Below are 72,089 nucleotides of genomic sequence, written 5' to 3'. Positions count from 1 at the left end.
ATTTACAATCCACAGTCACTTGTGTGCACTATACATTTCTTTTAGGGTGTTCTGTTTTAAAATTCACCACCACCACAATTCCTCCCAGCTGTCCCATTTTTGGGGGGACAGTCCCAATTTTGACAGCTCAACCTGCTGTCCTAAATTGTTACTGAAACGTCCCAACTTTCTTTTTGATCTCCTGCACTGAACAGCCAGAAACAAATACAAAGTTTATAAAACGTAATTGGCTTTTGGCAGGGAGCCCAGAATACATGGCAGGTGCACTTAGATACATTTGTTACAATTTAAGATAAGCAAAGAAACAATTGTAGCAATTTGAGATAAGCAAACCAATCCTACTTTGTTTATTTAATGTTTACATTTTTTTTTAATCATTCTTAAGGTACGGTGATCCAGCATTTTGGATGATAAGTACCATACTTGTATTAACCATTAGTCTGTGAGCAAACACTAAAGGGGAGAATATACTCATCTACTTGACCTGGGGTACTGTATTCACTGTATTATCCAGCACAGAGTGTGATTTACCTTGTTATACATACAAATCAATACAACTCCACCAAAGCAAATCAATACTGATGAGAAGACCTTTGTTACAGTATCTTTAGTTCTGCAAAGGGTTTTTCACAGGAAGACGTTGAATGTCCTATCAGCATTCACAGGATGGTGCTTTTCATCTGGGGAGGGTGAGAATGAATGCTTTCTCTGGAGAATTTTAATTATAAGAAAATGGTGCCCACATACTGCATTGTGTAGTTTACCGTTAGCATCAGCATAAACCTCAAACTTTAAGCCTTCACCTGCCAACATGGTGATTAAACTCCATAAACTTTTGCACAGATTAGGCCATATCCAGAACTCCAACTCAGCACCAAAGTTTGCAAGAAACTATGTAGAGTATGTATATAGGTATGGGATTCGTTATCTGGAAACCCGTTATCCAGAAAGCTCCGAATTACAGAATGGCAAACTCCCATAGACTCCATTTTATCCAAATAATCCAAATTCTTTTTAAATGATTTCCCTTTTCTCTGTAATAATAAAACAGTAGCTTGTATTTGATCCCAACTAAGATATAATTAATCCTTATTGGAAGCAAAACCAGCCTATTGGGTTTATTTAATGTTTACATGATTTTCTAGTAGACTTAAAAGAGAATTCAACCCTAAATTTTAAAAACCTGTACCCCCCTATCCTACATAGATCCCCCTCCCTCCTCCCCCCAGCCTAAGTGTTACCCCTAAGGCAAATGTCCCTTACTTTTTAATTACCCCTCGGTGCAGATTCAGGCATTGGAGTTCACAGGCACCATCTTCAGCCGCTTCGGTAATCTTTGTAATGAGACCGGCGATTCTGCAATTTTCGCGAGTTTCGGCACATGCACAGTTGTCACAAAACACAAAAGTGCTCCAACTGTACATGCGCCGCCATGCCGGTCTCATTCCGAATATTTCCGAAGAGAAGAAGACGGCGCCCATGAACTCCGATGCCTGAATCTGCACCGAGGGGTAAGTAAAATTTATGGGGCATTTGCACAGGGTAACTCTGGGGGGAGGAGGGTGGTCTATGTAGGGTAGGAGGGTAGGGTTTTTTTAACTTTAGGGTTGAATTCTCCTTTAAGTTGTGACGATACAATTTACAGATTTGGCCTGGGTGTACTAATATAATATACATATATATATATATATATATATATATGTATATTATATATTATATTAGTACAGTATATTATCTGGTTAGTTTTTTCCCCTGAGGAAGATCACTATGATGTGATCGAAACATTGGAATTTCTTTTGTTTTTCTATTAAAATCAGTTACTCTAACTGAGTCTGTTGAGTGCGTTTTTTTTTGCTATTTTTTACACATTTTACATATATATATATATATATATATATATATATATATATATATATATATATATATATATATATATATATATATAGACAAATACAAGATTCCTCTGCACTCAACCCATTATCAATATATTTAAGACAGAGACATTTTGTGCATACTGCTACTGAAAAATGCCTTACCCTTTAAACAAAACAGGGATTGTTTGTCCATATATTGCAATATATTTAAGCTGGCCAACTACGTCAAAGTCATCCCATATCTGGCCAGTCCTATGCTCAATTTTCATCTGATTCATTAAGAATTCTATTGCTTCATTATACATTTTATAAAAGGGACGAACACGTTTTACCTGCAACTTACTAGCTGCTTTCAAAGTAAAACTCCCAAACTTGGCTGCCCTTTTATTAGACACCAGTGGGATCACCTGACTATAGTTGGAGGGGGTGGGAGCTACAACATGGAGCTGGTCACTGCTCTTGTAGAACTATAACAAACAAGGGAAAGTTGTGCTCACCACTCAGGACTGGCCAGATATGGGATGACTTTGACGTAGTTGGCCAGCTTAAATATATTGCAATATATGGACAAACAATCCCTGTTTTGTTTAAAGGGTAAGGCATTTTTCAGTAGCAGTATGCACAAAATGTCTCTGTCTTAAATATATTGATAATGGGTTGAGTGCAGAGGAATCTTGTATTTGTCTATATGTATTTTGTGGTCACAGCCTCATTGCACCCCCGCCTAATGATTTTAAAAACTAGTGGTGAGCACAACTTTCCCTTGTTTGTTATAGTTCTACAGGAGCAGTGACCAGCTCCATGTTGTAGCTCCCACCCCCTCCAACTATAGTCAGGTGATCCCACTGGTGTCTAATAAAAGGGCAGCCAAGTTTGGGAGTTTTACTTTGAAAGCAGCTAGTAAGTTGCAGGTAAAACGTGTTCGTCCCTTTTATAAAATGTATAATGAAACCATAGAATTCTTAATGAATCAAATGAAAATTGAGCATAGGACTGGCCAGATATGGGATGACTTTGACGTAGTTGGCCAGCTTAAATATATTGCAATATATGGACAAACAATCCCTGTTTTGTTTAAAGGGTAAGGCATTTTTCAGTAGCAGTATGCACAAAATGTCTCTCTCTTAAATATATTGATAATGGGTTGAGTGCAGAGGACTCTTGTAGTTGACTATATGTATTTTGTGGTCACACCCTCATTGCACCCCCGCCTAATGATTTTAAAAACTAGTGGTGAGCACAACTTTCCCTTGTTTGTTTTATATATATATATATATATATATATATATATATATATATATGTAAAATGTGTATATAATACAGTATGTAGACAGTGGATGAAATGTTATTATAGCAGAGGCAGTTGGGCCTCATTTGTGACTGACCACTTGTTACTCATCAACATAGTATTTTATTTCCAGCAAACTACATTCTATAAAGGTGGCCATACACAAGGAGATCCCATTTGGCGATGTCACAAAACGAGCGGCTCTCTACCCGATATGCTCTTATTGAAGGGGGCGATATTGGGCTGATCCGATCGTGTGCCCTAGGGCCCAATGATCGGATCAGAATGGAGGACAAACAGGCGGTCGGATCGCGGTACCACATTAATGAAAAGATGTGGCCACAATTCGACTGGATTTTTTTGGCCAATTTTCGGCCAGATATCGATTGGGGATGCCCGTCAGTTGGCCCCACACACAGGCCAATAAGCTGCCCACTTGGTCTGTCGCAGTTTTTATTGGCCGTGTATGGGGGCCTTTAGTGTGCTCTGCCTGTTTTGGCACACTTTGGTTTATAGGTAAAAATGGACTTAGCACACTATGACAAAATATGGGGCATTACTAATATTTATAAACACTGGTGGGAATGAGTGTAAAGCTGTTCATACACAAAAAGATCTGCTGATCTGGGTCATTCTCCGAACCAGATTTGGCCTGGGTGGATCGAAATGGGCCCCTAGGCCACATCACATGAGTTAATTTGGATTAAGTAAAGGCAATTTAGGCAATCTGTTATGTGGTAATCTAGCTATATTAGTACTCCCAACTGCCCAAATAGCCTTTGTCTGGGAGAGGACTCTAGGGGCTGTACTGAAGTTAGGAAATCATTGTTACACAGTAATACTGAAGAAAATAATTTTCTTTTGAATCAATTTACTTGAGAGATGGCAAACACTGTTGCGCTGTTCTAGTTAGAAATACAATAAAAAGCAATATTAAATACTATATTTCAAACATAAGAAAGCCTCTCTCAGGGATTCTGCCAGAATTCCCCTTGAATTAGAAATGCATTAGCACAAGAACATAATGGTATGAAAATCCCAGAACGTCAGACAGAGGGAGGTTCACTTCCATGTTTGGCTTGGCTGAGCTAGGGAGTGTTGTGTAACAGAGACATATGTCTCAACAGTTTGATTTCCAGGAAGCCTCCTTCCCTCCCACTGTACTCAGAACTTTTGAACAAAAACTCACAGTTCAGGGAGTACAAGGCTCACCCAAAGAACTTACAATCGGATATGATCACGGCTGGATATAAGGCAGGCCAATAATGCTGTATCTGCTCAAAAGCAAAACAAATGTAGCAATCACCTTTACAGATTGTGCTTGAACGATCAAAATATTTATATTTCACTTTGTACAAACAGACAAATTTGCACAGACTAGTGTATAGTTCTGCCTGTTACTTTGCTATGCGCTAACAGGGGGGCTAAACAGATGATGGGATGGAGAGGGGAACTTGAGTACCTTTTTTTCAGACTGTCAGCTCTTATGAGCAAGACGCTTTTTACCTCCTGTATGAATCAGTTTTTGCATGTAATTTGTATTTCTGATGTGTATACCCTGTTACTGTACTGCACTCTTTATAAATATCCCCTTAATGTATAAATGGATATATGGATATGTATAGCAATTACAGCCCTAAACACCAGTTTTAAGTTTTTGTGAAAAAACAACACACAAGGGGGCAGATTTATTAAAGGGCGAATTATTGTCAGCGACGCTAATTCACTAAAATGCAAAGTTGCTCACTGGGCGCAGAACGCAGGCGACTTTTCACTATTGATAATTCTTAGGTGCAAGCATTTGATTGTGAAGATTCGCTAGCGTTCATTGATGCCTAATGAAAAGTTGCTAGTGATTTTACACTTAGGTCAATTTGAATAGAGCAGGTACATTAAAGTTGTATGAGATTATAGATGTTGGTGGAAATTAGTGGCCACTTTTTATTAAGCTGGCCATAGACGGGAGATGGGGAAGTCCGATTGTTCAAGGATTCGAGCGATCGGATCTTTGCATCTATGGCCAGCTTTACAAATGTCCAAGGAACCTTAATAAAGACAAAAGAGATCATATAATGTCCTACACATGAGCCCACCCTAAAACAAATGTTCCATGCCCCTCAAATGTCTGGGGAAAAAATGTTAACCCAAAAAACTTAGGACTTAGGACTTTTGCAGGCAATTCGCTTAAAAAAGGAAATGTCGCCAGCGTTTTCACAACTTTAATGCATTTCAGGCAGACAGTATTGGGGGAATGTAATAAAAGTTGCACAGAGCAAAACAATTAGCAGAAATAAGAATAAAAAGTCTCATTTCGCAATGTAATACTCTTCCTTAAACTGTTATTACATTGCGAATTTTAATTGCGCATTGTCCACATTTAAGAAGTGCTTGAAGGTGTCGTAATCTTTTGGAGCAAACATAACAACTTTTTTTATTACAACTTGTTTTATTACATTATTATTGTTTTATTACATTCACTGCGCACTGTTGCTAACTATAAAATCCGCAAACCTTCTTCCACTGTCGGAAATGGTCGCTAAACAGTTTCCGGGTTCGCAAAAGCTATATTAAATTCGCACAAAGGCAAATTTGTTCGCACAGAAGTATAACTTTTCACATCGCGAATTTTTTTTTCCCGTTACCGACTTTTATTACGTTCCCCCAATTTTGTAAGTGACGGAAGTTTCATTTTATCAGTTTGCCTGGTCTGAGGTGGCAAAGTCAACTCTGGTGAAAGACGTTCAGTAAAATCTGTCAGAATTTGTGGAGTAACGACTGTTCGCAAGAGTGAGAATGAACGCTATTGATGGTCCTGTTTTTTAGCGAATTGTTGCCTACACCTTATAAATTAAAGGGATACTGTAATTTTTTTCAAAATGAATCAGTTAATAGTGCTGATCCAGCTGAAATCCATTTCTCAAAAGAGCAAACAGATTTTTTTATATTCAATTTTGAAATCTGACATGGGGCTAGACATATTGTCAATTTCCCAGCTGCCCCAAGTCATGTGACTTGTGCTCTGGTAAACTTCAGTCACTCTTTACTGCTGTACTGCAAGTTGGAGTGATATCACCCCTCCCTTCCCCCCCCCAGCAGCCAAACAAAAGAACAATGGGAAGGTAACCAGATAGCAGCTCCCTAATACAATATAACAGCTGCCTGGCAGATCTAAGAACAACACTCAATAGTAAAAACCCATGTCCCACAGAAGGAAAGGAAAAACAGCAGCCTGAAGGAAAAACAGCAGCCTGCCAGAAAGCATTTCTCTCCTAAAGTGCAGGCACAAGTCACATGACTGGGGGCAGCTGGGAAATTGACAATATGTCTAGCCCCATGTCAGATTTCAAAATTGAATATAAAAAAATCTGTTTGCTCTTTTGAGAAATGGATTTCAGTTCAGAATAGTGCTGGAGTAGCACTATTAAGTGATGTGTTTAGAAAAAAACATGTTTTCCGATGACAGGATCCCTTTAAATTGTCGATGTCCCTGCGGATGGAATTTCTGGTGAAATGTGGCTAGCACTGTTTCCTCTAAATTTCCTCTTGGCCCAAAGGTATACAAACAAGCCCAATCTGGTAAAGGGGAGAAGTAAGGTGGTTTAGAGTTTACATTGGGATGGGGACTATATAGGTTGAAAGAATTGTAATAGTCAATCTAATATGTGAGAATAAACACTGACGCTTTGTCCTGGCGGTGTCACCACTGCTTTTGGTACATAGTAAGTCTTCTAGCAGATAAACAGCTGAATGCTATATGCTTTGCCATAAAGCTGCACTGGTAACTCGGCACACATTGAAAGGTAAAAGGAAGCTGGAACTGCAGTGTCATATATATATATATATATATATATAGTGTATATCTCTGTTAGTTTCTCAATATAAAAATATTGTAGGGGTCTTGACTGTTAACTACAGTCTTGTTTTTTTAACCATATAAATGGTACACTTAGGGGCACATTTACTATTGGTCGAATATCGAGGGTTAATTAACCCTCGATATTCGACCATCGAAGTAAAATCCTTTGACTTCGATATTCGAAGTCGAAGGATTCACCGAAATTACTTTGATCGAACGATCGAAGGAAAAATCCTTCCAATCGAACAATTCGAAGGATTTTAATCCATCAATCGAACGATTTTCCTTCGATCAGAAATTGGCTAGAAAGCTTATGGGGAAAGTCCCCATAGGCAAACATTGGTGCTCGGTAGGTTTTAGGTGGCGAAGTAGGTGGTCGAAGTTTTTTTAAAGAGACAGTACTTCGACTGTCGAATGGTCGAATGATTTTCAATTCAAATCTTTCGATTCGAAGTCGAAGTCGTAGTCGAAGGTCGAAGTAGCCAAAAAAAACCTTCGAAATTCGAAGTATTTTTCATTCTAATCCTTCACTCGAGCTTAGTAAATGTGCCCCTTGTTGTTGCTCAAGTATACCAATTATAAAACCCTATCTGAAATATAAGTAGAGCAGAATTCATGGAAATATTAAATATAATCTTGGGACTTTCCCCCGAGCACAAACTAAGGAAGAGCTGGGAGTAAGGAAAATGGGAGTGTAGGGAGGAGGAGACAGAAAGTGAAAGAGTAAAGGAAAGGACTTAGGATAGGGAGAGGCAGATCAGTTTGTTATTAGCAACCTAAAACAACTAAACAGAACCAATCCACTTAGTAACCTATGCCAATAACAATAGAATTAAGTTTCTTGCTTTGACGGAAAACAAAAGAAGGTGGTTTAGTGAATGAAAGAAGCTTTGAATGTTCAATCTAAACTTAAATTGACTTTATATCAGGAAAAGTTACAATCACTACTATCCACTCATACACTTCCCGACCAAAAGTATATACATTCTGCCGAACGTATCTGGTCAATAAGGGGCAGATTTATCAAGGGTCAAATTGAAAATTTTAATTTTTAAATTCGATTTTATTTATTTATTTTATTTTAGTGTAATTCGACTAGGATATAGTCCAAATTCGATTCAAGTTTAAAAAAAATATTTTTTCAGTTCAGTTGTTTTCAGATTGTTCCCCAGAAATAAAGACTTATTTTTCATTTACTCTCCATTATTTATTTTTTACTGATTTTCCTAAATCTCAGTTTGAAAGTTGAATGTTTGAGTCTGGCAGCTCAGTAATTCAGGTGCAGACTCTAAACTGTTACAATTTCACAACATTTAGTTGATCCATTTCTCAGCAGCATCTCTGGAGTATTAGCAACTATTGTATCAATTCTAACAGCTGCCTGTAATGAAACTCAGGGATTCTGCTCAGCAGGGACAAAGATAACAAATGTATCAACTAAATGTATCAATTTAGAACAGTTTAAAGGGTCGGCTTCAGTTGTATCTGGTAATTTACACCAGTGGTAAAGACTAATGATTCAGCGTTGTTCCCACTCAGTAAAGAGAATCCCAGTCTGCTTCCTGAAATTGGTTGTTGCGTAACCTTAAGACGGTTGCCAGAACGTTTTGGCAGGGTACCAGGAATCTAGAGCCGTCAAATGGGCCATTAAAGGGTGGTGCACCATTGAGTATGTTGAGTATGTTATAGAACAGCAGTGGTAAGAAACATTTCAATTGGTCGTCATTATTTTTTTTTTATAGTTTTTAAATTATTTGTATGCAGTGAAATTCTACCTTCATTTACTGCTGTGGATAGGAATTGTCAGACGGACCCTAACTGCTCTGCAGGGAAACAATCATACTTATGAACAGCAGGGGGAGCCTTACTTCCCAGCCATGCAGAACTCAAGCAGCTTTGTTTGTTTCCCTGTTTTGATAATTTATGACGATCCCTAAGCAGCCCAGACCACACTGAGCATGTGCACAGTCTTGGTCTTGCAAAGATGTTTAACAAAGTTACAAGATGGTGACCCCCTGTAGCCAACTTTGAAAGCATACATCATTGGTTCAATTAGGCTTGTGATGCAGTAAGTTCATGTTTATGTTTAGTATACAAAATACAGCATTTGTAGCCTTATTCTATTTTAGACTTTACTTGCCCTGTAATGACTGATGACTTGCAGTTTCTATAAAAAAAAATATTAAAAGGAACCCAATGCCTTTTAGGTCACAAAATTATCTCCGTATATACAATGCTCTATGCATTTTTGAAATAGCAATTAAAAACAAATTCTCCAAATGTTTTTTCTGCATTCGGTAAAAAAAAAGTTTCATGTGTTGTATATAAAAAGTTTTATTTTTAAATAAATGCCAGAAGAATGTTTAGGTATTTAAATCAGTGTAGTGTCCTTGGATTACAGCATGGATAGCACATCTAGTACTAGCTAGAGAAGCTCTCCTGTGATTAGATGGGAGGTCAGCCAGTTACTGCATTGCAGAGAAAATGGACTGGGCAGCTAAAATACCAGGAAGGATCATGGTCATATCAATCTTGAATCACTTCCACTGTGTGAGCCCTACCACACTCATCCCTCACATCAGTTCTGACCTAACTGCCAGCATAGAGTTTTTTTTTAGAGTTTTTTGGCATAGGCCAAAATGTCCTTCCTTCATTTATGCTTCATGCACATCAGCGTATTTTACAACAACCTTCCAGACTAGGCTTTAGACCCATAAAAAGGAACATAAAACAGTATTCAGTTCCACATCTTAGGCGTCTATGGACAGGGCCGCCATTAGAAATCACGGGGCCCCCGTACAACAAAATTCTGGGGCCCCCTGGGCCCCGCTCACACTGACAACCAAGCTCCACCACATATCCCGCCCACTCCACACCACAGTTAAAAGACCACACAGACATCAGTGCTAAAAAAGTAACCCCCCCACACAAGTTATAAAAAGCTATAGATGGGCAGGGCCCCCTTATAAAAAAAAAGAAAAAAAAAATGTTTTTTTTTTAAAAAAAACATTGGTGGCAGGGGCCCCCTCATAAGTTAAAAAAAAACTTGCCCCCCCCCAAAAAAAAAAAAAACATTGGTGGCAGGGGCCCCCTTATAAGTTAAAAACATATTGGGGCCCCAAAAAAAATAAAAATTGGGGCCCAAAAATTTTTTTTTAAAAAAAAGATTGGTGGCAGGGGCCTATAGAATATTAAAATAATACATTGGTGGCCAGGGGATAAAAAAAAACCACACAAACTGGTGTTCAGTAGAATTGAACTCATGGCTTCAGGACCTCAACTTCGCCTCCTTTCGTGACTTCGGGTCTTTTTACCGCTTCAGGACTTCGGCTTCGGCTGTTTTCGTGACTTCGGGTTTTTGCGCCGCTTCAGGACTTCGGCTGTTTTCGTGACTTTGGGTCTTTTCGGCACATCGGCTTCGGCTTTTCGGCACTTCCACATTCGGCAACGCAGAGGCAAGACGTACGGCTCGGGCGCTCGTAAGGGGGGCCCGGATCTTCAAAAAATGCAGTGCTGCCGGGCCCCCCTTCATGCCCGGGCCCGGTACGCTTGTCCCCCCTGTCCTGATGGCGGCCCTGTCTATGGACAATAGCTACATATGCCATACAAGGTGGCATTATACAAAATTCAAAACAAGAGATAAACTTACTAACCTGACCTGACTTGTAATTGCCAGTTGTGTCAGCTGCCAAAGGTCACTTCTAAAAAAAAAGCAGTCAACAATCCAGCTAGTATCAGAACTAGGGGAAGGTTGAGGGAGATTATGGAGTAGGTCTGGGGTCACAAGTGGAAGAGGGGCTGTTGCAACTAATAAGGGTCCAGTCCAGCAGGCAAGTGAGGCCAGTGGCAGGCAGGGGTACTTGCCAATACCTTTTGACCTGCCACTGAAGTGAGCAATCACAGCTGCCAAAACTGCTATTTTGAGTATTTAATAGCCTGTTCTTCAATGTGAAGACACAAAAACAAACAAACCTGCCCCTGAATGAATGATGGGGAACCACTATATTTTTTTCACTTTAAGCGGCACATTTACTTAGCTCGAGTGAAGGATTAGAAAGAAAAATACTTCGAATTTCGAAGTATTTTTTTGGCTACTTCGACCATCGAATTGGCTACTTCGACCTTCGACCATGTCTTTGACTTGAATTGAACGATTCGAACTAAAAATCATTCAACTATTCGACCATTTGATAGTCGAAGTACTGTCTCTTTAAAAAAAACTTCGACCCCCTACTTCGCCGCCTAAAACCTACCGAGCAGCAATGTTAGCCTATGGGGGAGGTCCCCATAGGCTTTCCTAGCAATTTGTGATCGAAGGGAAATCGTTCGATCGATGAATTAAAATCCTTCGAACCGTTCGATTCGAAGGATTTAATCGTTCGATCGAAGGATTTCAGTAAATCCTTCGATATTCAAAGTCGAAGGATTTAACTTCGATGGTCGAATGTCGAGGGTTAATTAACCCTCGATATTCGACCTATAGTAAATGTGCCCCTTAATCTTGGCAAATATTTTCCCCTTCTCTTCATTTTTTCTCGTAACTAAGAGATCTCATGTTTTTAATGTATCTCTGAATATCATTACTGACCCCAATTTGCAATAAAACAAACGGTTCTCTTTGTCCCCACAACTATCTCCCAACAGGGGTCAGTTTGGGTGCGGAGAAGTGGCTCATAAAAACATAGGCGGATGCTGTGCTTCACAAAAAACAACATGAGGCAAATTCACTAGAGGGTGAATTTTCGGCAGTTACCAGTTCACCACACTTTCGCTACTTCGACAGGTGCAAATTTGTTACCACTATGCTAATTCACAAAAATACGAAGTTGCGTCTCTGCAGCTGAACACTGGCGACTTTTCACCTTCAGCAGTGCGAGCATTTCATATGTTTCGCTAGCATTAATTTCTGCTTAGCGAAACTTCGTTAGTCCTCTTAAGGTCAGTTTGAATAGGGCGGGTACATAAAAGTCGTATGGACGTCTTTATTAGAGATGATGCAAATGCTTGAAGTGGCCACTTTTTATTACAAATGTCAGAGGAATCATAGTAAAGACAGAAGAGATCCTCTAATGTCCTATACTTGAGCCCACCCTAAAACAAATGTGCCATGCCCCTCAAACGTCTGGGAAAAAAAATGTTGACACAAAAATTAGTCCAAAATAGGTTGGATTTTTGAAGGCAATCCCGCTTTAAAAAAGTAAAAGTCGCCAGCGTTTTTTTTACAACTTTAATGAATTTCCGGCATACAGGATATGATGTCACTGACATAAGATTGAGGAAGATGTGGCTTCGTTTTATCACTTCGCCTGGTCTGAGGTGGCAAATTCAACTCTGGCGAAAGAGTTAACGTTCAGTAAAATTCGTACCTTAGTGATGACCGTTCGCCAGAGCGAAAAGTCGCCTGGCGATAGGGTGCGAACGTACGCTAGCAACAGTCTCATTCGCTAACGAATTCTCTATGCCTGTTAGTGAATTGGCGATGTCCCTGCGGATGGGATTTCTGGCGAATTGACGCCCTTTAGTGAATCTGCCCCCATTAGTTCTTAACTGTTGTGTTTGTATATTGTGCTACATAAATAGCATGAACATGAAATCCTATAAATAGATGTCAGAAATCAAATATAAACTAGTGTTGAAACAGTCATATCCCTAAAAAATAGGCGCATGTGTCAGAGAAATGTCATCTCTTCTCACAAACAATCAGTAATAGGTACGGGAAAACAAGTCACCCTGACTAACGAGACAAACCATGTGACTCTGACATTACACGTTAATTACAGGTAGGTTACATCATCTGAGCTTTCCCAGGTAGCTCTGAAATGATTCAGGAAAAAAAGGCTTATCCTTGTTATATAAAGATATGTATGCAAACAACTGATTGTGGTTCCAGTCATTGCAGTACTAGTTCTGACTTGGATCCGCTGATATAGGCTTAGCCCTGCCCACCAGCATTTTTGTACAGATTCATTTCCTTGTCTGGGACAACATACATATTTACATCATTTTGAGGATTTTGTTAATGTTTTATGAAAGTACTGAAGGGCTGTCATGATTTTTATGTTGTGGTTTTTATTTCTAAATTACCTTGATTACTGTGCAAATAATTCACTCTACAGTATAAAATTTAATTCCTGAACCAGCAAGTGTATTTTTTTTAGTTATAATATTGGTGTGTAGGCACCATATCGGGTCATTTTGCCTGGTCATGTGCTTTCAGAAAGAGCCAGCACTTTAGGATGGAACTGCTTTCTGGCAGGCTGTTGTTTCTCCTACTCAATGTAACTGAATGTGCCGCAGTGGGACCTGGATTTTATTATTGAGTGATGTTCTTAGATCTACCAGGCAGCTGTTATCTTGTGTTAGGGAGCTGCTATCTGGTTACCTTCCCATTGTTCTGTTGTTAGGCTGCTGGGGGGAAAGTAAGGGGGATGATATCACTCCAACTTGCACTACAGCAGTAAAGAGTAACTGAAGTTTATCAGAGCACAAATCACATGACTGGGGGCAGCTGGGAAACTGAATGTCTAGCCCCGTTTCAGATTTCAAAATTAAGTATAAAAAAAATCTGTTTGCTCTTTTGAGAAACAGATTTCACTTCTGGTTTCACAGGTAAGTTTGACTTATAGGGTCTGGTTCGGGTAGTGGCGCTGGGTAGGGGGATGTGTTTGGTGGTGGATGTCGGTCACGTTAGGGGGTCATCGGTTTGGGTCGGACATGGGTCCTTCCAATTGGACCCGTGCAGGACTCTATTGTAAGCAACATGTTGCTCATCAACCCCTTGGATGTTGCTCCCAGTCGTCTCACCCAGCAGGTGCTTATTTTTGAATTCTTGGCTTGGAGGTAAGTTTTGGTTGCATAAAAAAATGTGTAATGCCAGAGACTTTTTAAATGCTTGTGTAGTTCATTTTACATTTATATTTGGGTCACTGGTAAAGAAGTTTGGGGACTCCTGCCATAAATACTCACTTTTTATTGAACTGGTGGGGATGTTTGGGCCTCTATGTACTTGAAGTGGCCTATCTTAAACCCCAGTTCAGATCTCCCGCGCATAAAAATTGACGCGCGTCAAAATTATTTGGACGCCCATTGACTTTAATGCATTTGGACAAAATTGTTGCTTGGGTTAAAATTGAAGCATGTCAAAATTATTGTGACGTCCATTGATTTCAATGCGGTTTCGCCGTTTCACGAACAGCACAGATTCGCCTATCACTACCCATTAGCTTTGAGCCTCCCTTTGACTGTAGTAGGAAGTAATCGTCAATGGCTGTATTTTTAGTAACCAAAAACTGCACAAAACTATTTATAAAGGATTTAAAGGGATGTTTTTTGAAAGTGTTACGATGAAAAGATACCTTTATATAGACAGGCCTTTTCTATATGAAATTGCCCTTTAGCACATGTCTGTTTGTAATTAGGAAGGAATGAATCTTTAAACTATTTAACATGTTGTTGTCAGTCTCTTTCACCAGGGGGAAAATAAAAAAAATTACTTCTGCATAGTTGGCCTTGACTTGAGATTGGGAGCTGGGCCTGGGCGGCTCTGTTCCTCTGCTGCTCACGTATCATTGAATACTTACGTAACTGCTTAGCTTAGCAGGAAACTGAAATGGGAAGTTGTTTGCCTTTCCTAAATATAGACACAATTGCTAAAAAATGTACACAACAGTGTGGGCGTTTAAACAGTAAAACTAGACCATACTAGACTAGGGCTGGATGTTGAAATGTTGTGCTTCTACTTACCCTGTACTAAACGTTTTTACCATGAAATACTGAGGAAATCATTTTAGTGGGCTGGCACTCAAGTTTATATTCCAGTCCTGTGTTTTCTCTAACACAGTTATACATAGTTATAAAATCATTGGCTAGGAAGGTCCCGGAACAGCACGACAAAATGAAACAAGTAAAAGTTTTGAATGGTAAACAAGGGCTAATAGTATTTTATGGCATACACTACACAGAGGGGGTTATTTATCAAGGTCCGAACCTCGAATTCGTAGTTTTTGGAGCAAAAAAAAAAAAACTATGATTTTTTTCGAGATTTATTAAAGTCTGATGGTCTAAAAACTCAAAATCCGAATCCCCGGCATCTAAAAGTTCTCGAGGTCCTGTACAAGACAATGGGGAAGGTCCCAGTATCTGCGCTGATGTCCGTACCGATATCCGATGATCTTAGTGGTTGCGGAAAACTCCGAACAGTTCAGAGTTTTCGAGGGAAAGCTCAGAAGTTTGCCTGACCCTATTTTTTCTGGCTTTTTTCGTCATAAATAAGATCCATTCGGGAATACACAGTTGCTCGGATTTCTAACTTAGAAATACTGAGATAAATTTCGGACCTTAATAAATAACCCCCAGAAACTTCTTACAACAGAACATATTCATATAAAAGTCTGGCAAGTTTCACAGTTACACATATAGTATCTCTCATCCGGGTATACAATCTCTCATCTGGAAATCTAATATCAAGAAATCCACAGATGTCAAACATACTGAATAACAGAACCAGGGCCGCCATTGGGGGTTACGAATTCGCCCCATCAAAAATTCACCAAACACCAGTTTTGGTGTCAGTGTCAATTTTTCTGGTGTCAAAATCGATGCCGGCTACAATTCCGACGCCGGAGACAATTTGACGCCACCTATTTTATCCAATTGCATTTAAGTCAATGGTCGTGCGGTAATTGTCACCACCACCACCAGTATTGTCGCCCGCGTCTAAAGAATGTGTAAATTTGAGACAAATTCGTGCCTGGCGAATAAATTCGCTCATCACTAGAATCGATTACTGTGGTTTAGCACAACCACTGAACTCTCCCCAACTAGGGTTGCCACTTATCCAGTTTTGAAACAGACTTCATGGTATTCTTTCAAGCTCTGGTCCAGCATTGCCTGCTTGGGATCTGAAATCCAGACAAAAATCCACCCCAATGGTCACCCCTATATGGCACTCTGCCCCTGATGTCTTTTTATTGTAAAGCAGCTCCAGATCATTGGTCCACTACAGAAAGTTGGACAGCCCTGGGGTAAGCCATGATGCAAAACATGTTATCTGAATTTCACTTATTTGTTTTAGGAACACCTCAAGAATCTAGAGCAGGGATCCCCAACCTTTTGAACCCGTGAGCAACATTCAGAAGTAAAAGGAGTTGGAGAGCAACACTAGCATGAAATATGTTCTTGGGGTGCCAAATAAGTGCTGTGATTGGCTATTTGGTAGCCCCTATGTGGATTGTGAACCTACATTAAGTCTCTGTTGTGCAGTGCACCTGGTTTTTATGCAGCCAAAACCTGCCTCCAATCCATAAATTAAAAAATAAGCACCTGCTTTGAGGCCACTGGGAGCAACATCCAAGGGGTTGGAGAGCAACATGTTGCTCACGAGCTACTGGTTGGGGATCACTGATCTAGAGGATAACAACTACTACTTTACATTTAGTAGACACTGATTTTTTTCAATGGTAAAATCTCAACACTGTTTCTGCTGAGTTTATACTGTTCATACCTAGAGCCTGAGGCCCTGTTGAATATTTTCCTTCTTGGCTGAAGTATAACATGGCTGCACACGTGGCATGCTTGATAGCAGTTAGTTAATACAGATGCTTGTGATTTGGCCCTTTGAACTTGCAGTAGATAAGAAAGCTGCTTCAGTACATCAAGGGGCAGATTTATCAAGGGTCGAATTTCGAAGTGATAAAATACTTCAAAATTCGACCATCGAATAGCTTTACTTCGACTTCGAATATCGAAGTTGAAGTTTTTTTCACCGAATTTGACCGTTTTGCGGTCGAAGTAAAATCGTTCGAAGGATTTCATCGTTCGACCGAACGATTTTACTTTGACTTCAAAAAAACGTAGAAAATGGCTCTAGAAGGTCCCCATGGGCTAACATAGCACTTCGGCAGGTTTAATTTGGCGAAGTCGAAGTTTTTTAAAAGAGACAGTACTTCGATTATCGAATGGTCGAATATTAGAACGATTTTACTTTGAATCGAATTCGAAGTGGAAGTCGTAGTATCCTATTCGATGGTCGAAGTATCCAAAAAAATGACTCCGAATTTCAAATCTTTTTACTTCGAAAATTCCCTGGAATTCACTTCGACCCTTGATAAATCTGCCCCAAGTGTTTTGGTTCTGTTGTTATAACCCCTATATAGTGAATGCATCAACCGTGATTCTCTTTTTTTCTTTTTTCCATGACACAGTATTTCGCAATCATAAATTCTCCAAAATCTTCTTGGTTTCTTTCCACTGACACAGCAGCACATGTTGTAGCACATTAAACCATGTGTTGCTATAAACAACAGGACTGTTTTGAATATTGAACGAGCCAGCAATTTAGCAAAAGTAGAATATAGGAGGAACATATGTGTGTGTTGCCTTCACTAATTCAATAATATCCTGTGAGACTCAGTACCCGGTTGGAGGAATAGCATTTTTGTTGTGGGTTTAAAACAACAATGTGATGCCAATGATTTCGTCCTGATCTTGAGGTCCATGGTGCCTGTTCCTGAGAATGATGGTGCTGCTGGATTCTCATGTTTTGACTTGAACGTATTTCCTGACATTTTTTTCCCTTAAAGAACAAGGAAAACCCGTACACTGGGGGTGCTAAAATATTAGGTACCCCCTAGTAAAATATGTGCAGTATGGGCATTTTCCTTCCATTATTCCTAGCAACCTAGGTATCTCTAACATATATTCATATTCAAACATTTTCAGTAAAACAGGACTAAAACAAAAAAGGTTTACTTTATTGCACATGCACACTTGTAAGTAGAGTTGCCATGGAAAGAGAAAGTACTTGTAAGTCTCAATTGCTGTATAAACCTTTTTCTTTTCATTCTAAAATACAGTTAACACAACAGGGTGTCCAGGTTTATCCCCTTCAGAGGTCCCTGCTCCATCCCCAAGCCTATCTCTCTCCACAGAGAACTGCTTTCCCTGTCTCACACACTGCCAAAAGGGCCGCCTTCCTCCTACTTTCTACTCCTTTTATTCCTTCCCTCATTTAACTTTAGTACCACTTGAACATTTTAAACAAACTTACCACCTCTTTACATGCTTGCCCAAGCCCAAGCACAGCTTTCTGCAAGGTAAGTAAATGCCCACATAGCATAGCACTTCCCACAGTTTGCCCCAAAAAGGAGAACTGGCCTAAGCAAAACTTAGTTATGGCGCCCCTTAGTGAAATAGGCTTTCCTTGTATTTTAACTCTGCTTGCCCTGATCTGTGCCTGGACTTGATCTCTGCCTTGGGCATTGTCCATATTGCCTGCTCCAGTATCAGCAGTGCCTGTCTTGCCAACCCTGCCTGTTATCAGTGCCAACCTTGTTTGCCTTGCCTGTATTGAAAAAAGGGAAATGGGAAAAAAAAAATTTTCAGTTAATAGTGCTGCTCCAGCAGAATTCTGCATTGAAATCCGTTCCTCAAAAGAGCAAACAGATTTTTTTATATTTAATTTTGAAATCTGACATGTGGCGAGACATATTGTCAATTTCCCAGCTGCCCATAGTTATGTGACTTGTGCTTTGATAAACGTCAGTCATTCTTTACTGCAAGTTGGAGTGATATCACCCCCTCCCTTTTCCCCCAGCAGCCTAAAAACAGAACAATGGGAAGGTAACCAGATAGCAGCTCCCTAACACAAGATAACAGCTGCCTGGTAGATCTAAGAACAGCATTCAATAGTAAAATCCAGGTCCCACTGAGACACATTCAGTTACATTGAGTAGGAGAAACAACAGCCTGCCAGAAAGCAGTTCTATCCTAAAGTGCTGGCTCTTTCTGAAAGTACATGACCAGGCAAAATGACCTGAGATGGCGCCTACACACCAATATTACAACTAAAAAAATACACTTGCTGGTTCAGGAATAAAATTTTATATTATAAAGTGAATTATTTGCAGTGTAAACAGTGTAATTTAGAAATAAAAACTACATCATAAAAATCACGACAGAATCCCTTTAAATACATTTACACAGGCTGAAATTGTGTGCTGGCAATTATTTTCTCTCTGTGTTCAAATGATGGCTGTATATTATTTCTAGGAGTTGGTCAGCTGCTAAATATAGGTGAATATAACTGGAGCACTGGCATTTGGGTACTTCTAGGGAAAGTTCATATTACCTCTACTGTCTGCTGGATGAGTGTGACCTTAAAAACTGGATTTTGTCAGCTTAAAGAGCAAGAATTTTTAAACCAATGTTTAAAGGCAAACAAAAACAGATTGTTGTAGACAAATAAAAGTAGATCCATTTATTACATAAGTACTCCTCATTCATAGTTGGCTGGGTTGTTCCCATGAAAGCACTCTAGCTATGAATGTTAATATTTGTGTATAGTTAGAATATTCGCCTGCCAGCTTGCATATACAGTATGTCAATGTAACAGACAGTAGGTGCTGTGTAAGATCCAGTATATTATCTGCTAGTTCTTTGAAAGTCTGAATGAACACTGGTTTGTGTACCGACATACACACACTTTCCTGAGAATGACATTTCTGTAGAAGGGGGAGAGCAGAGGAATGCAGTAAGCATGTGAGCAGTGACACATTATCATCACGAGTCGGTTTGCTTGAAAGCCAGCCAACAATTTCTCAATAGAGAGATAGAAAGGGGGGTGAGGGAGAAAAGAAACACTGGTAAGAAGGGAGAGTGAAAATGTGTGAGCAAGAGTGAAACAGAAAGAGCCACACCAAGGAGCACACCTAGGCAAAAAAGTCAGAGAAAATAATATATACAAATAGAATGATACACAAGGGAAACTTATTTTGGAAAAATAGAAACAAACTGCAATGGGGAAGGAAACAAACAGAGATGAAAAACTTGCTGAGCAGTGGTCTAGCGCACAAAAAAAGTGTCCCCGGAAACTGTCACGGTGTTTGTTGCAAAACATCTATGAAAATTGACCCTTATCCTGGTATATAACTATAGACCCTATGTGTGCCTTCATGTTGCCCAAGTATAGGGGACCTTAAGAAGAGCCCAGTAAAGCACCTCAGCATATGGAAATTAAATTATTATGTAAAGTTGAGACACTTATAATACACAAAAGCCATGAATATCTTGTAAATTATATCCTTATAAACGGTGAGTTCTGATGTCATCAGTTATAAACGGTGAGTTCTGATGTCATTTCTGTCACATGACTCACTGAAACTTGTGTATTATAATAAATAAAGTACCCCCTTTTGTAAAATATGAGGATATTAGAAGTTACCTCGGAGTTCCATGACCTGTATAAAGACACTCGGCCTTCGGCCTCGTGTTTTTATATGGTCATGAAACTCCTCGGTAACTTATAATATCCTTATATTTTACAAAAGGGGGTACTTTATTCACTATATAAACGGCGCGTTCTGACGTCAGAACACTCCATTTATAACAGGGGTCCCGGCCGCTGAATTTGACGCCACGTGTCCGAATTTGACGCTGCCAGTTCAAATTGAACGCCGGGCGCCCCAATGGGATGCCGGCACACCCAAAATTGACACAGACGCGCCCAAATTGGACGCCGCCCCTCCCTCCTGACATTTCACAGAAAATGTAGATTATAATGCATAATGTACCCTCTACTGAAATGTATAAAGATTAGAAGTCACCACGGAGTTATGTGACCTGTATAAAACCTTTATATGGTCACATAATTCCTCGGTGACATAATATCTTTATAAATTACAGTAGGGTGTACATTATACACTATATAAACTGTCATGTAGAGAGCCCTTCCCCTATTGTCTTAACAATATTCAGTTGTAACTGGGAATCAATTCCGGTGAAATGGTTGTCTGTAAATGTAAACTGTTAGCCTTTGTATTTGTATTCCTTTACTCATTACTAGTGATGGGCCAATTTCATCCTGTTTGCCTCGCCGAAAAATTAGCTAATTTCCTGTGTAATTTGTGAAACTGAAAAAATTCGCAAAACGGGAACTTCGACGCCTGGCCAATTATGATGCCGGCGTTAAAGTCAATGGGCATCCGAATAATGTTGACACTCAGCGGTTTTAACGCGAGCAGCTTTTCTGACGTGTGTCCAACATTTTTTGACGATGGCGGTTTCATGAATTTATTCTCCGGCGGCTAAACGTGGAAATATCACTACTCATTACATGCTTCACTATTTGCGCGAGTAAACTCCAATGTTAGTAAATCAGCCTATTGGTGTGAACACAATGTGACTGTCCCCCCAGCTGCAAATAAGCAGAACATTTCTGCTCCTAATAAACTATACCAGTTGCATCCAGATTAGTTCAGATTATTGCTGGTAACCCCAGGAGTGAGTGTGCACTTTGCAGTTGTCTGTTACTTGTACTGTAAAAAGATTAAACACAATTTAAAAAACATTGCCAAATAAAAAGGAAATTATTTACCATTTAGAGCACCCAAGGGCCTGTGTCTAGGGTGGCACCTTTACAGAGGGGGTGAACTTGGGTGCCTATATAGTAAATAAAATTTGTGTGCAAAAAATCCCCTTCCCCAGCCCGCAGCTCGATTTAGCCAGGGGTGAGCTGAGGGGTGGGGAATTACATTTCTCATCTGCAGTCGTCTGTGCACAGTACAGAAATCCGCCTGTAAATGTTCTGATTGTGAGCTGAGAACTGAGGCCAGCGCCAGCAGGAGTGTTCATACTTTACAAATGCGAGGTCTACTTTTAGTGATGTTGGCCAGTTATGATCTAGATCCATAAAAGCATTATTAGCATCCATGGAAAATTTTACTTAAATATTATGATATCATTTATATTGCTTTATTTAACTAACAATTATTTCTATGCAACTGTAACATAATTAATATCTGAATGAAAATCATGAAACAGGAGGGTGATTTAGACAAGCTGTTCGTTGACAGTGTCTTGAGATCTACTGATCACCAGCCAAAGTTCTACTGGTAAATCCCGATCTACCTAGTGGGCACACTTGCCTTAAAGGGATACTGTCATGGCAAAAATGTTTTTTTTTTCCAAAACACATCAGTTAATATTACTGCTGGAGCAAAAGAGCAAACAGATTTTTTTTATATTTAATTTTGAAATCTGACATGGGGCTAGACATATTTTCAGTTTCCCAGCTGCCCCCAGTCATGTGACTTGTGCCCTGATAAACTTCAGTCACTCTTTACTGCTGTACTGCAAGTTTTGTGATATCACCCCCTTCCTCCTCCCCAACAGCCTAACAACAGAACAATGGGAATAGCAGCTCCCTAACACAAGATAACAGCTGCCTGGTAGATCTAAGAACAGCACTCAATAGTAAAATCCAGGTCCCACTGAGACACATTCAGTTCTGAAAGCACATGACCAGGCAAAATGACCTGAGATGGTGCCTACACACCAATATTACAACTTAAAAAAATGCACTTGCTTCAGGAATGAAATTGTATATGGTAGAGTGAATAAAAATCATGACAGACAGTGTCAGACTGACCCGGCGGGAAACCGGGAAAAAACCCGGTGGGCCCGACCCTCATGGGCCTACACCGGGCCAGACCCCCTCACCTGATGCTCGGGTTTTTTAAAAAACAAAAAGTAGTTTTCAGTGTAAGTCGTGTAAGCGTGAGCGCCATGTTCGAATGTGCGCTGAGGGAAGCTGTGTGCCTTCATGCACGTCACATCACAGGAGGGGGACGGGGGGCCCGAAGGGGGTCCTGGTCAGCAGTCCCGGTGGGACCTGGGCCCCCCAGTCTGACCCTGATGACAGAATCCCTTTAATATAACGCTGTATAACCCGACATGAGTTCAATGAATTATCCATAGCAATGCTAAACAGACTCCCGTCCTACAGATGTGCCCCACTGGCATAGGGAAGAGAAATCATGAAAAAAATATTCCATAATGTTTACTAGATCTGTCACTAAACATTTCAGAGGGGTTCAGCTTTGATAGGCTTGTAAACAAAATCTGTCACGTTCCACCACCCTGTCGCTGCGGTTATAGACATGAAAAATCACTATCTTTTTTTTAAAAAAAATCACTTCCTGGGAAGTGACGATGGCTTTTCTCTGTGTCAGTAACCGGCAGTGGCTTATTTCACAAAATGAGTCTTGTCACAGGCATTTCAAAACTTCATGAACTGATTTACTCATTTATGTAAGAGCCCAAATATTTATTCTGTATTTATCACTGGACAGGACTTTCTGCCTGAACAGAACTAAGTGCTTAGTAATTTCTAATTATAGCAGGGAACACTAGTGGAGCACACACAAGGAAGTTTTTTGTGTCCAACTTATTTATGACAAACAGAAGAAATACAATTAATGTTGGACAGAGTATGAAGCTATTCATGATCCACAACTGCAGCCTTTATCATAGCTAGGGTGGTTGTTAATGATACATTCTCTGCTTGAAGTAAGGATCTTAGTGGGGTCCATCAGCGATCAGTATTGGGACCACTTGTTCATTAGGGGAGGATATTGTAAATAACGTATCAGTGTTTGCAGATGACACTAAATTATCCAGCCCAATTAATTCCATCCAGGATGTGGCATCCTCGCAACATGATCTTGACAAACTGACAATCTGGGCAGCCAAGTGGCAAATGAGATTCAATGTTGATAAATGTAAAGTCATGCACCTGGGATGTAAAAATATTGAAACCACTTATACCCTTAATGGGACTGCACTAGGCAAATCCATTACGGAAAAGGACCTTGGAGTCCTTGTAGATGATAAACTTGTCTGTAGCAAGCAATGCCAGTCGGCAGCATCAAGGGCAAATAAGGTCTTGAGCTGTATTAAAAGGAGCATAGAGTCACGGGAGGAGGGGGTCATTCTTCCACTGTATAGAGCACTTGTAAGGCCCCATCTAGAATATGCCGTACAGTTTTTGTGGTGTTTATACAAATGGCATGCGGGTGTCACTGTGCACAGGACTTGTACTGTCCATACACAGGTTGTACAGCTTGAAAGTGAAAGTTACTGTTACGTAAGGCCTGCATGAATCTGCTAATAAAGCACTGTTATACTCTACTCTTCCTCGGCTACCCAAAACATAACAGTTTTGGTCTTTATCACTCAAACAGGACATTAGTGAATTAGAGAGGGTACAGAGAAGGGCAACTAAGCTGGTAAAAGGTATTGAAAATCTTAGCTACAGTATGTGTAAAGACTGACCAAATTAGGGATGTTCACGTTGGAGAAAAGGCGCTTAAGGGGTGATATGATGACTATGTATAAATATATAAGGGGATCATATAATAATCTCTCTAATGCTTTATTTACCAGTAGGTCTTTCCAGCTGACACAAGGTCACCCATTCCGATTAGAAGAAAAGAGGTTCCGCCTAAATATTCGGAAGGGGTTTTTTACAGTGAGAGAAGATGTGGAATTGTCTCCCTGAATCAGTGGTACAGGCTGATACATTAGATAGCTTTAAGAAGGGGTTGGATGGTGTTTAGCAAGTGAGGGAATACAGGGTTATGGGAGATAGCTCATAGTACAAGTTGATCCAGGGACTAGTCCGATTGCCATTTTGGAGTCAGGAAGGCAAATATATATATATATATATATATATATATATATACAGTATATATATATATATATATATATATATATGGTTGCGTGCGCATTTACCGCTGTGCGCAGGCATGAGAATATGGTGTATGAATAAGAATACCCAGTGATACCATGTCAGTTACAGTAATCCCACAGTGGGATGCCGATGAGTAAACGCTCAACATGAAGCCCTGCAGCACTGTTCCCTTTTGCCGAGAAGTGTCTTGTGATATTTTCTGTGCACAGGAAGCGAGAAGTTGTAAAACACACGAATCTCAGGCAGCTGAAAATGAGAAGTGACTCAAGGTCTTTTACTGACAAAGACTGAGATAACCCAATGCACCCAATGAGTGTGTGTTTCTGCAAGGTGCCACAAAAGGTTTTGTTTTTGTTTTTTGTTTTTTGAAAAGTACATATTCTGCAGTACTTCACTAAAGTAAGCGGTTTTTCTAAAAAAAAAAATTCTGAAAAATCACATTAAAGCTTCCAATTTGCAGCATCATATGTGCCACAAGTCATTTAGTATCAATATAAATCACCATAAATATGAATCGTAGTTTGCTGCTTAGTATACACAGGATTAGCAAAATCTGGCATCTACAGATCCCAAAAAGAAAATTTTGTATATGAAATGGAATAGAAATCACTTCAGCTACTGCAGAACAAACACATCTACTGCATTTTATGTGGGGCAAAGCCATGGAAAAAAGTACAGGGAGTCCTCGTGTTCAGTGCTGGGCCAACCCGGGCAGGCGCCCCAGGCAGTCTGGCCCGGTAAAGCGCCCAATACCCGAGTGCGCATGTGCGAGAAAATACGAGTGCGAATGTGCGAAAAAATACGAGTGCGCATGCGCACTTCCGGTTTTTCGCGCATACGCCGGCCGGAACAGGGACCGGACTAGGGGGATAGCAGAGGCAGAGAAGGTGCGTGCCTGGCGCCCCTCCAGCTTTGCGCCCTAGGCACGTGCCTTCTCTGCCTACCCCTAGTTCCGGCCCTGCTCGTGTTACATACACCCAACTTACGTACAATTTACACTTACATACGGGGCTATTACAGTAACATACTATGGTTTGCTTGACTTTTATTAGCATTTAGATTTAAAGGGATCCTGTCATCGGGAAAACATGTTTTTTTCAAAACACATCAGTTAATAGTGCTACTCCAGCAGAATTCTGCACTGAAATCCATTTCTCAAAAGAGCAAACAGATTTTTTTATATTCAATTTTGAAATCTGATATAGGGCTAGACATTTTGTCAATTTCCCAGCTGCCCCCAGTCATGTGACTTGTGCCTGCACTTAAGGAGAGAAATGCTTTCTGGCAGGCTGCTGTTTTTCCTTCTCAATGTAACTGAATGTGTCTCAGTGAGACATGGGATTTTACTATTGAGTGTTGTTCTCAGATCTATCAGGCAGCTGTTATCTTGTGTTAGGGAGCTGTTATCTGGTTACCTTCCCATTGTTCTTTTGTTTGGCTGCTGTGGGGGGAAAGGGAGGGGGTGATATTCAGGGGCGTTTTCGGTAAGTAACGCCGCCTGAAACGGCGTTCGCAATGCCGTCCCCCTGCCGCCCGTCACGCTTACCTTTATAGCCAACGGGGCTAAAAACCGAAAATTTGGATCTTCAAGTTACTAGGAGCGGCTTTTTGCCGCCGCTGTTAACGTCTGCGGAGCGGTCGTCTGAGGCAAGGGGCTCACCTTGCCTCATGGCTGAAACACCCAACTTGCAGTACAGCAGTAAAGAGTGATTGAAGTCTATCAGAGCACAAGTCACATGACTTGGGGCAGCTGGGAAATTGATCAATATGTCTAGCCCCATGTCAGATTTCAAGATTAAATTTAAAAAAATCTGTTTGCTCTTTTAAGAAATGGATTTCAATGCAGAATTCTGCTGGAGCAGCACTATTAACTGATTTATACTGATTTAACTGATTTTTTCCCATGACAGTATCCCTTAAATAAACCACCTGCCCCAATCCCCTCTGGTGTGTGTTGTCTACTGCAGAGCACAGAAAGGTAAAAATAAATCCTATGTTAAGACAAACATCTGTCTAAGTTGCATTTAATAAGTAAACGTATATGTTTCAACTCACATACAAATTCAACTTAACCAACCCTACAGACCCTATCTCACGTAAGCCGGGGACTGCCTGTATGTCCAATCCGGAAAAACATATATTTACTCAAAGAACAAATTTGGCCGAATCCACAAAAGGTAACTACCAAACTGTAAAGCTGTGCTGTTTTTATAAACTTTCTAGAATTCACCTCAAACCTGGCATTTTACATGATTGTATTTCCCATATATCCTAATGTACCAACATAACATTTTCTAAATATGAATGGCAGGAGTCTTTAGAAACCTGTATGAATAGCAATATTAATGTAGAGTACATGCAAACAAACAGGCTAACTTGATAAGTCCACCAGTAGGCCAAAAGTAAATGAAGGAAAGTTTTAGATAAAACCCACAGAATGAAAAATAAATCTATTAAGACGAACCACTGACTCCGCAGTAAATTTACAGAGTTTGGACTTTAAAGAGTTGGGGTTGCTTCCACCCATGCAGGACCCCTTAAAGGAACAGTAACACCAGAAAATTAAAGTGTTAAAGGAATGACAATAAAAGGTTATGTTATCTTCACTGGTAAAACTGTGTATTCTGTGCTTGAATGGCTGCCCCCATGGCTACACAGCAGCTTGTTTATATAAACTATAGTAGTACTTATCTGTTATCTACTGTGTATCCTGTGCTTGAATGGCTGCCCCCATGGCTACACAGCAGCTTGTTTATATAAACTATAGTAGTACGTATCCGTTATCTACTGTGTATCCTGTGCTTGAATAGCTGCCCTCATGGCTACACAGCAGCTTGTTTATATAAACTATAGTAGTACTTATCTGGTATCTACTGTGTATCCTGTGCTTGAATAGCTGCCCTCATGGCTACACAGCAGCTTGTTTATATAAACTATAGTAGTACTTATCTGTTATCCACTGTGTATCCTGTGCTTGAATGGCTGCCCCCATGGCTACACAGCAGCTTGTTTATATAAACTATAGTAGTACTTATCTGTTATCTACTGTGTATCCTGTGCTTGAATAGCTGCCCCCATGGCTACACAGCAGCTTTTTTATATAAACTGTAGTAGTACTTATCTGTTATCTACTGTGTATCCTGTGCTTGAATGGCTGCCCCCATGGCTACACAGCAGCTTTTTTATATAAACTATAGTAGTACTTATCTGTTATCTACTGTGTATCCTGTGCTTGAATGGCTGCCCCCATGGCTACACAGCAGCTTTTTTATATAAACTATAGTAGTACTTATCTGTTATCTACTGTGTATCCTGTGCTTGAATGGCTGCCCCCTTGGCTACACAGCAGCTTTTTTATATAAACTATAGTAGTACTTATCTGTTATCTACTGTGTATCCTGTGCTTGAATGGCTGCCCCCATGGCTACACAGCAGCTTTTTTATATAAACTATAGTAGTACTTATCTGTTATCTACTGTGTATCCTGTGCTTGAATGACTGCCCCCATGGCTACACAGCAGCTTGTTTATATAAACTATAGTAGTACTTATCTGTTATCTACTATGTATCCTGTGCTTGAATGGCTGCCGAAAACGCATAGAAGTCGTCCGTGTGGTTCTACCCTTATACGGTGCAAAAAATTAGAGAAAGTTTCCCTTGGTAATTGGAATTAATCTATTTATTAAGTACATACAATATACCTGGGAGCTTAGTTACAGGGTGACATATATATACAATAACCACTTTAATATGTGTATATTAACATGTAAACATGAGTAACATGTAACACATGAGTATACACACAGGTGAAAGATGGTCTGTTTTGTGTCCCCCTACCAAGTGGTCCTCAGGTAAATCTCCAACTAGATGTGACATTCAGAAAGAAAAGAAAGATGACTTCACAAAATCTAAATGTCGTGTATAAAACTGAGTGACCTTTATAAGGACAATAGGTGCTGATGGTAAAGGGTATTTGCTTTGCTAGAACTTATTGCTACAAGACCTGGCTAACCTGGACATCCCCTTTGGATAGCGAAACTTCTATTTCCGCTGAAGCATTTATCTAGCAAATAATGAGTTAATACGCTGAGTCACTGTGCTCTAAGATAAAGGCTCCTCCTACCCTTAAAATACTTTTCCCTGTGCTAGATTCAGTCTGGATTTCCCCTCTGCTCACTTCCCAGAACTATTAAGGACAGTGACAGCCTAAAATCCTGTAGAAATAGGCTCTCTGTGCTCTTCCACGTATCCTCTTTCAATCACATATTTAAGAGCTGGATTCAAACACTAAGGGGCAAATTCACTAAAGTGCGAAGCGCCTAACGCTAGCGCAAATTCGCCAGCGTGACGTGATTTCATTATTTCGCCGGTTTACTAACGGGTTCTGGCATAAATTCGTTAGCGAAGTGGACCTACTCTAGCGCTACTTTGCAATCTTATGCCAGGCGAAGTTGCGATATGGTGAAGGGACGTAACTACGCTAATTCACCAACTTGCGCATAACATATGGCACATAAACTATACAGTGGGCTCATGTGTAGGGCAATATAACAACTCTATTTCATTTTATGAAGCTTTCCCAGGCTTGTGTAGTGTAATGTATTTGCTGCAACATATACGTCCATTGTACTTTAACTTGGCACCGTATGTATATTAAGCATCGCTAGCGTAACTTCGCTTTCCTTGACGAATTAACGCTAGCGCAACTTTGCTACCTCTCGCCTCCCTGAGCGCAACTTCGGATTTTAGTGAATTAGCGGCGCCCTGGCGAAACTTCGTCTGGCGAAGTGCGGCGAAGCCTGCGCTAGCGCAACTCCGCAGGTTAGTGAATATGTCCCCATGGGGACCTCCGAAAATTCACCAGCGACGGCTTCCCTCACAGCGCAGCACTTTGCCAGGCGTAGATTCGCCAGGACAACGCTAATTCACTAAAATCCAAAGTTGCGTCAAGGGCGCCGAACGCTGGCGAAGTTGCGATAGTGTTACTGCGGCAAGCAAAGCGAAGTTGCGCTAGCGTTGCCTAGCGCAATTTGCATATGACTGGAAGTTAAAGTTGAATGGACGTATATGTTGCAGCAAATACATTACATTACACAAGCCTGGGAAACATTAATAAAATAAAGTTGTTATAATGCCCTACACATGAGCCCACTGTATAGTTTATGTGCCATATGTTAGGGAATGTAGGGGGAAGACGGTACCACAAACAATTTTTACGTTCTTTTGCAGCCTATTACCCTGAAAAAAGGAAAAGACGCCAGCATTTTTTGGGAAAATTTTTCAGCAATTTTTTGAGGAAATCCTATCTACTCTATTGCACTTCGCCTGGTCTGAAGTGGCGAAGGCAAGTCTGGCGCAAGAGGTAACGTTCAGTAAAATCTGCATCTTAAATTCGACAGGCGTTGGGGAGCGAAGTACCGCTGGAGTCTATCTCCTTCGCTAGCTAGAACTTATTAGTAAGAGACCCCTGTGCCTTTATTCGAATCGCATTTGGACTACTCCCTAGTCGAATTACACTAAAATAAGCTCGAAATTCAAATTTAAAAATTTGAATTTTCAATTCGACCCTTGATAAATCTGCCCCTAAATGTTTAGCTATTTTTCTACAAATGAACAACATGAAATTATTTTTTTTTTTGCATATAGACTATTTTGAGGGCAACCAGATTGATGCCAAATAGTTTGCAGTTCTACGTTGTCTAATGCCCTTCTAAACTGGCCATAGATGCAAAGCTATAGTTGTACGAATAAAAGTTTTGTACGATTTTTGGACCATCTGTGAACTAATCCGACCGCTTATCATACAAGGAATAAAGTGAACGCCTAAGGACAACTTTAGTCATCAGTTATATCAAACCATTTCCCAGATCTGTCTACCCCCAGCTTCCTGAACTCTGCTGAAATAGAAATCACAGGGATAAATATCACATATCAAAAGATTATATAAAAAGGAATTCAACCAGCCTACAAATGCATTGTAAATAGGCCATTCAAGGACAGGGAAGTGTTGCATTAATATGTATGCTGAACAGCGTAGTAGGAAAAAAGCTGCCACCTAGTGAGAGACAAAGAAAATAATATTTTTATTCAGAGCCATCAGTAAAAATTCTATTTTCTTTATCTATTGCCACATACTCTGTTTGCCGGCCCTTAAGAAGATTAAATTAGATTTGATCGCTGTTTGAGGGTCACTACACCAGTGGGCCACTCTGCCGACCATTAGACTAAAGCAGTAGTGCCCATACTTTACTAATGCGAGGTCTACTTTTGGAGGCATATTTATCAAGGGTCGAATTTTCGAATTGAAAAAACGTCAAAATTCAAAATCAAAAAGACCAACCGAGATTAAGTCGAAGTTTTTTTTTTTTTTTTGGTCGAATAGGTCCCTTTTTGATCGAATAGGTCCATATTCGGCCGAATTCGAATCTAAGGAATAGCGCATTCGATCGAATTTGATTCAAAGTTTTTCCCAAAAAAAACTTTGATTTTTCAAAGTCTACCAATTGACTCCAAGTAGGTTCTAGGAGGTCCCCCATAGGCTAAAACAGCAATTCGGCAGGTTTTAGATGGCGAATGGTCAAAGTCAAATTTTTTAAGAGACAGTACATTTTTTTTTTCAAATTCGAATCGAATTTGGATTATTCTCTAGTCGAAGTACACAAAAAATTGCTCGAAATTCAATTTTTTTTTTCATTCGAAAATTCACCTCAACCTTTGATAAATCTGCCCCTTAGTGATGTTGTTCCATTATGATCTAAAAGCATGGTTAGCATTATGTTCCATGGAAAATATTAATTAAATATTGAGAAAATGTATATTGCTATATTTAACAAACAACTGTTTCTTATGTCACCTTAATGTAATAAATATCTGAATGAAAAGAATGAAACAGGAGGGTCATTTAGACAAGCTGTTTTTTGACAGTGTCTTGAGTAGGGTTGCCATCCTTTGGTCTGTCTAACTCCGGGCAGAGGGCGGAGCTGTGATGTAATGGGGGTGGGGCACTGATGTGATGGGGCAGGGTCGTGACATCAGGAGGCGGGCTGTGACGTGTCGCTTGGCCAATCGCGACGTCAATCATAGGAAAGCGTGCCCAGTGGCAACCCTAGTCTTGAGATCTACCGATCACCAGCTAAAGGTCTACTGGTAGATTCGATCTACCTTTTGGCAAATATAGTGCCTATAAAAAATATTTTCTCACTGTGCCTAAGCATAACTAAGTAGAGTCAAATAGAACAGGTATGTGGTGTAATTGGTCCTTATTTAATCATTTAAAGGAGAACTAACCCCTAAAAATGAATATGGCTTAATATAAGAACTTATTGCACCAGCCTAAAGTTTCAGCTTGTCAATAGCAGCAATGATCCAGGACTTCAAACTTGTCACAGGGGGGGTCACCATCTTGGTCTGTGACACTCACATGCTCAGTGGGCTCTCAGCAGAAAAGAAGATGGGGAGCAGGGGCGTAACTACAGAGGAAGCAGACCCTGCGGCTGCAGGGGGGCCCAGGAGGTACAGGGGGCCCCATGAGGCTCTCATTGATGAGCAATTTGAACATATATTGGTAAAACAGGACAAACAATGGATATGTTGGGGGCCCTAAAATGAATTTGCTGTGGGGCCCAGCAACATCTAGTTACGCCACTGATGGGGAGCTACTGTGGCATCTTTGGAGACACAGATCTTTACTGCTAAAGGGCTGTGATTGCCTTGGGCTGGTACAGAAGCCTAAAACATAATGTACAACATTTCTAGCTACTTCTTTAGTAAGGCTTTAGTTCTTCTTTACGTGTTGGGAGGTAAGCTGGGCACTATCTGCAATAGACAAATACAAGAGTCCTCTTCACTCATCCCATTATCGATATATTAAGCACATTGAAACATTTGGTGTCTTAAGCTACTAAAAATGCCTTACCCTTTAAACAAAACAGGGATTGTTTGTCCATATATTGCAATATATTTAAGCTGGCCAACTACGTCAAAGTCATCCCATATCTGGCCAGTCCTATGCTCAATTTTCATCTGATTCATTAAGAATTCTGTTGCTTCATTATACATTTTACAAAGGGACTAAGTTTTACCTGCAACTTACTTGCTGCTTTCAAAGTAAAACTCCCAAACTTGGCTGCCCTTTTATTAGACACCAGTGGGATCACCTGACTATAGCTGGGAAGGGTGGGAGCTACAACATGGAGCTGGTCACTGCTCCTGTATAAACTATAACAAACAAGGGAAAGTTGTGCTCACCACTAATTTTTAAAACCATTAGGCTGACTAGGAGAAATAAAGGCGAATAGAGGGAATTGGAGTAGGAAACTGGAATTAGACACATACAGTGTGTCATGGGTTAATATGTATGCCAGTGCTTTTTTTTCAATGACGGGGGTTAACTTTGTGTGCAAATTACCAGAAGCAGGTGCCTAGTCTGTTACTATGGGTGATTCAGTGAGATGGCGCAAATTAGGGTGACATAATATAAATTAATAGCTGACATGTCTGTGTGGCTCATGCATCTTATTATCCCCCTTGCGAGGTTTGATCTACAGCGTCACTACTACATACCTCCCAACTGTCCCGTTTTCAGCGGGACAGTCCCGCTAGAGTCCTGCGCGAGTCCATTTTTTGGGACCCGCAACCCGGACCCGCATTCTTACCTGCTTGGAACTGCTAGCCGACCTGACCCGTAATTACCTTATCCGCAACTGGGACGCGCGACTATCAAGAATCAGGAAGTGTAAACCGGAAGTGACATCATTGGAAGTAGACGTGATCAGAAATAAAAAGGCATAAAACAGGAAGTGCTGTCATTGTAAACCGGAAGTGACATCATCAGAAGTAGACGTGACCAGAAAAAAGGAGTAAATATCGCTATTAAGAAGTAGGGATGCACCGAATCCACTTTTTTGGATTCGGCCGAACCCCCGAATCCTTCTTGAAAGATTTGGCCGAATACCGAAACGAATCCGAACCCCAATTTGCATATGCAAATTAGGGGTGGAAGGGGAAAACATTTTTTACTTCCTTGTTTTGTGACAAAAAGTCACCCAATTTCCCTCCCGCCCCTAATTTGCATATGCAAATTAGGATTCAGATTCGGTTCGGCCAGGCAGAAGGATTTAGCCGAAACCGAATCCTGCTGAAAAAGGCCAAATCCTGGCTGAATCCCGAACCGAATCCTGGATTCGGTGCATCCCTATTAAGAAGACCACCGACATGCGGCCAGACCCGCGTCTATACCCGCACCTGGAACTCCTTTACGCAACCCGCAGGGTATCGCATGTTTTTGCGGGTAACCCGTGGGTAGCAGACCCGCTGCAGGACTCCAGTCCCGCTTTCGACAGCTCAACCGGCAGTCCTGCATTTGTACTGAAAAGTCCCGACTTTCTTTGCATTGAACAGCCGGAAAAAGATACAAAGTTTCAATTAATTGGCCTTTGACATAGAGCCCAGATCAGTCACCAGGTGCAACTAAGATACTTTTGAAAAAATTTTGAGATAAGCAAATAAGTAATTGTAACAATTTAGATAAGGAGGTCCCTTGGGAGAAGTTAGACTCACGGCTTCAAGGACAATTCACCTTCATAAGCAAAACTGCAATAACTGAAAAAAAAATCAATAGAAATTAGGGATGCACAGAGTCCAGAATTCAGGATTCTGAGTCTGCCAAATCCTTCTGCCCGGCCAAACCAAATCCAAATTCTAGTTTGCATATGCAAATTAGGGGCAGGGATGGAAATTGCTTGACTTTTTGTCACAAAACAAGGCAGTAAAAAAATGTTTACCTCTTCTCTCGAATAATTTGCATATGCAAATTAGGATTTGGTTTGGTATTCGGCCCAATCTTTCACAAAGGATTTGGTGGTTTGGCCGAATCCAAAATAGGGGATTTGGTGCATCCCTAATAAAAATATGTCTAAACTTTAATAACCTGCCAAATTTTGCTAAAGTAACATAGTAATTAGGGGGTATGGCCATAAAAATGGGCATGGCCATACCATTTTGCCTCGCTAAGCGTGCCAACTTTTTTTGTCCCTCTTTTTATTTACAAAATGTTGGGCGGTATGGTACTATATGATAATACTAAATTCCAATTTTTCAGTGTATTTAATACATTGCAGCTATAGTTGTTTTACATATAAGATGGCTGACTCGCAGCTGTTCATTGTCTCCAGAGCTCAGCCAATATGAGGCAACAGATCATATTGAGTGTCCTTACTGAGAGAGATGTTTGGTATTGTGTTAGTCATTACAAACACAAAAAGCAGCTGGGAGAGCAAAGATTGCAGAAGAAATAGCCTTTAATGGCAACTTAGACCAAATCAAGCAGTTTTTCATTATTCCAGGGCAGCAGGGACAACTATATCATGAAAATTATTTTGGTACTCGGAGTTCCATGACCTGTATAAAAACACTCGGCCTTCGGCCTCGTGTTTTTATATGGTCATGAAACTCCTCGGTAACTTATAATATCCTTATATTTTACAAGAGGGGGTACTTTATTCACTATATAAACAAATTAACATGTAACCTGGTAACCAAGAATTTCCACTTCTGCTACACTTGTACTTCCCTCTTACTGCTCTATAATACACAAAAGCCGTGAATGTCTTGTAAATTATATCCTTATAAACAGTGAGTAGTGATGTCATCAGTTATAAACGGTGAGTAGTGATGTAATTTCTGTCACATGACTCACTAAAATTTGTGTATTATAATTAATAAAGTACCCCCAGTTGTAAAATATGAGGATATTATAAGTTACCTCGTGTTTTTATATGGTCATGAAACTCCTCGGTAACTTATAATATCCTTATATTTTACAAGAGGGGGTACTTTATTCACTATATAATACACAAAAGCCATGAATATCCTGTAAATTAAATCCTTATAAACGGTGAGTTCTGATGTCATCAGTTATAAACGGTGAGTTCTGATGTAATTTCTGTCACATGACTCACTAAAATTTGTGTATTATAATTAATAAAGTACCCCCAGTTGTAAAATATGAGGATATTATAAGTTACCTCGTGTTTTTATATGGTCATGAAACTCCTCGGTAACTTATAATATCCTTATATTTTACAAGAGGGGGTACTTTATTCACTATATATTTCATGATCTGCAGCACTGAAATTGTAGGGGCAGAGACACGCTCAGATTCAGGGAGATTCAGTCACCCGGCGATAAAATGCCTCTTCTTCGGGGTAACTAATCTCCTCCAACTGCCTCCCGTCGGCTAGAATCTAAATCCCCAGCGGGATGGCACTCTGAGCACTTCGTTTTCAAAAGTCGCCCGAAGTTTCCTTGTGAGTCAACTTTGTAAAACATATGCGAATAGATTGCCATCCCGTCCACGATTTTACATTCTAGCCGGCAGGAGGCAGTTCGGGGACATTAGTCGATGGGTGACAAATCTCCCTAAATCTGAGCGTGTGTCTCTGCCGTAAAGAAAACACACAATCTTGAGGTTTATTTACTAAAATTACTCTGTTTTCGGACACAATTAATTGTTACAAGAAAGGGCTTAAATTGAGATTCATTTACATATATTTCTTGATCCGTTATCCTTTGGATGACAACTTTCTTTAAACGTGACATGGAACTTCAAGAACCGGAGATCACTTGAGGTGAAAAGATAACGTTTATTTGACACGAGCTCCGTGGCTTCTGAACTCACAAAAAAAGTCAGAATCCAGAACAAAGAAATCACAGAGTTTTTATAAACTTGGGAACATATGACATCTGTAGGCATTTCCGCTTTCTGGACAGTGCGGTTATTAAAAAAAATAGGAACTGTATATTATTTAAATGATTCATAGGTCCAAAAGGAGAAGCCCGCGGTTTCACACACCAAGAATGGGGAACCAGCAACGTTAGTCAAGTAGAGGGTTGGGCAAAGCTTGTCGCTAGGGTCACTGCACAAATTGGGCTTTTTATAGGTCAAAGTTCAGGACTTTGTTAACACAGCACAGTCTATTCACAGTAGCAAGCAGACTTAATACACCTGGGAATGGATTGTAAAGGTCTGAAGTAAACCGCATTTATAAGTTAAAGGGATACTGTCATGGGAAAACATGTTTTTTCCAAAACGTATCAGTTAAAAGTGCTGCTCCAGCAGAATTCTGCACTGAAATCCATTTTTCAAAAGAGCAAACAGATTATTTTTTATTCAATTTTGAAATCTGACATGGGGCTAGACATGTTGTCAGTTTCCCAGCTGCCCCCAGTCATGTGACTTGTGCTCTGATAAACTTTAGTCACTCTTTACTGCTGTACTGCAAGTTGAAGTGATATCACCCCATCCCTTTCCCCCCTAAGCAGCCTAACAAAAGAACAATGGGAAGGTAACCAGATAGCAGCTCCCTAACACAAGATAACAGCTGCCTGGTAGATCTAAAAACAAGACTCAATAGTAAAAGCTAAGTCCCACTGAGACTGATTCAGTTACATTAAAGGGATACTGTCATGGGAAATTTTTTTTTTTTTAAATGAATCAGTTAATAGTGCTGCTCCAGCAGAATTCTGCCCTGAAATCCATTTCTCAAAAGAGCAAACAGATTTTTTTTATATTCAATTTTGAAATCTGACATGGGGCTAGACATATTGTCAATTTCCCAGCTGCCCCAAGTCATGTGACTTGTGCTCTGATAAACTTCAATCACTCTTTACTGCTGTACTGCAAGTTGGAGTGATATCACCCCCCTTCCTCCCCCCCCCCAGCAGCCTAACAAAAGAACAATGGGAAGGTAACCAGATAGCAGCTCCCTAACACAAGATAATAGCTGCCTGGTAGATCTAAAAACAAGACTCAATAGTAAAAGCTAAGTCCCACTGAGACTGATTCAGTTACATTAAAGGGATACTGTCATGGGAAATTTTTTTTTTTTTTAAAATGAATCAGTTAATAGTGCTGCTCCAGCAGAATTCTGCCCTGAAATTCATTTCTCAAAAGAGCAAACAGATTTTTTTTATATTCAATTTTGAAATCTGACATGGGGCTAGACATATTGTCAATTTCCCAGCTGCCCCAAGTCATGTGACTTGTGCTCTGATACACTTCAATCACTCTTTACTGCTGTACTGCAAGTTGGAGTGATATCACCCCCCTTCCTCCCCCCCCAGCAGCCAAACAAAAGAACAATGGGAAGGTAACCAGATAGCAGCTCCCTAACACAAGATAACAGCTCCCTGGAAGATCTAAAGCTGGCCATAGACGCAAAGATCCGATCGTACGAATCAACGTACGATCGGACTTTCCCATCTCCCGACCCTCCACTAACCATTCAGATCAAAGTCTTTACCATTCCGATCAAATAAGAACAGATCACCCAATGTTCTGCCCCTGACAGCAATCGTACGATACTTATGTCTGACAACACTAGTGACAGTCTCCCACTGAAAATCGTACGATCGGCAATACACGCAGAGATATTATCGGCAGGCGACAGAAATTTTCTAACCTGTCCGATCGACCAAACGACTGATCTCCGACGGACGAAAAATGTCGGGACTCTCAACACATGGTCCGAAAATCGTACGAATCCACGATTCGTACGATCGGATCTTTGCGTCTATGGCCAGCTTAAGAACAGCACTCAATAGTAAAAACCCATGTCCCACTGAGACAGATTCAGTTACATTGAGAAGGAAAAACAGCAGCCTGCCAGAAAGCATTTCTCTCCTAAAGTGCAGGCACAAGTCACATGACAGGGGCAGCTGGGAAATTGACAAAATGTCTAGCCCCATGTCAGATTTCAAAATTGAATATAAAAAAATCTGTTTGCTCTTTTGAGAAACTGATTTCAGTGCAGAATTCTGCTGGAGTAGCACTATTAACTGATGCGTTTTGAAAAAAACATGTTTTCCGATGACAGGATCCCTTTAAGTAGGAGAAATAACAGCCTGCCAGAAAGTAGTTCCACCCTAAAGTGCAAGCTTAAGTCACATGACTGATTACAATAATACTGTATTACACTCATACAGAACCAAACCTCCCCCCCCCAGTCCACTGGCCAAATATCCTGATGGATAGCATGACAGTAGGACAAAGACAGTCTCAGTCTCTTGCATGCAAGCCAACCACAATCAAAATAAGGGTGGCAAATGTGTGTTCGGCAATCATGGTACTGGAATGTCAAGCATGGTCAGTTCACTTAAAATTACCCTTACTATACTGTCTACAGAAGTGTTTGGATGACCCAGAGCAGGTCTGGTCAGGGAGTCAAAATAGTCCTCCACCAGCCCAATAAACAGTGACTTTCTATGGGATCTTACAGCAGCCCCTCTGGCATATGTAGGGTTGCCACCTGTTTTTAGCAGGACAGTCCCAACCCGCAATTCTGCGCTTATACTAAAAAGTCCGGACTTTCTCTGCAATGAACAGCCAGAAAAAGAAACAACGTTTCTAACTTAATTGGCTTTTAGCAGAGAGCCCAGAACAGCCACCAGGTGAAACTAAGATACTTTATAACAATTTTGAGATAAGCAAATAAGTAATTGTAACAATTTAGATAAGGAGGTCCCTTGGGAAAAGTTAGAATCATAGCTTAAAGGGCAATTCACCTGCATTAGAAAAACTGTAATAAATGGGAAAAAAAACAGAAATATGTTCAAACTTTCTTAACCTGCCAAATTTTGTAAAATGAACATGGTAATTAGGGGCTACCAGCGCCAAATGTTTATGTCCCTCTTTTTATTTCTAAAATGTTGGGAGGTATGATGTACTCAACTTGTAGTCGATTGCTAAATATTCGTTTTTAACATGTTGGGTTTTTTCTTCATACAAAATTATTGGAAACTGTTGCATAACTTACCGGCACTATATATGTTGTAAATAAATGGCACTGACTTTGACATATTAAGAGCTTTAAATAACAGCCGGAGAGGATGAGTAAGAATCAGAGAGAATGAGTGTATGTGAATGAGTTCTCAGGTATGGAAGTTATATGATGCATGCGGAAAAATTGGATAATATGCAGAATGACTATGAGCAGCTACAAATATTGCCAGTTAGTAGGATAAAAGAGTCCTATACAAGAAGGTACAAAGGGAAAAGCTCAAACACCATTTGTGTGAGATGGTGTTATTATTATTTAGAGAGAGAAGTTTTGCTCAAAATATCCGAGAAACGGGATTCATTTTATCTCACTATCGATATTACTTTAGCATACTGTACAAAATGGCATCAATTTCCTGAATACCGCAGATACAATGGAGGAGAACAGGAAAACTGTGTACTCAAACACATACGCATGAACAAAAAGCAAGCCTCCATGCCTGTCAGAGAGGGATTTTAATTCCCTAAGTATTGCTATAGATTTAAAGGAGAACTATAGGCTAGAACAGGGATCCCCAACCTTTCATACCCATGAGCCACATTCAAAGTAAAAAGAGTTGGGGAGCAACACAAGCAGGAAAAAGGTTCCTGAGGGTGCCAAATAAGTGCCGTGATTGGCTATTTGGTAAACCCTATGTGGACTGGCAGTCTACAGGAGGCTCTGTTTGGCTTGTACCTTGCAGTGCACCCTCTGTATTTACTTTCATGCAGTCTTCTCTTTATGGTAGACTTGGATATGGACACACCTACCTCCTGGAGAGTGTTGTTCACTTGTTTGGCTGTTGTGAAGGGGTTTCTCTTCACCATGGAAATGATTCTGCGATCATCCACAACGGTTATCTTCCATAGACGTCCAGGTCTTTTTGTGTTGCTAAGTTCACCAGTGATTTCTTTCTTTCTGAGGATGTACCAAACTGTAGATTTTGCCACTCCTAATATTGTACAGGTATAGGATCCCTTTATCCGGAAACCCGATATCCAGAAAGCTCCAAATTACGGAAGCTCCCATAGACTCCATTTTATCCAAATTTTTAAAAATGATTTCCTTTTTCTCTGTAATAATAAAACAGTTCCTTGTACTTGATCCCAATTAAGATATAAGTAATCCTTATTGGAAGCAAAACCAGCCTATTGGGTTTATTTAATGTTTAAATTAATTTCTAGTAGACTTAAGGCATGAAGACCCAAATTACAGAAAGATCCATTATCCGGAAAATCCCAGGTCCCGAGCATTCTGGATAACAGGTCCCATACCTGTAGCAATTTCTCGGATGGGTCTTTTCAGCTTAAGGATGGCTTGTTTCACCTGCATGGAGAGCTCCTTTGACTGCATGTTGTCTGTTCACAGCAAAATCATCCACATACAAGCACCCCCCTCAAATCAACTCCAGGACTTTTATCTGCTTCATTGATAATGAAATAACAAAATTTCCCACACCTGCCCATGAAAAAGCCTTTGAGTAAATTGTCCAATTTCTTTTGAGCCCCTGAAATAAAGTGATTGTGTTATAAAAAAAAAAGGCTTTAGTTCCTCACATTTTTATGCAATCTTTTTGTTTAACCCACTGAATTAAAGCTGAAAGAAAGTCTGCAGTCTGAGTTGTTTCATTTACACTTCATTGTGGTCAAGTACAGAACCAAAATTAGAAAAAAAGTTGTCTCTGTCCAAAGATTTATGGGCCCAACTGTAATAGCTTTTATTTCCATGAGCACAAATGCATTGGGAACATTGCACATTCTAAAAGAAAGATTTATCAAATTTGTGTTATTCCTTTACAGAAAGTAAAGAAAATGGAATATTAATCTGTTCCAAAAATAGCAGTGTCTATTCTTCTTTACAAACTCATTCACTGCATGAACAGAAAAATATTTCAAGATGTTGCTTTCCTTTGAATCCCTGAACTAATATTTAGTTGTATAATCAGTGTTTCTGAGAACTGCTGCACATCTGTGTTACATGGAGTCCACCAACTTCTGGCACCTGTTACATTCCACTATTCTTCTGCATTTCTTGCTTTTGCCTCAGAAACAGCATTTTTTATGCCACCCCACAAGTTTTCTATTGGATCAACCTCCAGGGATTGTAGTGGCCGCTCCATAATGTCAATCTTGTTGGTCTGGAACCAAAATGTTGCTCGTTTACTGGTGTGTTTGGGGTCATTGTCTTGTTAAAATAACAATTTTAAGGGCATTTCCTCTTCTAAGGCTAGGGCCACACGGCGCGATTTTGCCGCGATTCTGCGCTGGGCGAGTTGCGAGTCGCTGCGGTTTTTAAGCCGAAATAGCTTTGTTAACTTTGGCGCTGGCGTCAATGCAAATCGCAGCGAAATCGCTGCGCTAATTCACACGCGGCGATTCGTTTTCTATTGTCGCCCGAAGTTGCCTCGCTGGGCGTTTCCGGGCGACAGTAGAAAAAGAATCGCCGCGTGTGAATTAGCGCAGCGATTTCGCCGCGATTTGCATTGACGCCAGCGCCAAAGTTAACAAAGCTATTTCGGCTTAAAAACCGCAGCGACTCGCAACTCGCCCAGCGCAGAATCGCGGCAAAATCGCGCCGTGTGGCCCTAGCCTAAGGCAAAATGATCTCATCAATTATTTTGATAAATAGGCCCAACACAATAGAAACATCCCCATATCATAATGCTTGTATTGGAGAGAGGAAAATAATAGGCTCCTTAGTAAAAATGATCTCAAATGCTTTAAAACTACCATTTGAATGGATAGAATAGTAGCCAAAACGGCAAAGATTCAGCTAATGATCAGCTCCAGGAAGATCAGAGAAGGTGTAAAGTAAAGTTACCTGTGATACTGTTACAATTAGAAGACATCTATGTGTAGCCAAGCTATCGGCAAGAAGCTCCTGCAAAGTCCCCTTGTTGAAAAAAAGACGTGCTGAAGAGCTTACAGTTTGCCAAAGAACACATTGACTGGACTAAAGAGAAATGACGCAACATTTTGTGGACTGATGAAAGCAAGATTGTTCTTTTTGGGTCTAGGGGCCGCAGACAGTTTGTCAGACGAGCCCCAAACACTGAATTCAAGTCACAGTACAGTGTGAAGACAGTGAAGCCGGTGGCACAAGAATCATGATATGGGGATGTTTCTCATACTATGGTGTTGGGTCTATTTATCACATACCAGGGATCATGGATCAGTTTCAATACATCAAAATACTTGAAGAGATCATGTTGAATTATGCTGAAGAGTAATGGAGGGTTCAACAAGACACAACCCCAAACACACCAGTAAATGAACAACATCTTGGTTCCAGACCAACAAGATTGATTTTATGGAGTGACCAACCCAATCCCCGGGAGAATAAATGCTGTTTCTTAGGCAAAACCAAAAATGCTGAATTGTGGAATGTAACAGGTGCCAGAAGCTGGTCGACGTCATGCAATCTTTTAATATTTTTCAGTTCATACAGTGAATGTTTTGAGTTTGTAAAGAAGAATACAGACACTGATATTTGTTGGAACAGCCCAATATTCCCGTTTTTTCACTTTCTGTAAGGAATAACACAAATGTGATACATTTTTCTTCATGTTTTGGAATATAATGTGCAGTGTTCCCAATGCATAAATGGCGATGCCTTTCTTGCTTCCTTGGCCTAGGCAAATGAGTGGAGGCAGGCTGAATATAAGAATGCAATGTACCGTATATACTCGAGTATAAGCCAAGTTTTTCAGCAACTCAAATGTGCTGAAAAAGTCTACCTCGACTTATACTCGAGTCAGTGTGTAGTAGCTGAGATTGCAGTCACTTTTAATCATTCCTATACCAACAGTTCGCTTGGGGAGAGACTGCAATATCACACAGCGCCCTCTGTTGGGTTATATGGAAGAATAACAGTGCGCCCTCTGTTGGTTATATGAAAGAACAACAGTGACTGCAATATCACACAGCGCCCTCTGTTGGTTATATGAAAGAATAACAGTGATGGCAATATCACACAGCGCCCTCTGTTGGTTATACGAAAGATTAACAGTGATGGCAATACCACACAGCGCCCTCTGTTGGGTTATATGGAAGAATAACAGTGCGCCCTCTGTTGGTTATATGAAAGAACAACAGTGACTGCAATATCACACCGCCATCTGTTGGTTATATGAAAGAATAACAGTGACTGCAATATCACACAGCGCCCTCTATTGGTTATATGAAGGATTAACAGTGACTGCAATATCACACAGCGCCCTCTGTTGGTTATACGAAAGATTAACAGTGCGCCCTCTGTTGGTTATATGGAAGAATAACAGTGACTGCAATATCACACAGCGCCCTCTGTTGGTTATATGAAAGAATAACAGTGACTGCAATATCACACAGCGCCCTCTGTTGGTTGTATGAAAGAATAACAGTGATGTCAATATCACACAGCACCCTCTGCACATGGTAGTGGGACAGTGGGACAATGCACACAGTAATCAGTTTGGCAATTCTCTGTCACCATCAAATTTGCAAAGAAGTCCGGTTGATCGCTGGGGGGGGGGGTCGCTTTGGCGGAATGTGCGCTGCTGGGAGACAGGGCTGTAGTTGTGTCTAGGCTTATACTAGAGTCAATACGTTTTCCCAGTTTTCGTAGGTAAAATTAGGTACCTCGGCTTATACTCGGTCGGCTTATACTTGAGTATATACGGTACTTTCTGTCTTGCTTCAAAAGGACAAACATCTCATTCTGATCCTACATATAGGGCCACAAGATAATGACATGCCATCTTATTCATCCTGACCTCTGTGTTCCTTGTTATCACTAACCCCTGCCATATGTTCAATTCTAAAATGTACAGTGATGCACTAATAATATTGCAATTGAAAATGGTTCACATTAGAATACAATCCTGCACGGAGGAGAAAGCGGCTTCTTGAACAAAAATGCAGGCAGAAGAAGAAAACTCAAAGTGTCAGATTTTTACATTATCTTTTAATAAGTTTGTACTCATGGTTACCAGCCATAGTCATAACAAAAGTTATTCATAATAAAATGTATCTAAAATAACATTTTTTGTTTTCTATTTGAAAAGGAGCTGTGTTTCTATGTTAGAAATAAATAGTTAGCGATATTTTGAAAATACTTCTGGAGAAGGAGGTCACTGGCAGTGTCAGTGGGCACGGCCCGACTCTTGACCTCCACGCTCTGCGTGTGGCACATGGGCAGCTCCCAGGACTGAAGCGCTAGTCTACTAGTAAGCAAGGAAGGAGAGATATGGGCTGATCAGGCCTGCATGATATGGTTGGATACAGTTGGAGGGCGGTCACATATACAGGGGGTATACATCTGCAAGATTAGTGTTATGAGCAGGACATAGGGCCCCTGTGTGTACTATGTTGGCAATATAGCTGCAGTTATGGAATCCAACGTTTCTTTTCTTGTGTCCAAAGAAAAGCCCCTAACAAACTCTCCTGACTTTTTCAGATGCCTTTCACATTGCCCGGTGTGCTTTTGTGAGCAACCCTGTCCTGTCCAATCATACATTTGTCTCTGAGTGTATCAGCCTTCAACTAGCTTAGTGTGGTAGCCGAGCTTCTGGCTTCATTGCGCTTTGCTTTCCCCTCTAACTGCACATACTGAGAGATCTGACCTCTCTCCTACTCACCTTAGTACAGCTCTTTACTATAACAGAGACCAGCACAAAGTACAAGAATTAATAGACCTGAATAGTGTCTGTTCGGGATCCTCCCACATGCAACTTTGCCTCAGTCATCTCATACAGAGAGAACAAGCTCCTTTCCCAATGTGATCGCGTAGCCGTGCTTCGGTGTGTTTGGATAAGTTAAAGGGTACAATAGCTTAAACAAGTATTAGAACATGGTGGGAGAAAGATGTAGTGACAGCCTCATGGAGAGTGTGATGGGAAGTGGCAGTTAGTGCTTCTGCCAGGCTGAGGACATGGGTTTGAGCCTCCGGTTCCAAGGAAGGTGTCAGGGACACAAGATCAGATGGTCGATGTCTTGTCTGTTCCCTCTGTAAATTAGAAAGTGGAAGTTATAAAATTTCCTAGTGCATATTACAAACACATACCCAGCCCTAGCACATAAAAGGGTTAGTAACAGGGTGAGAATTCTATGTATTTACTAAGGATGCACCAAATCCACTATTTTGGATTTGGCCGAATCCCGGAATCCTTCGTAAAAGTTACAGCTGAATACCGAACCCTGATTTCCATATGCAAATTAAGGATGGGAAGGGGGAAACTTTATTACTTCCGTGTTTTGTGACAAAAAGTCACTTGATTTCCCTTCCCGGCCCTAATTTGCATATGCAAATTAGGATTCGGTTCGGCCATAAGGATTTGGCGGCATCTAAATCCCAAACTGAATCCTGGATTTAGTGCATCCCTAGTATTTACAAATAATGTTCTTTTTTTACCAGGGAAACTGAGCTACTCCATGTTTCCAACATCTTGCAAGGTAGCAAATAGGACTAAGTGGCGTGAAAACACCTTGACGTCAAATAAGTACAAGTACAGTTATGTGTAGATTACAGGAAGGAATCAGCATGTTGAAACAAGGCTGACTGTTCCTCAACTTATCAGCGTTTCTAAGGGTAAGACTTAACGGACGATTTTGGAGCGATCAGACGTGCTGCGCAAAAACGTCGGCGTCCCGTCAGATGCGACAGAAATAAGTTAAGTAATGGAAATGTCGGATGATCCGACGCAACACGACTGTCTGATGCAGACGTTGCACGATGCATCTGACAGTCGCGTCGCATCAATGCTGTGACACCATCCGACAATGCATTCACTTACCTTATTTCCGTCGAATCCGAATTGACATCTGCGTTTTTGCGCAGCGTGTCGGATTGCTCCAAATACTTCCTGCTCTACAAATATGGCAGCACCCTCAGAGAAACATGGGGGATCAGACAGGTAATGTAAAAGCATTGGGCAAATACAATGTTATGATAGCTGTAAAAAAAATCATTTCTGGTGATCTCTATTTAAAAATGTGTAGTAAAATCAGATTATTTAGCATTACCTTCCAAAGCATGCTCTGTCATACTCAGACACAAAGACTCCAACCGAGGGTTAATCTCTAAATCAGCCCCAGGCACCTGGCAATCTGCAGAAAAAACATTCAGGCATTAACTATGAGAAATGAATGATTCAATATGTGAGACATGGAAAACTATTCTTATTTTTTATTACTATCTGGAGTCAAGTACTAAAACACAACTGAATCTTACCGGGAGGAAACTTTAAAATACTCTGGGGGGAAGTGTGTACTGGTAACGAATGTGTGCGTTGCACAGAGCTGTGACTTGGGCACGGCATACTGTTACTGCCACCAGGATTGGCAAACCACAGGTTCTACAGGAATACAAAGCAAGAGTAAAAAAAAAAAATCCTTTAAAGCAATGTTTTCAGTTAATCCCAAGTGATCATCACATCAAGGTGTTTTTTTTTTTTTTTGATTCAGCCCTTTATCTCACCTGCCGACCCTGGCTTGCAGTGCTCGGGCTGGTAAGTGCGTGCCGTGGAGAGACCCCTCCAATTGACCCAGGACTCAGAACATTAATACGGGAAGGTGGCACTGCCCTAGGAGGCATCTGAAATGGACGCTGTCCTCTCCGCACTATGGAAGACCCCACAGATCCAGCTATAGGGAGCGAGTTGGATGCAAATGCCCAGCTGCAGAATGAAAATGTTACGGTATTAGTCTGATTGCCCCATTGTATCCTTTTTGCTCTCAAACACACACACACTTTTTTCTAGCCTTAAAGGTGGCCATAGATGTAACCATTCCGATCTTTCCAGGAAAGAGCTTTTTATTTTTCAATAGACACGTGTAGAGCTGAATCGTCAGATAAACAGGTAGAAACAATAGAATTCTACCTGTATGACGATTCAGCACTAATGATGGGCGATGTTTGGGTGCCTTCAAAAGCACACAATGGACGAGCCAACTGATATCAAAATCTTCTAACGATATCAGTCAGCTTGTCTCCCATCATACACACACCGAATATCGTACAAATATTAGTTTCGTACGATATTATCGGTGCATCTATGGCCACCTTTACTCTATGAACACAATGCCCTCTTTACCCAACTTGAATACACAAACACACGACTTCCTGTTACTATATACTACCTTTTCATATTCCATTATCTGTATCATAATACAATGCTCACATTCCCTAGCCTTTACCCATACATATACAAAGACCACCTTATCTAACCTGTTTACTTACATGCAAACACAGTGCACTTCTCATGAAAGAGCTGTACACAATGCTTAAAAGGATACAGATCTTTTATATTCAACTTTGAAATCTGACATGGGGCTAGACATTGTCAGTTTCCCAGCTGCCCCCAGGCATGTGACTTGTGCTCTGATAAACTTTAGTCACTCTTTACTGCTGTACTGCAAGCTGGAGTGATCACCCCCCTCCCTTTCCCCCCCAGCAGCCAAAAAACAGAACAATGGGAAGGTAACCAAATAGAAGCTCCCTAACACAAGATAACAGCTCTATAGATCTAAATACAACACTCAATAGTAAAAGCCAAGTCCCACTGAGACTGATTCAGCTACATTAAGTAGGAGAAATAGCAGCCTGCCAGAAAGTAGTTCCATCCTTGTGCAGGCACAAGTCACATGACTGGGGGCAGCTGGGAAATTGACAATATGTTAAGCCTCATGTCAGATCTCAAAATTGAATATAAAAAAATCTGTTTGCTCTTTTGAGAATTGTATTTCAGTGCAGAAGTCTGCTGAGTAGCACTATTAACTGATGTGTTTTGAAAACAACATGTTTTCCCATGACAGTATCCCTTTAATCTTCCCAACCTGCATCCTAGTATAGACCAATGGCCCATTTCCTACCTTCCCTTCATTGGATATTTACATACACGCACATAACCTGGCAGGATAATATCTCTGCCCTGGATGGGAAAATTTAGAGTAATAAAATTCCTGATATGAAGGTTTTGCTTTGGGCCAAATTATACCTATTTTCTGTTTATAACATTTACCTCACTCCCCACTGCCCAGCACATCTGGCTTGACTGTATGTTGGTATTACTGGGCCCTTTTTAGTTATAGTGTACTTTCCTTTAAACAGCTATACTGGTATGTTTGTATAAATATTTCACATCGGACCAAGTCTGCCCATTACATACACAAAGCTAGACTACTCTCCTGCTACTCTTTTTTTTTTTTGCCCAGAGTTACGTCTGCAAAGGATGCAACTTTTGTGCAAGATAATAAATCCCATTACCTATCTGCAACCTTTTCTTACCTGTGCCCCTACTCACACACACTGCCCACCTGCACCCCTTCTGTTGTCTGTACCCCTGCATTTCCAGCAGTGCTTTTCTGGGAATCATCCGGAGTAGTTTCAAAACTTGCTGCTTCCAAGACATCAGCCTCTTCTTTTGGGTTTCTGTGAATGCCTTTTACAACAAGACAAATGCAGGGTTAAGGTCATGTGGCATGAGACAAAATCTAGGAACTTTTTGCATGATCCTGTTTCTCTCCAGCTTTTTCTACATTTAAATGTGGATCATGGGTAAAAAAGGTTTGGGACTCCTGGTATATACCCGTGGTCAAATTACATATGTAGGCCATTTTGTAAGCAAAACTACTGCAGTAATCAGTGAGTTTAAAAATCTATACTGTATATTTGCAAATGTTAATGCTCATTTACAATTATTGTATAACCTCTAAAACATAGAAACAAAGAAGGTAGTAATTTATACATGTGCCTCTTCCACTTGGCTATGAAACAGTGTTTTGCAAGGTCACTGACCCTAATTACTTTAGTAGGCCTTAGGGCCCTTACAGACGAGCGTTTTTACCTGCGCTCCGGTTTCATACGTTCAGCCGCAGGGGAGCGCAGGAGTAGATGCATTGAATTATTTTTAATGTGGCTGTACTCACACAGGCGGTTGTAAGCACCAAACGCAGGTAAAATACAACATGCTGCGTCCCAACCTGCGTTCGGCGCTTACATGCATCTGTGTGAGTACAGCCACATTGAAAAGAATTCAGTGCGTCTACTCCTGCGCTCCCTCAACGCATGAAACTGGAACGCAGGGGAGCGCAGCTAAAAAAGTTCATCTGTAAGAGCCCTTAATGAGGTAGGTAATTGTCTGCGGACAACTGAAGAGCTTAATAAAATCCACAGCACCCAAAAATTTGGACTGCCACTCAACAATGGGCTCATCTAAGCAGAGCGAGGATCTAAATATGAAGATAATAGATACCTACAATGCAATGGAACGCTTTGAAAAGGGGTGCCCAAAGTTTTGCTTTCAATGATATCCATGAGATTTCAAATAAAATGTCCCATAAAATATACAGCACATTATTGATTTATTTATTGAGTAGTGATAACATAAAAAGCACCAATTTGTTAAGAACAAACATTAGAGCAGGACATAACCTACTACATATATACATCAAAATGCACTGCCCACAGCCACGGTCTTACCTCATGTGAAATGCACTTTTCTAAAAGCTGCAGGTAACAAGTGATGTTGTCTTCATCTGGTCGTGACACCAGTAGCTGTGTGCAAACTATGCAGAGAAAAACAAAAAACATACAGGTTAGAAAATGGTTAAAAGGCCCATGTCAGAAACATGAAATGTTACCTTGAAACAACAGATATCCTCTTTCTCCCGGCCTCTCATGGAAGGATGCCTGGTGCTCATTAGAGATGTCGGCACCTCTCCCACTTGTACGGCAAACAATATACTAATCCCACAAGGCTATTTAAGTGGGGTGAAACCCCTGCACTTTTATTTAAGTCAAATGTAACGATTTGGGGGCAGGCCCCTTCATCAGACATGCACAACTGCATTTTAATGAGCAGTATTTAGCCCAAAAAATTAACTTAATAGTGCTGCTCCAGCAGAATTTTGCACTGAAATCCTCTCTCTCAAAAGAGCAAACAGATTTTTTTTTATCTTTAATTTAGAAATCTGACATGGGGCTAGACATGTGGTCAGTTTCACAGCTGCCCCCAGTCATGTGACTTGTGCTCTGATAAACTTCAGTCACTCTTTACTGCTGTACTGCAAGTTGGAGTGATGTCAACCCCTCCCTTTCCCACTTCCCCCCAGCAGCCTAACAACAGAACAATGGGAAGGTAACCAGATTGCAGCTCCCTAACACAAGATAACAGCTGCCTGGTAGATCTAAGAACAGCACTCAATAGTAAAATCCAAGTCCCACTGCGACACATGACGAGGCAAAATGACCTGAGATGGCGCCTACACACCAATATTATAACTAAAAAAACCAACACTTGCTGGTTCAGGAATGACATTTTATATTGTAGAGTGAATTATTTGCAGTGTAAATTTAGAAATAAAAACTACATTATAAAAATCATGACAGAATTCATTTAGATAAAAGTGCAGGGGTTTGACTAGACTTAAATAGCCTTGTATGCTTGGTATATTGTATGCAGAAACATGAAATGGCCATAATGGATAGCCTATAGCTCCTCACCTTTTCCAAGCACTCTGGTAAGCTGCCCTGGGAGGTCTCCCTCTGCTATAGGTGGAACTGCTGGCTCAGAATCACAGGCTGGGGTGCTCTGTTGTTGGAAACAATCTGCTGTGAGTCCAGGCGGAGGTTCATTCTCATCTGATCCTTTACAGCTTAGATCTTGGTTTGGTCTCTGTGCTGGAGGCTGCTCACTGCCAGTAACATCCATCTGATTAGGACGGTAGTATTTAATGGGCGTGATGACAATCTGCTGCAACTCCTGAAGAGCATTACGCACATTGCCGCCTTCTAAAATATCCTAATTGAAATCAATAAAATGAAATCAATAGAGAGAACGTGAGAGCGAGAGATTCGTATATTAAAAGTAGTGAAAAAAAAATAATGATATCTGGGTAATAAAAATACCAACAGTAGTGGTTCACCTTTTCAAACTCTAAGTATGTTATAGAATGGCCTATTCTAAGAACATTTTCAGTAGCTTGCCATTATTTTTTTTTTTATATAGTTTTAAAATTATTTGTGTTTTTCTTCTGATACTTTCTAGCTTTCAAATGGGGGTCACTGACCCCATCTAAAAAAAACCAAATGATCTGTAAGGTTATAAATGTATTGTTATCGACACCTTTTATTACTCATCTGTATATTCAGGCCTCTTTTCACATTACAGTCTCAAATGAACGCATGGTTGCTAAATAACTACAAATAACAAAAAAATGAAAACCAATTGCAAATTGTCTCAAAATAGCACTCTCTACATCATACTAAAAGTTAACTCAAAGGTAAACTACTGCTTGAAGTCAACCAAACACACTTCCTTACCTTTTCTAAGGATTTGAGAACACTTGGTCTCTCCCGGAGCTTTTGTATACTCAAGGCGATTTTATGTCTTGCCCCTTTGGTGACATTCTGCTTGGGACAAGAACGTGAGAAAGGAAATCTTACATTATATTTAAGAACTAAACAAGTTTTAATTATTTGCTTATACAGTCATATGAAAAAGTTTTGGAACCTCTCTTAATTCTTTGGAGTTTTGTTTATCATTGGCTGAGCTTTCAGCAACTTCCTTTTAATAAATAACATGTCTTATGGAAATAGTAGTATTTCAGCAGTGAAAAAGTTTATAACAGAAAATATGTACTATGCATCATAACAAAATTAGACAGTTGCATAAATTTTGGCACCCCAACAGAGATATTACATCAATACTTAGTTGAGCCTTTTGCAAATGTAACAGCCTCTAGACGCCTCCTATAGCCTTTGACGAGTGTCTGGATTCTGGATGTTGGTATTTTTGACATTTTCGTCCATACAAAATCTCTCCAGTTCAGTTAAATTTGATGGCTGCCGAGCATGGACAGTCTGCTTCAAATTATCCCATAGATTTTCCATGATATTCAAGTTGGGGGACTGTGACGGCCATTCCAGAATATTGTACTTCTCCCTCTGCATTAATGCCTTTGTAGATTTCAAATTGTGTTTAGGGTCATTGTCTTGTTGGAATATCCAACCCCTGCGTAACTTCAACTTTGTGACTGATGCTTGAACATTATCCTGAAGAATTTGTTGATATTGGGTTGAATTCATCTGACCATCGACTTTAACAAAGGCCCCAGTCCCTGAACTAGCCACACAGCCCCACAGCATGATGGAACCTTCACCAAATTTGACAGTAGCAGGTGTTTTTCTTGGAATGCGGTGTTCTTTTTCTTCCGCCATGCAAAGCGCTTTTTGTTATGACCAAATAACAATTTTTGTCTCATCAGTCCACAGCACTTTGTTCCAAAATGACTGACTTCACTAAAGCTGAGCTTCTGCATACAACAAACGACTCTGTGGCGTCGGTGCAGAAAGGGCTTCTTTCTCATCCCCCTGCCATACAGATGTTCTTTGTGCAAATTGTGCTGAATTGTAGAACGATGTACAGATACACCATCTGCAGCAAGATGTTCTTGAAGGTCTTTGGAGGTGATCTTTGGGTTGTCTGTAACCATTCTCACAATCCTCCCCATATGCCGCTCCTGTATTTTTCTTGGCCTGCCAGACCTGAGTTTTACAGCAACTGTGTCTGTGGCCTTCCATTTCCTGATTACATTCCTTACAGTTGAAACTGACAGTTTAAACCTCTGAGATAGCTTTTTGTAGCCTTCCCCTAAACCATGATACTGAATAATCTTTGTTTTCAGATCTTTTCAGAGTTGCTTTGAGGATTCCATGCTGTCACTCTTAAGAGGAGAATTAAACAGAAGCACAACTTGCAATTGGCCACCTTATAGCTTTTCTCATGATTGGAGACACTGGTCTATGAATTTCAAGGCTTAACAAGCTAATCCAACCAATTCGGTGTTGCCAGTAATCAGTATTGAGCAGTTACATGCATTCAAATTAGCAAAATTACAAGGGTACCGAAGTTTTTGCACAGCCAGTTTTTCACATTTGATTTAATTTCATATCACTGTTTTTTTTGTTGTTGAAAGTGGAGCAAATTATTATGCAGGCTGAGAGGGGTGTCCAAACTTTTTCATATGACTGTAAAGAAGTGTGTAACAAGTGCCACCTGCTGGTCAATTTCTGTAAATATACAGTCAAAGACAGTCGGAGATATGCAGCACCTTCAGAAGAAAAGCAGAGAATTATTCTGATCAGGAATGAGATGGCAAAGGGCATCTGAAACTTCTGATCTCCTTTCTGAGTAGACAAAAAAGTGGCAACATTTCGGCCTCGCAGGGCCAGAAACGTTGCCACTTTTTTGTCTACTTGAGCAAATGAGCCAATAAAATCACAACGCTGAAATATCACTATAACCATCAGAGTGCTGCAGTTACTGGATTGTGCATAATATGGTCAGTTTCCCAGCTGCCCACAGTCATGTGACTTGTCCTCTGATAAACTTCAGTCACACTTTACTACTGTACTGCAAGTTGGAGTAAAATCAACTCCTCGCTCCCCCCCAGCAGCCTAACAACAGAACAATGGGAAGGTAACCAGATAGCAGCTCCCTGACACAAGATAACAGCTGCCAGGTAGATTTAGGAACAGCACTCAAAAGTAAAAGTCCATGTTCCACTGCAACACATTCAGTTACATTGAGTAGGAGAAACAACAGCCTGTCAGAAAGCAGTTCCATCCTAAAGTGCTGGCTCTTTCTGAAAGCACATGACCAGGCAAAATGACCTGAGATGCACCTACACACCAATATTACAACTAAAAAAAATACACTTCCTGGTTCAGGAATGAAATTTTATATTGTAAAATGAATTATTTGCAGTGTAAACAGTGTAATTTAGAAATAAAAACTACCTCATAAAAATGATGACAGAATCCCTTTAATCCAACTGAAATGTTGTGGAAAGGCCTAAAGTGAGAGGTTCATGTGAAGAAACCCACCAACATCAAAGAGCTGAAGCTGTTCTGTATGAAGGTATGGGCTAAAATTCTTCCTAGTCGATGTGCAGGAATGATCAACAGTTACTGCAAACGTTTAGTTGCGGTTATTGCTGCACAAGGGGGTCACACCAAATACTGAGCGAAAGTAAGTGAACGATTCACAATTTTTTCAAATGATACGTTAATGGAACATAAATATTTTAAAGTAGTTAAACTTTGTTTTACTAGGTTTTCTTCATGTTTTAGGTCACATTCATATAAAAATATATACAATTTTATAGGGATCACAAACTTTCAGGCACCAGTGTATATAGTCACCTGTTACATATATTTAAATGTGCAGGGTTCGCAGATTACCCAGTACATCGTACTATGGTTTGCCCTAGAGTATAGAAATACATAAAACTGTTTTTAAGGCCGGCCAATAAAAATGTTCCTCTCACCTGGGATTCAAGATGGTGCTCTGTCAGCGTCATCATCTCTTCGTAGCTCATATGAGAAAACAACGAAGCATATTTGTGCAACCGTAAACTCTTCAACCAGGTGGGTACATCTAGGACGAAAAGAGATATGGATGAAGGCTGAATGTTTTGAATAACAAGAAATCAAAAATACTCTATACCTAGGCTCAATCCTGGGGCTACTGCCGCCTGCGACTATATATACATAGTAACATTATCTGATGAACATTTTGGTGTTGAGATAGACAATAGGTTTTTGTATGAGCCTATCAACCAGACATATTGGTTTTATGCTATTAAGGGGTTATTTATTAAGCTCCAAATACCCAAAATCCGATAAAATTCGGATTTTTCAGACCTTGAAAAAAAAGAAAAATTAAATTTTTCGGGATTTATTAAAGTCTGATGGTATGAAAAACTACGAATCCGTAGACCCAGCATCTCAAAGCTCTCGGGGTCCTGTATTAGTCATTGGGGAAGGTCCCAGTGTCTGCACTGCTGTCAGTACAGATATCCGATGATTTCAGGGATTTTGGGCCAAAAAAATCTGTGGTTCTTGTGGAAAAGTCTGAAAACAAAGACTTTTTGTGGGCAAACTTTGGACCTTTGCCTGAAAAGTCTTCGTTTTCTGACTTTTCCGCAAAAACCACTGATTTTTTTGAATGATAAATAAGGTCCATTCAGGAATTCGGATTTTTATCTTAGAAATACTGCGATAAATTCGAAGCTTGATAAATAACCCCCTAAGTGTTAAGCTAACTGAACTCAAGACACTGCTGCTTTTTTTATTTTTAAACTTTCATTTGTGTATGCTGAAGGATAACACTGGTACGTGAATGTTTTGACTTCGAGAACAGGGGAAAGCTATAGAAAAAAAAAAATAAAACATCAAATTTCAGATCATTAAAAAGATTTAGTTTAGATTTTCTGTTTTAAAATGACCACGCACAAATTCTTTGTTAAAACGTAAAGAGTAAAAGAAGATTGAAGCAAAGAATAAAAAAAAATAACCCCAGCTCAAGCCTGTGTGATGTGTCCATACAGGCACGAAACTTTTATAAATTACTACTTTGAAATAGTTAAACGAGGTCTACACATTTTGGCATGATGTAGCAGTATGTAGTGTATTTCTACAATCAAACATACTTTAGAAGACCAGACTAGACCTAAATGAGTTAAAGCCATTTTGTTAAGAACAAATTTTTAACCCGTATAAAAACAATGGGCAGGCAGTTATGTAGGTACAATGAGTGGTGCAAAGTACAAGCAAGCAAAAGGTTCCGTTGGGCAAGAATAAAGATGTAAATGCATCCGTTTGTCAATATAAGTTGCAGACTCAACATTTCTTTTACAGTATCACCAAATGAAGGCACCTGTTTCCTGGATTTAGGACACCAGAAATGTCCTCGATCACAAAATAAGATTTAAGGACCTCTCTCAAGGGAGAGCACAAGACACGGAAGCACAGTTTGGTGGAAGATTGCTGTGTCACATGGAGACCGGGTAAACATTGATTTCTATTAATTCATTTTAATTTCTTGATACTATTTCGGTCTAACCTGGTATAAAAACTAAACCCCTGCTGTAAAACCAAAGAGGAAAAGCAGGAACAAACTAGGTATTAACTTATTGGATGTGTCTCATTTAGTCATAGAAAGTATCAAAGAAGTTAACGGTTATTAAAACTATCCTGAGATGTATGCCTGCATTTGCTCAACACTTCTTTATTTTTAAAGGGATTCTGTCATGATTTTTATGATGCCGTTTTTATTTCTAAATTACACGGTTTACACTGCAAATAATTCACTCTACGATATAAAATTTCATTCCTGAAGCAAGCGTTTTTTTTTAGTTGTAATATTAGTGTGTAGGCGCCATTTCAGGTGCTTTCAGAAAGAGCTGTTGGCAGGCTGTTGTTTCTCCTACTCAATATAACTGACTGTGTCGCAGCTGGACCTGGATTTTACTATTGAGTGCTGTCCTTAGATCAATCAGGCAGCTGTTATCTTGTGTGAAGGAGCTGCTATCTGGTTATCTTCCCATTGTTCTGTTGTTAGGCTGCTGGGGGGGGGGGAGAGAGAGGGAGTGATAGCACTCCAACTTGCAGTACAGCAGTAAAGAGTGAGCGAGGTTTATCAGAGCACAAGTCACATGACTGGGGGCAGCTGGAAAACTGACAATATGTCTAGCCCCGTGTCAGATATCAAAATGAAATATAAAAAAAATATGTTTGCTCTTTTAAGAAACTTATTTCAATGCAGAATTCAGCTGGAGCAGCACTATTAACTGAAAAAAAAAATCCCATGACAGTATCCCTTTAAAAGTAAAGATGCACAACAAGATCCTTGGTCTCACTTACCTTTCATACCACTCCCATCCTCTGCGAAAGTGTTGCGTCCAGCGCTTACTTCCTCAGTTTGCTCACTGCCTGATGATGCCACGCTGCTCTGTGGTGACAGAGGAGCAGTGTCTGGGGTGAGGAACACTGACCGACTTCCCACTTCCTCTGACCCCATCCATTCACCAGGTGCCTGCTGAGATGTTGGTATAAGTGACATGGAGCGTTTGAGTGGACTTGGATGTACCTGGCAGGCCAGCACTGCAAAAAAACAGACAGCAGAAAGTGTAGGGTGTGACAGATTTGGAACAAAGCATATCATTTGTGGTCTTAGTCATAAAAACAGAAACGTTAGTAGTTAGACTGTAGTTAGTAGACAGTCAAAATACAAAATAACAGTACAATATCAACCAGAAAACAGACATAACCAAAATAAAATATGATGCTTTAAATCGAAAGTATTTTTGACCGACAAAAGTTTAAAAAGAGCGAAATGTGACAACAATGAGGAGGAAGGGGTCGAAGGAAAGAGTAGGAAAGACAAGATAGCTTAAAGGAACAGTAACACCAAAAAAAAGTGTTTTAAAGGAAAGCCAATACAATGTACTGGTGCCCTGCACTGGTTAAAACTGGTGTGTTTACTAGGGATGCACCGAATCCACTATTTTGGATTCGGCCGAACCCCCAAATCCTTCACGAAGGATTCGGCCGAATACCGAACCGAATCAAAACCTTAATTTGCATATGCAAATTACGGGTGGGAAGGGGAAACATTTTTTACGTCCTTGTTTTGTGACAAAAAGTCAAGCGATTACCCTCTCCGCCCCTAATTTGCATATGCGGATTCGGCTGGACAGAAGGATTTGGCCGAACCCTGCTGAAAAAGGCAGAATTCTGGATTCGGTGCATCCCTAGTGTTTACGTAAGAATATAGTATTTATATAAACAAGCTGCTGTGTAACTATGGGGCAGCCATTCAAGCACAGGATACACAGTAGATAACAGATAAGTACTACTATAGTTTATATAAACAAGCTGCTGTGTAGCCATGGAGGCAGCCATTCAAGCACAGGATACACAGTAGATAACAGATAAATACTACTATAGTTTATATAAACAAGCTGCAGTGTGACCATGGGGAATGTTCATTGCAAAAGTGCTCAGATTGGCGCCCTCACCATTTGCATTCACTTATTTTAAAGGTTTACTTATCCTTAGAAGAGCCCAGATTAACTCTTTATAGACTAGCACTGCAATTATAAAAGGTTTTGATTCATGAAAACCTACTGCAGGCTACTTGAAAACCATTGTATATAAACAGTCTGGCTCTTTGCCTGGAACAGGCTAAACATTTTATTTTCTGAATAGGAAGCACTCATTTTGTCCAAATGATATTCACATGAAAGCATCTCTTCTTAAAGGGGACCTGTCACCATAAAAAAGAATTTCCAAGTTCACGTACATTATACACATAATTTTCGATTTTCTTTTTGTCTTGTAAATCATGATCACATCAAGCAGGCAAGCTTGTTATTAAAGTAACACTAAAAATGTTTGCATTAAAAAATCCATTTCCCCCCCAGTAATAATAGGTCTACCCTGCATAAAGTTTACACTTCCTGTGTACAGCAAAACGGCAATAGGGCGACTCACTCTGCAGCTCTGCATCTTTACCCTAACCTGACTTCTGCCAAAACCGGAAGCTAAGCGTTACAACTGTGACAGCAGCCCATTCTACAACACAGCGTACAAGCCGGATTTTGTGGGAAGTGGCAGCGATCCCCTTTTTTCCCCCCAACTTACCTCGTAGTGGCAGGACTGTGGAACACTGAGCGCTGCCCCAGTGCTCTTTCGCCTGCTAGCAGGCAGGTGATGACAAGCCTGTGGTACCGGAGAAAAATAAGAAGTCGGCACCTCGGCCCCACACAAGCGCCACAACCTCGCCGTTTTGCAGTACACAGGAAGTAGTGTTTTCAAACAGTATTTTTTTTAATAAAGCATTGATTTTAATAAACTTTATGCAGGGTAGACCGATTATTACAGGGGGGGGGAACGGATTTTTTTATACAAAATATTTTAGTGTTACTGTTCCTTTAAGGCAAGCTAAAATCTTGCCAAATCATGCCAAAATCTTTATGCCCAAAAATGGGGCTACAAAATTAAATGTTGGAGACAGAGGGGGAATGTAGGGAGTGCAGTAACATCTTGGAATTGCAGAATGGAAAGTGAAAGTAACTGCCTGTCCTACCTCTATGCCTAAGGCAGGCAATATTTGATTGACAGCTGAGAGTTTTAAACGAGTTTATAACCAGTATGGTTGTTTTAATAAAAAAATTAATTTGGGTTTCATGATTAATTTCAAAAGGACATTTATTATACACATTTTCATGTGTATTTACAAGTACCCTTTAAGTGTAAATAAAAGACTGCTGCAAATTGCCTACCTGTGTTGCTCCCCATATTTTGAATGCCTGATGATACTAAGTTAGAAGAATGAAAGGGCATCAGGCCATTTTCACGTGATGGTTTATCCTGCCAACTGAGGCTCGCCTCCCCCATGCAAGGGTCCACTGGAGGCTGCCATTCATCTGAATCCTGCCGTAGGTGCGCAGAAGGAGTTTCAATTCTTCCATAGCGACTGAAGCCTGCAGAGAATCGTTCTTCCAGATGGTTGAGCCATAAAGCCAGAGAGTTTCGGTCTTCAAGGGTGGTCGCGGGATGAATAAGTGCATAGGACAGTAACTGGCGACTCTCTTCTATGTACAAATTGCTCTCGGTGGTGTAAGCCAGAACTTTCTGCAGCAGTTTCATATACTCACATTTGGCCTCTGTGTTACGGGGCTGCAATAGCGGCAAGTGAGAAAGTAGCAGAGAAATCACTTTCTCTTTGGACTCTTGATGCCACTGGCTTATGAGAGCTATAGAGAGAAAGAATGAATGTGTTTTTATTATTAATTTCTGACTACTAACATGCTAAAATAAAAGATGTTGTATAGAGCTGTGCATAAGAAAAAAAAAAACAACTTAATTATAATCAACGTTCCATATACAGGTATAGGATCCATTATGTGGCATGTTTAAAGGGATACTGTCATGGGGAAAATGTTTTTTTTCAAAATGCATCAATTAATAGAGTTGCTCCAGGAGAATTCTGCACTGAAATCCATTTGTCAAATTTTATTCTGAAATCGGACATGGGGGCTAGACATATTGACAGCTGCCCCAGTCATGTGACTTGTGCTCTGATAAACTTCAATCACTCTTTACTGCTGTACTGCAAGTTGGAGTGATATCAACCCCTCCCCCAGCAGCCTAACAACAGAACAACCAGATCACCAGACAGCTGCCTAGCACAAGATTACAGCTGCCTGGTAGATCTAAGAACAGCACTCAATAGTAAAATCCAGGTCCCACTGCGACACATTCAGTTACAATGAGTAAGAGAAACAACAGCCTGCCAGAAAGCAGTTCCATTCTAAAGTGCTGGCTCTTTCTGAAAGCACATGAGCAGGCAAAATGACCTAAGATGGCGCCTACACACCAACATTGCAACTAAAAAAAAAAATACACTTGCTGGTTAAGGAATGTAAGTTTAAAATGTAGAGTGAATTACTTGCAGTGTAATTTAGTAATAAAAAGGACATCATAAAAACAATGACAGAATCCCTTTAAGGCAAGGGTTAAGGGATCTTTCTATAATTTGGATCACCCACACCGCAAGTCGGCTAAAAATAATTTAAACATTAAATAAATTCAATAAAAAGGTTTTACGACCAATATGGATGCCTGCAGCTTACTTGCCATCAAGTACAAGGTACTTATTACAAAGAGAAAGGAAAGAATTTTTTTAGAATTATTTGCTTAAAATAGACTAAATGGGAGATGGTCTTCCAAAGCTTTCTGGATAAGTGATCCTATACTTGTGCAGTCATTACCAATTTTTGGTGACTTTAAAGTCTCTTTGTCAATCAAATTAGTACTTAAAGCAGCATCTGTTTGTCTCTTACTATTCACTGAACGCTTGGTAGCCTTGGCTGGGACTTTGAGAGCAGATTAATGCTACATTCTTTCAATGGCACATGTAGCCAGGATTAGCAGTCCAAGAATATAAACAGCCAGACATATACTGCTTTCATACTGCTAGCAATGACACAACATTTTACAAGCACTGCGAATTTGTAATTATTATATAGAAAAGTTGCTCAATTACATTGTTTTTCACTATGAAAAACTTAACCACTATAATAATAGCAACCACTCACCACAACTGTAGTAAACAATAGTATAGGAAAAAAACAATATTAGGGATGCACCGAATCCACTATTTTGGTTGTGGTCGAACGCCCTAATCCTTTGTGAAAGATTCGGCCGAATATCGAACCGAATCCTGATTTGCATATGCAAATTAGGGGTGGGAAGGGGAAAACATTTTTTACTTCATTGTTTTGTGACAGTCATGTGATTTCTCCCACCCCTAATTTGCATATGCAAATTAGGATTCAGTTCGGCCGGGCAGAAGGATTCGGCTGAATCCGAAACATGCTGAAAACAGCCGAATCCAGAACCGAATTCTGGATTCGGTGCATCCCTACATAATACAGGTATAAGATCCCTTATCCGGAAACCCGATATCCAGGAAGCTCCGAATTACGGAATGGCTGTCTCCCATAGACTACACAGAAAAAGAAGGAGGGTAGAGAGAAAGTGATAGTCATTCCATCTTTCAAAACATAACAACTGAATATTGCCCCTCTGTATTTTTAACCAGTTAAGAGAAATCAGTTCTCTCTTAGTTCTTGATTCCATAGATAAGGCCTCTGTATAATGAACTCAACAACTGGGAGAAGGGAGTGGGCTGTTTATACAGAGCTTATTATTTTTAGCCACACTCTTCTTACTAATTACAGGGAGAGAGAGGGGTGGGGTATGACAGGTATAAAAACAAAACAATGACCAATTACTGCTTTATAATAGAACGAAGTAAAAGGTATGTTCTGCGACCTTCCAACACTTTTTCCAGTTCAGTTGGTTTCAGATAGTTCACCAGAAATAAAGACTTTTTCCAATTACTTTCTATTTTCTACGTGTGCCTGTTTTTCTAATATTGAAGCGTAGAGTGTCATTTTTCACCTTCTAAAGGAGCTTTGGGAGGGGGGGGGGGGTCGCCGACCCAGTAAACTGTTCTAAATTGATACATTTAATAACTGCTCCTGGTGCCATATTTGCATTGTTAATGTGCAGCTTGATAATGTAGTGGAGCATTCTTCCCTAAAGTATATGCCGAGCTCAGCAATAAACCATGAATGGTGCCAACATGCCTGAAAGGAACTGTTCATTATTAAAATAAAAACTAGGTAAATAGATAGGCTGTGCAAAATAAAAAAATGTTTCTAATATAGTTAGTTAGCCATAAATGTAATATATAAAGGCTGGAGTGACAGAATGTCTAACATAATAGCCAGAACACTACTTCCTGCTTTGCAGCTCTCTTGGTTTCCACTAATCTGTTACTAGGAAGTAACCAATCAGTGACTTGAGGGGAGGCCACATGGATCATAACTGTTGTTTTTGAATCGGAGCTGAATGCGGAGGATCAATTGCAAACTCACTGAACAGTTATGTCCCTTGTGACCCCCCCTTAAAGTCACGGACTAACTCAGAGTTAGAGAGCTGAAAAGCAGTAAGTAGTGTTCTGTTAGACATCCAGTCACTCCAGCCTTTATACATTATGTTTTTGGCTAACTAACTACAGTAGAATTTTTATTTTTTATTTTGTACAGGCTATTTACCTAGTTTTTATTTTTACACTGAGCTGTTCCTTTAACAAACCTACAGATAGTGCAGGTCAGCAATGCAATTGATGCTGCTGTACTCTGGAGAACGTATAGAAAGTCAACAATCAGCATATAGCTTCAATGTGCCTGATGCCATCCTTCCCTACTCAATTATGCACTTTGCCAGGTGCATCCATTTCTACTGAATGTACATGGCGCAGTGTGGCAATGATGTAAACCTGGTTGTGTTCTTACTAGTACAAGTGCAGATAATCCAGATTAGTGATATTGTGAAAAAGTGTGAAGTATAGGGAAACAAAAAACTAGGCTTCTAGAGAAGGTAGAGATAGTGTTGCTTGGTGAGTTAGTAGTGACTGGTAGGGATGAAAATCAGGACTCCTTATAGACCATAAACATATGTGCCAGCCTAAAATGACTGGACAATTTGTGTTGCATGGATATTAAAGGGATACTGTTATGGGATTTTTTAATTTATTTTTTTCAAAAACGCACAAGTTAATAGGCTAGACATATTTCCCAGCTGCCCCCAGTCATGTGACTTGTGCTGTGATAAACTGCAGTCAATCTTTACTGCTGTACTGCATGTCACCCCCCTCCACCCCCCCCATCAGCCTAACACCACCACAATGGGAAGGTAACCAGATAGCAGCTCCCTAACACAAGATAACAGCTGCCTAGTAGATCTAAGAACAACACTCAATAGTAAAATCCAGGTCGCACTGCGACACATTCAGTTACATTGAGTAATAGCAGCTCCCTAACACAAGATAACAGCTGCCTGGTAGATCTAAGAACAGCAATCAATAGTAAAATCCAGCTCTCACTGCGACACATTCAGTTACATTGAGTAATAGCAGCTCCCTAACACAAGATAACAGCTGCCTGGTAGATCTAAGAACAGCACTCAATAGTAAAATCCAGGTCGCACTGCGACACATTCAGTTACATTGATTAGGAAAAACAACAGCCTACCAAAAAGCAGTTCCATCCTAAAGTGCTGGCTCTTTCTGAAAGCACATGACCAGGCAAAATGACCTGAGATTGGGCCTACACACCAATATTACAACTTAAAAAAAAAATACACTTGCTGGTTCAGGAATTTATATTGTAGAGTGAATTATTTGCAGTGTAATTTAATAATAAAAACTACATCATAAAAATCATGAAAGGAAGAATCTCTTACCTGCACTGTTGGCCTCTGTCTCAAGGATGTGTATCTCAGTACAGTCTGATAAAGAGTGCTCCAAACAAAGTTGCAGGAAACGTGCCTGGGTCCTGGTGATCCTCTTAAGTAAAGATAGAAGGGCCACGGTTTGCTCACATTCATTCCAGCCCTTAAACCAGTCAGACAATGTGCTCACCTGATCACGGAATTTCATGTTGTTTGCAGGGAAAATTAGGGAGAAGGTGAGCGAAGGTTCACCTGGGAATAAGGGAAATCTATCACATGGCGTGTAATCCTTTATAGCTGTGGTGCTCCGTTAGGTAAACAAAATAAGATGTCACATGGGTTCAAATTTGTGGTCTACAAAACTCCTCTTCCAATATCACTGTAAGAATACACAGTATCAGTAAAATCACTTATAGGGCTTTAAAAAGAAAATACACACTTCTGTAATGATACAGATGATTATATTATTATGATTAGGATAAAGTTTGGCTATTAATTTATGGGTAAATACGCGATAAGTACTGCACTCTACTATATATCATAATGATGATTAGCAACTTCTTCTGAAGACATCATTTTTTGGTAGAACTGTACAATAAAGGTAACCTACTTCTAATAGTTCCAGATGTATCAAAAACTTTAATTCTAGACAGGCTAAGAACATAATGGAAATTAACCTCAGGTTGCAAGACTAATTTTTTACACAATACGCGAGTCAAACCCCTAAAAAAAACGATGTATGTATACAAATAGGAGCTCTTATATTGTGACTGTTTGATGTACAAACAACAACATATTTGAGGAGTATTTTGGGCTGGTAACCCAGTGATTCCATAACTGTACATGGCACCAACTACTCAGGAACACAAAGTCCCTACTTGTAGATATTATAAGCCTGTCCAAAAATTAGGGACATTTAACGGGGAACACCACACAGAAAATAAGCTTTTTGAAAATTAAACATAATTTTAAGTAGGTATGCACTGAATCTAGGATTCAGTTCGGGATTCGGCCGAATCCTTCTGCCCGGCCGAACCAAATCCAAATTTGCATGTTCAAATTAGGGGCGGGGAGGGAAATCACATGACTTTTTGTGACAAAACAAGGAAGTAAAAAATATTTTACCCTTCCCACCCCTAATTTGCATATGAAAATTAGGATTTGGTTCGGTATTCGGGAAGGATATGGGGGATCGGATTAGTGGATTCGGTGCATCTCTAATTGCAAGCAACTTTGCAATATACATCAATTAAAAAATATGCAGACTTTTCATGATTTTTAATGGTTTGAAACAGATCTATAAGCACAGCCCCCTACTCTCCTGCTGATCTGTCTGACTACTTTGCTGAGCTGGCTGACTACTGTTACTTTGTATCGACAGCCAGCAGTCAGTCTGCATCCTCCAAACCCCACAATTCTCTGCACATGTGATTTCAATAAGGAAAGGAACATCACAGTGCAATGCATTGAGGGTTATGTAGTTCCTGCATGCTGTCTGTAAGCTGTGGAGAAATTGTTACAATGTGTAACATCAGTGTTTAGTCCCTCCTTCCCTGCCAGGATTTCAAATGATGCAGAAAGAGAAGAACTGTTAATCAGCTGGATTTCGGCATAGAAAATGGCATGTATTCATACTTTTTGAAGAAACAGGTAACTGTGATGAGTATATTAGCGGTTTCTGTGTTATGTGGACCTCTTTATCAAATTTTAGTTTGGAAGCCGGAGTTCCCCTTTAAAGGGATACTGTCATGGGAAAAAAAAATTTTTTTCAAAATGAATCAGTTAATAGTGCTGCTCCAGCAGAATTTTGCACTGAAATTCATTTCTCAAAAAAGCAAACAGATTTTTTTATATTCAGTTTTGAAATCTGACATGGGGCTAGACATATTGTCAATTTCCCAGCTGCCCCAAGTCATGTGACTTGTGCTCTGATAAACTTCAATCACTCTTTACTGCTGTACTGCAAGTAGGAGTGATATCACCCCCTCCCTTTTTCCCCCAGCAGCCAAACAAAAGAACAATGGGAAGGTAACCAGATAGCAGCTCCCTAACACAAGATAACAGCTGCCTGGTAGATCTAAGAACAACACTCAATAGTAAAAACCCATGTCCCACTGAGACTCCTTCAGTTACATTGAGAAGGACAAACAGCAGCCTGCCAGAAAGTATTTCTCTCCTAAAGTGCAGGCACAAGTCACATGACCAGGGTCAGCTGGGAAATTGACAAAATGTCTAGCCCCATGTCAGATTTCAAAATTGAAAATAAAAAAATCTGTTTGCTCTTTTGAGAAATGGATTTCAGTGCAGAATTCTGCTGGAGCAGCACTATTAACTGATTCATTTTGAAAAAAGATTTTTTCCCCATGACAGTATACCTTTAACAAAGTTCCCAACAGCTGTAAAATGGAATTACCAGTTAAGATTAAAGAATAGTGCAGTTATGTGACTTATCCATCATGCATCTCCTGCAAATGTAAAAAGTATATGTAGATCATGTATATTTTAAAAGGTTTCTGATGTGACTGCTTGTTGCCCACAGAAAGAAAAATGAGGAATTAGGCTGCAGAGAGTTCAGAATGCCAATTATGCTCACTGGAAGCATCAATGATTACAGGGCTTGGAGGCAGAACCACAAACATTCAAACGTACGGGTTTATACAGCCTTGTACTTGTGTTCAAAAGATGTAAGATAAAGTGAATATAGATTTTTATTTCTCTGCTTGTAGCAACGCCAGCTCCTGAGCCAACAACTTGGGATATAAAGGCTGCCAGCCCAGGGACATGAAGCTTAAAGGATACATATAGGATAAATGAAAAAACCCTAATTTAGCAGCAATTATGAGTAACATATGGTGTTGCTTTTACATGGTGCTAAAAATTAATATTACCTTTAAAAATAGCTCCCTATAGATGTTCTCTAGTCCCTGTCTGTTTCAAATGAGGGGTGGGCGGTCCCTGCCAGAAGCACAGTAGGAGGGGGACAGCCAATCGCAGCCCTGCAGTCACACAAGCTTTAGTTCCCTATCAGGTCCTGCTAGCTGCTGATTGGTTCCTGTCCTACAGCGCAGTGAGCTGAGAGCCACCGGCTCCCCTACACAGCGTGGGAATTCAGGGAACAGTAATTGGAAGAGAAGGGAGGGATTATTAGGGTTTTTGCAGAAATATTCAATAAATCAGCCTAGAAAACTACTTTTTTAAGCACAAGGGTTAAAAGGGATCTTTCTAAATTCTAATTGCTCCCCCACTCATTTGATTATACCGCTGTCTTTTATGTTGATCATATTAATGCGTCAGGTCTCCAGGGAGACTATTGTCCCCACTCTAGCGCCCTATATAGTTGCTGCTATGTTGCTGCGATTACTCGTGTTGCTGCTCGGTAAGTCCGTGCCTAGTACCCCAATACTCTTGTCTTTAGCATTCCATCTCTAATGCTCGTTTTACTATACGCTTGCTCGGTGACAATGGAATCCTACAGAGCACCCCTGCGAGAAGCATTCCGAACACTCCCGAAACCCTATCACATTTCTCACCTCCCGCTCCAATCGTTGCCAGTCTCCCCCGGGGAGCCACACAAGCAACCACAGCCGCCAGCACGTCGCACGTTACGTCCTGCGTAGCCCCTACGCCACCACGTTCAAAGGAGCTACACCCGCCAACGTCGATTGGCTGAGAAAAAAAAAAATTAACTTGAAGCGCGACTGAGCAGTTGTGCCGCGCCCCGGAAGTGCGTCATGATTGGCTAGGTTTATGTAACTGACAGCTTATAGACAATGCGAGAGGAGGGCTTATTAATATTAATGTCCTCACTGGAGGGAACAGAGCAAAAATAACGGACTATCATCAGTAAAGCTAATGAACTCTCTAGCTGATGTTGCTTCATTGTTAGCTGTTCTGAGAGGACGTTATTAAAAACACATTAAAGGAGACATTTTGTGTAAAAAAAAAAAAAAGAATATACCAGTGCGTTATACTCATTTACACATTAAAAGAGACATTTTGTGTAGAAAAATAAATGTACCAGTGCGTTATACTCATTTAAAAACACATTAATGGAGACATTTTGGGTAAAAAATAAATGTACCAGTGTGTTATACTCATTTACACATTAACGGAGACATTGTGGGGCACATTCACTTAGTTCGAGTGAAGGAATAGAACTTTGAAAAATTTTTTGGCTACTTCGACCATCGAATTGGCTACTTCGACCTTCGACTACGACTTCGACTTCCAATCGAACGATTCGAACTAAAAATCGTTCGAGAATTCGACCATTCGATAGTCGAAGTACTGTCTCTTTAAAAAGAACTTCGACCCCCTACGACACCTAAAACCTACCGAGGTGCAATGTTAGCCTATGGGGAAGGTCCCCATAGGCTTGGTCGAAGAAAAATCATTCGATCGATGGATTAAAATTCTTCGAATCGAGCGATTCGAAGGATTTAATCGTTCGATCGTATGATTTTTCGTTTGATCTGCGGTAAATCCTTCGACTTCGATATTCGAAGTTGAAGGATTTACATTCGGCAGTCGACTATCGAGGGTTAATTAACCCTCGATATTCGACCATATGTAAACCTGCCCCTGTGTGTAAAAAAATAAATGTACCAGTGCGTTATACTCATTTACACATTAACGGAGACGTTTTGTGTAAAAAATAAATGTACCAGTGCATTATACTCATTTACACATTAACGGAGACATTTTGTGTAAAAAATAAATGTACCAGTGCATTATACGCATTTACACATTAACGGAGACGTGTACCAGTGCGTTATACGCATTTACACATTAACGGAGACATTTTGTGTAAAAAATAAATGTACCAGTGCATTATACGCATTTACACATTAACGGAGACATTTTGTGTAAAAAATAAATGTACCAGTGCGTTATACGCATTTATACACTAACGGAGACGTGTACCATTGCGTTATACTTATTTACACATTAACGGAGAAGTTTTGTGTAAAAAATAAATGTACCAGTGCATTATACTCATTTAAAAACACATTAAAGGAGACATTTTGTGTAAAAAATAAGAATGTACCAGTGGTTTATACACATTTATATATAGAATAATTCAATTGTGCTTAAAAAAGTAGTGTTTAGGGCTGATTAATTGAATATTTCTGCAAAAACCCTAAAACTCTCCCTTCCACTTTCTGCTCCTTGAATTCCCAGGCTGTGCAGGGGAGCAGGCGGCACTCAGCTAGGGTTGCCTCCCGGCCGGTAAAAATACCTGTCAAGGCCGGGGCCAGCATTTCAAATTTATCAGCAATGTAGCTGCCGGTAAATTTGTAATACCCCTAACAGAAGCCCTTGGTCCGCCCCCAATCCGCTTAAAACCTTTTCTCCGCCTTCTGGCCATCGTGAAACGTGGTTCCACCCCTTTTATGTCACGGCTGGCCCTTTTTATGTCACATCCCGCCCCTTTTGTTCCTGCCCCGTAGGGTTGCAACCTGTTCGGTTTTGACCCGAACAGTTCGGTTTTGTAAGGCCTGTTCGGGTCTGTTCGGTTTTGTCAGGAGCGCCCGATGCCACTCCCATCTCCGTCGGTGCCGCTCCCAAGATGGTGGCGGCCATGGCCTCGTGACCAGAGGGCTTCATATATAATGGACATGCCAATGGGGCTACATTTAAACCGTTATATTGTGGGTACATTTTTTATAGTAGTCTGTGCCATAACCAGTGTGTTACATGATATTATAAATTCCACTTGATGACTATATTTTAAACAGGATTTTCACCTTCAGTAAAGTGTTTCAAATCTTATTGTATTTGCCAAAATACATACTTTGGAAAAAACATACTTCTTTCTTTTTTTTATTTATAAAGCCCTTGTAGCGCTATAGTAAACTGACTTGTGCTAGGACAGTTTAAGCTACTTTCCTTGGTGGGCTGAGACCACCGATGAGCTCTCTTTCTCAGGGGTAAGCCCTCGCAACGGTGTGGAGGCAAGGGTGTAGTGTAACTGTAATCTGATATGCGATAGCACAATGATGGGCGCCAGTAATTCTTTAACAGTTGAACCAAGAACAATATTTATTGAACAAGAGCACAGAGATCATTTAGCACATTGATCCACAATGGAGTATAGAACATACACAGCAGCATATAGGAAGCATTTACTCACAGCACGTATAGGCTGAATCCCCACAGGCTAGGGAATATACAGCAGAGAGTAAGTTGACAGCATGTGATGGGTATTGCCCGGTTTTCAGGATATCTTCCAGTGGCAGACTAGGGGAACTCCTGACATCCCTATCTCAACACTTGGTTCCTTACTCTGGGTCAGTAATACCCTGGGATCTTAATCCCTCTAATCTCCTCGGCGGAGCCTTGAGCTGCTCAACTAAATAACCTCTCTATCACTCCTAGAGCGATCTATAAAACGAGTATAGCTGTCTAATTACTAGGGCCAAGGCGCCTAGGGTCAGCACTACCCATTCCCTTCCAGCCTGCTTGGTTGGGCTAAAGCAATGGACCCAGAGCACATGGTTCCTAAACCTTTTATACTCTGGCACAGTGCCACTAGTGTACACTGTGTGAACTGCAGGGGTTACATAAGCACAAGGTCCCCATAAGGACCCACTGAGGTGTCCATATTACTAGGGATGTGCCTGTCTGTAAAGTGTATGGGTGTCTAAGATTTTCACATCCCTACACCCTGACTGGCCTTTGTTTTTTTACAATCACTTGAGTTATATAAAATACATCTCACTTGTAAACAGGCCCACACTTGAAAATAACAGAAAACTCCAGCATATGGTTTAGATGCAGAATGGGCAAAACCTGTGTTTTTAACAGTAATCCAAAGGTTAGGTAAGGCAGGGCAAGTGATTTTCATGAGACTTTTCTGCAGTAGAGCATATTTACTACAAATGACAAATCTCCTTTTCTGCCAGAATGCTTAGCTCAAGAAATAGCAAAATATATGTTTTCAATAAGAATGAAATACATTTATTGACCTCATGTTAAACAAGGTGTAAACTGTCCCATTAAAATATAGCTAATTAACATTATGTTTGCAACCAGAGTAGTAAGTTTTTATCTGATGGTTGTGTTCAACTCTGATGTAGGGTACGGCACCGTTAAGGCAGGAGCAGTCAGGCAGTGTGGCTCCATGTGCTTCTGTGCATTGTGTGTGTCTGGCTGTTACAGATTCCCTTGAAAAGCATTACTTTGATTGGCTGCCAGTATGATAAATTATATACAGATTTTCTATTAAAAACAGGGACATGCAGAGTAGAATTAAAAACCCCTTAGTCCTGACTGTTCCTGTTCTTCATCACTGAACCTGATTATTAGATATGAGCTTAATTTGGCTGAAAATAAAAAGAAATATTTTCAACTCATGTCACATTGGATAGCATTTAATTTGAAAAGTATTACTGTATTAATTTTACTGTATTAAAAGTTAAAGTCCCTTCAAATGAAAATATATATAACAGAGATAATTGGACAGTTTTTTTTTATTATTCCAGAAAAGGTGGAAAACAAATTACTGTTCCAGTTTTGTCTGTGGTCAGTTAAACTCTGGTGAGCAGGGCTGGTGTAAAAGGTTCAATCAAAGTCACTATGTTAGGTACCCCAAGTGAATATAATGGCTTACCTTAGACCCAGTGAAGGTGCTTTTCATCTCTGGGTCTTTATATTTGGCCTTTATGCTATGCATCTTCTATTCTGACTAACTACTTACTGTTTGGTTATTAGGATAATTAATTCCAAATCTTATTTTTCAAATCGCTCTTTCAGTGTCACCTACAATGGAGTATCTTACCTATGTCTGTTAGGGTTCATATTGTTTCAAATTCAACCATACTACCTCTAAGCTAATGATTCTCAAAATTATCTCTCATCTCCCAGTCTCAAACCAGTTAGCTTGTCAGCTACGGGGATGTCCAAATGCTACCTTAAAATAAACCTCTCTAAGACAGAAATGGTTCTTTTTCCCCCATCCAACACCCAGAACATCCCAGAATTATACAATATCATGAATGACTACACTTTTACCTTTTTTCACCAGGCTGGTGTCTTGGAGTAATCCTTGATTCTTCTTTGGTCTTATTTTCTCATATCCAATGAATAACTCAGTATT

The 72,089-nt window shown here is 40.2% G+C and overlaps 1 protein-coding gene across 4 annotated transcripts; it reads right to left on the bottom strand.

The window, feature by feature from the left end:
* Positions 1-44,285: 44,285 nt before the first annotated feature.
* Positions 44,286-67,674, bottom strand: samd4b.S (sterile alpha motif domain containing 4B S homeolog). Of its 4 annotated transcripts, none has more exons than XM_018232112.2 (13): positions 67,522-67,674; positions 64,004-64,370; positions 59,470-59,943; positions 57,047-57,286; positions 54,670-54,779; positions 51,662-51,748; positions 50,843-51,140; positions 49,820-49,905; positions 48,655-48,779; positions 46,817-47,015; positions 46,571-46,694; positions 46,363-46,446; positions 44,286-45,346 (listed from the first exon to the last, which is right to left on the bottom strand). In XM_018232112.2, the coding sequence occupies exons 2-13, from the start codon at positions 64,197-64,199 to the stop codon at positions 45,318-45,320; spliced, it is 2,052 nt and encodes a 683-aa protein (XP_018087601.1). In that variant the 5' UTR covers positions 64,200-64,370; positions 67,522-67,674; the 3' UTR covers positions 44,286-45,317.
* Positions 67,675-72,089: the final 4,415 nt, after the last annotated feature.

The sequence above is a fragment of the Xenopus laevis genome, chromosome 8S (assembly GCF_017654675.1).
Source record: "Xenopus laevis strain J_2021 chromosome 8S, Xenopus_laevis_v10.1, whole genome shotgun sequence".
Lineage (NCBI taxonomy): Eukaryota > Metazoa > Chordata > Amphibia > Anura > Pipidae > Xenopus > Xenopus laevis.
Note: the sequence above shows the minus strand (reverse complement) of the source record. Positions and strands in the feature narration are given on the sequence as shown.

Bases quoted from the DNA above. Each gene is read 5' to 3' on its own strand.
- samd4b.S (XM_018232112.2), bottom strand. From the start codon at position 64,199: ATGAAATTCCGTGATCAGGTGAGCACATTGTCTGACTGGTTTAAGGGC. The intron at 57,287-59,469 runs GTAGGCAATTTG...GTTTTTTTGCAG, and splicing joins AAATATGGGGAGCAACACAG to TGCTGGCCTGCCAGGTACAT. The intron at 45,347-46,362 runs GTAATGCTAAAT...TCTAATTTACAG, and splicing joins GACAGAGCATGCTTTGGAAG to AGGGAACAGACAAGACATCG.